The following is a 72,089-nucleotide window of genomic DNA, read 5'->3' on the forward strand; positions in this document are numbered from 1 at the left end:
CTAAGGCATGTGTGATGATGGTGTTGGATGATGGCTATGATAATGATAAGGGATGTAAATTCCAGCATATCATGCATTACATGCACATACATGTTGAAAATCATACAAACTTATGATGATATAATTAATGGTGATGAATTAGATAATACATTTTAATACTTGAAATTGTGAACCTATACCTTATGTTGGCTATTCATGAGTTGGGCCTAGTGCCTTGGGCTTGTGAAAGCCCAATTGCCCATGGAACTTGGGATGCAAGCTGGTTACAAATAACCATTAGATGATAGGCCAAGTGAGGTCACTTCTATGGTCAAGGGAAGGGTGTTAGATTATTATTAGTTTGCTGGTCTACTTGGTTAATTGACACTATTGTTAAGTAAAGTCCATGAGGATATGAGATGTATGACAGATGTGTGATGGCATGTAATGTGATGTATGGTGAAGGCATGGTGGCATATAATTCATGATAGAAGTATGATGACATATGATATGTGGTGAAGAATAATGGTGTATGATGTGTAGCTCACACACAATGATTATGACATCCAATACGTAATGGATATGGCATGAAATGTGTAGCTTAAACACAACGTGAGTCTTATAAGACCAGATTATAAAGTGATGATTAAATCTTAATTGGGCTCAAGTTAAGGCCCATTGCTTATGTGTATTAAGGCCATGATCCGGCACATATCAAGACAAGATTAAGGGTCTAGATGGACATTCCCATGGACAATGGGCTATGGTCTACTATTAAGTATCCATGTTCCATACCTTGGCAATTTGATCTATCCTGCTTTTGTTTATGTTAGCACCAGCTTGATAGTATGATATACATAATTTATTCATGAGCATTCATGATATGCACATATAAGCACATCATGAAATTAGGGCCCTCGAGTTGGTCCAAATACATGGACAAGATCCAAAGGAGTTAGAGGATAATGGACATTATTTTGATTTGGACCCTCGTGTTGGTCTATATGATTATAGATGATATCCAAAGATGTACTCTGTTTGGGCCCTCATGTTGGTCCGTATATTTATTTGGGGCCATAGTGTTAGTCCTTATACAGGATATGGTTATGACATTATCAATTTATGATGCATTATATGATTGGATGTTTGTATGGTAGTATTTGGGCAATTGTGTTGGTTCGTGTGCCTAGATAAAATCCAGAGGAGTAGGGGTCTGTGAATACGAATATATAGGCTTTCATGGTGATATACTTCATGGGTGGGTATTTTGTATGGTGGCCACACTAGGCCAAATAAAATTCAAATCCAGCAAACCATCTATCTGCTTCCTCAACTCCTCCATTTCACTCGAAGGTATACGATAGGTGGGTAATGAAATGGCACCGCACCAGGCATGAGATCAATAGCAAAATCAATCTCACGCTGAGGAGGTAATTCAGGAATCGACTCAAACACATCTTCAAACTCCCGAACTACCGGCGTACCAACTAACGCCGATTCAGCCATACTCTCTAACAGAGAAGAATAATAATTAATACGAAGAGGGTAACTGACCTGAACTGGGAAAGTAACAGTTTCGCCCTCAGGTCCATGGATGGTCACCGACCTTACTTCACAATCAATCTCAGCTGGCATCCTCGTGAGCCAATCCATACCCATAATAACATCGTAATGATAAAGCGGTGCGACATAAAAGGTCAACATGCATTCCATTAACCAAAATCGTCGCAATACAAGTAGTGCAGCATTACATGAATCACGACTAGGAAAGCACGTGAACCACAACATCTAACACTTCAAGCAACAACAAACAACTACGAACAACTCCAACTACAAAGCCAACAACGGCTACACACAGAAAGAAAACAACAAACAAAGCAAAGGACGACTACAACGATACTACTCGTCGAAATCAGGAGATGGAGGCGGGGCACCCTTATCCTGCAAGCAACATAGGATAGACTTCAGAGTTCAAGTCACCTTCTTAAATTTATGCTTAACAAGGCCTCGAAGATCAACAATATCCTGGCGTAAAACAGCCTGCCCTTCTTCAAGCCATGCGAGACGGGCATCTCTGGCAGTCTGCTCTGCGTTCTGCTCTGGCGCCACAGGAGGAGAGCTATCACTCGTATCCTGTGCCTCAACCTCTTCCTCGTCCTACTCTGTTTCTTCCTCAATCTTAGCACCACCTTCAGCATAACTCTCCTCATCATCGCTCTCTGACTCATCCTCGCTCTCTGAGGCATGTCGACCAGAACCAATCTCCATCTGCTTAAGAGTCCTCAGATTAATATGACGAACAGGAACCGGCTTCTCTGCCCCAAGCCTATAGCCAAACTCATGCGCAAGCTTGCAAATGAGGTGGCCAAATGGAAGCGACTCGGTCCTCCTAGTCGAACGAGCGATGAGAATAATCTGGTGCAGGATGTACATCGACACACACAACTTCGCTTCTTGCCCCACCTGATACAGGAAATCTACCATCATGCGCGTACACTCGCTGCGGTTGCTCCACCTTGGGTATACATTGAACGTACATATGTGGTGAAGCAAACGGAAGTCGTCCGTCATGTAGGTAGCCAGAAGACTCCTATTCGGCTGCCATTCGACCTGACGACCACACAAGGATCGGATGCGACAATCCCTCTGGCGCATACTGTTCACATTCTTCTCGCTGGCATGCACTTCACCAAGTGGCACATTCAAGAGTCGGGATATCAAAGCGACATTGACTATAGCCTCTCGACCACTACCACAAGGAATCTTGAACTGCAGAGGCTCCAGTGAAAGATCACGAATATTGGCATAAAAGGCTCGAACAGTACTTGCATTCGCGCGATACTCGCCCTCAAACAAGGGACACCAACCAGCCCCTCGAGGCGCTCCAACAACAGAAACTCACCATACAGCCGCGGATCAACACGAGCCTCAAAAAGGACTCTACGGCCTTCATAGACTCCATGCGATAGCTCCGCCAACAAAGTTCTACCAATGGGAGCTCGATGATTGAGGTCCCGCTTGGTCTGAAATTCACGAGTGGCGGATGTGCTAGCGGCGGCACCTCTCGGCCTCCGTGCACGGGTTGGGCGGCTAAGCCCGGCTTCATCCACGGGCGCTCTCTTCTTCCCCATCAAAGAAAGAAGGGAGGAAATGGAAAAGATGGCCGTGATAAACTCAAAGAGGGCCATGAGAAATGAGAGAAAGAGAGAAATAGGAAGATGGTGAAGCTTCCACACACTTGAGAGCCCAAAAAGGAATGTGAGAGCTCAAATGAGAAGGAAAGAAAGGGTAAAAACAATGGGGGTGAGGGTTTTGAGATGGGGTGATGGGGTTTGCACGAAAATAGAAGAAGAAGAAAATTTAGAAGGGATTTGCAGAAGTTTGGAGAGAAACTTAAAAGAAAAGAGAGCTTGGGAGGGAGGTTTATGAAGGAAGTAGGGTATAGAAGGAGTTTAAATCAACGAACCGTGGAGGGGTGGGCCACATTAGGCCAAAAATGCGTTGGCCCGCCCGGCCAGGCCCGTTAATCGGCGAGCCCTCGCCGAACCGGCGATGGCATCACCGGTCTCTGGACTGGCCGGCGATGCCTCGCCATTTGGGCGAGGTCCTCCTGGTCCCCCATGCTCAAAATGATGTGGTTCCCCCCTGGGCCACACTGGAAATGCCCCGATCGGCCCCTTGTATGATTTGATGCCTATCGGGCCATTCGGGCAGAAATCTGATTCAAATAAAGATTTCTTGAAAATTTAAGGGTTAAGATGGGATGATAGACCATCTAGACTCATTAATAGATGGTGTAGGAAAGGTTTCGGGTCGCTATGTGTGATCAGGAGAGAGCACAGACTCGATCTCGGTGAACGTTTCCAGGAAACTTTCGTCGATAGAAGCTACGGAGCACAAACACAAAATCTATGATAGACTCGCACCCAAATACACTAAAGTGGCGACAGCGTGCGGTGTGTGACCATAACCTAGGTTCGGTTTAATCCAGATCATGCTCTGATACCAACTTGTAACGCCCTGAAATTCGGGGGTCGAAAATAACTCAGCTCCCGAGTTCCAAAACATCACTTATACAACATATTTAATGATGGATGTATGTTGTCTGTATTAGTGCATAAAACATGGAATAGATTAAGCCAAGTAGCAAATATAATTCAGGGATAAGTGAAGAAAGCAAGCGAAAGACTTATAGAAATATATGTGTACAAGTGCAAATCCCTGAAGTACATATACATACCAGGTCGTAATGAAAGTATTATTATCAAAATTATAAGTATCAAGTTACATAATTTAATTCCCAAAAATAATCCCAGAATCCCATGCATCAGAACAAGGCTCGCTAGAACCCGTCTGAAAACTGCATATAAGAGAAAGCAGCCTCATCATCATCCATCTCCCGCTCTGCCTTAGAAGTCGCATCCACATCTGCAACATCAGAACCTAAGACAGAGTCTGGTGGGTGTTTAACACCGCCCCAGAACGTGGGAGTGAGTGATCAACTCAGTGGAACAATAAAGCACAGGTTAACATGTTATCAGTTCAATTAAGCAGTAATGATAAAGCAGAACAATTAAACATGTCCTAAGTACTCTTGTTAATGCAAGGATGCATGCAGAATGATGCGTGCCCTCACGCGTACACCCTCAGCGTCTTCATCTTACGTTACGCATGACACCATCTCAAAGTGCGCCACATCTATAAAGCACTTGCAAATGCGGTGCATGAACATGATTACCAAGTTGTTATTAGTCCTTTTCATACAGCAGGATTGGGAAGCTAAGATACCTTCCTCATATCACCATCCAAACAGTGATCCATTCTAGGGTCGTCAATCCTAGACATCTCATACGATCATATGGTTGTAGGTCGTTGCAAAGGGCTCGTCACCAATCAATGCACGCCTATCACACCTTCGTTACTACACTAAGGCTCGTCACCTCAACGTAGGCCTAGTTTATACTCGAGGTTATTATAGAAAGGCTCGTCACCTCAGCATAGGCCGACAACTCGAATACAGTGTCTCATACCACCGTATTCAGCTCACGAGTTTAGGTTTCTCACTGGTCACTACGCGGAGGCTCGTCACCCTAACGTAGGCCGACAACTCGACCACGGTGTCCCATACCACCATGTCCGGCTCATGAGTCTTAACGGATCAAGGTACCATGGTTAATAGGATTTCATTGGTAAGTTTGGTACCCTAGATTCAAACAGTAGCGTCCATACATGGTGAACATACATTGGACAATCGGGTTACTTGACGAACTCGACTAGCACGAGTGCACGTTGGGTTGAACTATATAGAGTGCGCAAACACTCAGCGTGGCCAAACCACTGCCGACAATTCTAATACGACTCGGGTTCGTCTAATCACGTCCTACGTGGCGAAAGCAATCTCAACCACGAACTTAAAGCCGATTACCGATTTTCCTGGACTAATGCATAGTCCCACACACATTCCACTACAAAAGGTCTTCACATCTACAATTTAGAATAGTAATGAAACAACAACTCAAATCATATGGTATGTAAGCATCTGAAGAATATCAACTTAACATGGATTTAAGCATAAGTAATACTTGAATTTAAACAACAAGGAATGTAAGTTGCATGAAGGAAATCATACACACTAGTGGGAGAGTTGAGAATCGCTTCTCAACGCCCACAAATAGTATAATATAGTACACTTTAGATCATTCAGACATTTCTACAAACACTTAGAATATGTAGTTCAACATACATGACATATGTTGAAATACACACATTTGGACAATTCCTTTTACCAAGGAGTTGTCGCACATACATCTAGTATAAGTACACGACAAATAATCATGGCAATCACATGTTCATATTTTATACGCATACGGTACTTTATACATACACATAGAATACACAAATCTCAATATAACACATGCATATCAGGAACGCAAAGTAAACATAACATTTGGCATGTGAAATCTCATCCATAACAAGAATAAACCATTTACTGGCATTGAAAGCCTTGAAAACCATAACCTATACACTTAAAGTCCGCATCTTAAGCCAGAAAGAACACCGAACTGATTTCAGACGATGTGTCTTCGTCAACGGCGACAGAACAACCTAAGGCAAGAAAAGAAATGAGATACAACATCACAAAGACTATTCTAAGCTCCAACACAGATTAGGGTTAGGTTAACTTACCCAAAGATGAACTCAGAATCGCCGGAGTAACGATTCAAAGTAAAGGTTTAAGGATGAAGAAGAACAGGAAAGAATCTAAGATGATTCACCAACTTCTCTCTCACTTTCTCTCTCTTTTCCTCTCTCTCACTTAGCTAGGGTTAGGAAATTCGTATGGAAAAGAGAGCTAGGATTTTAATGTCTATAAATAGGCCTAACATTGATGAAAATAACCCCAGGGCCAAGGTATACTTAGGGTATAACCAAAACCGGCCTCTCACGATCCAACGAAGCACTTCCGGTGGGCTTATTACCACGAAAGGTCGGACTTAAGCTCACTGACCATGGATCTTGGTCAGGCTGAGTTTTCGTACCGACCGGCTTTACAGATCAGCCGTGGCGGACCACACTCAACACAACGGTCACTGAATCTCGATCAGGTCCACAAGCACAAGGACATGCCTGGGCCACCTTCCCTGATCAGAGGGTGAAATTGGGTGAGAATCCAACGGTCAGATTGCTTAAAACATCGCGCAAGCGACACGACTCAGATTTCATAAAATCACATTTACTTTCCAACCGTTCTCACCCTCTTCACTCCGAACTCAATCAAATCGACCCAGAGCATCACCTGGACTTGATTTTTGAGGTGATGGTCAAGCCCAACATGGTGACCACAACAGCCTAATATCATCGCTATCGGACTTTCGACGCGCGGTCCAGGTCCGATCCAGAACTTTCAAAAATTCTCCAGAACAACTGGATTTAGCGATGGATCCCAGATTTCAGAGTAACATAGCGCTTACCAATCTACCAGTTTTGAGTCATGCAGATATAATTTAAAGTGATTAATGCAGATTTCACAAGCAATCGAGTATAGCGCTAATTACCCCAAAAACAACTACTAAGGAAAGATTAGCACAAAATTTTTTAGGTCATTACAGACAGCTACTGTTACGAATTCCACGTCTGCATGTATGTGGCATGCGAGCGGGGCATGAAGGTACTTTCTTATCGATGTTTGATTCCAACTTTTAAGAATTCTGATTTAGATATATGCGAGCATTGTATATATGGTAAACAATCTAGATTATCTTTTAAATATAGAAAACACGTATGTAAGGGAGTGCTTGATTATGTGCACTCTAACATATGGGGGCCATCGTCAGAGGTTTCTGTTGGAGGGTCGTCATGGTTTGTCTCAATCATTGACTACTCCCAGAAAGTTTGGGTTTACTTCATGAAATGTAAATCCAAAGCTTTCACCACATTCGAACAATGGAAGAAAATGATGGAAAAACAGTCAGGAAAAAAAATAAAATTTTTAAGTACTGACAATGGTGGAGAATTTACTTCCACAGAGTTTAATGAATATTGCGATGATAAAGGGATCATCAGGCACAACACAGTGCGCCACACGCTCGAACAAAACGGTTTGGCTGAGCGGATGAATCAGATTCTCTTGGAGAGGGCCAGATGCATGTTAAGTAATGCTGCATTGGGCAAGAACCTATGTACAGAGACCGTTAACACGGCTTGCTATTTGGTGAACCGGTCTCCTTCTACTGCAATTAAATGTAAAATCTCGGAGGAAGGATGGAGTGGTCATAAGATCGACTACTCAGATTTGCATATATTTGGTTGTGAGGTTTACTCTCATGTACCGTTAGTTGAGAGAGATAAGCTAGACCATAGGGCCAAAAAAGTACATCTTTGTTGGATATGGTATTGGTGTGAAAGGTTACAAGTTATTCGACAAGGTCACACGCAAGGTCATCACTAGCCGTGACATCAGATTTGATGAAAGCTCCCTATTCCGCAAGAATGATCAAGAGGAGCAAGATGAACTAGAAAAGTTGATCATAGACGTCCAGATTGACACAGATGATACTCAGGCAGAGACAGATGTACAGATAGAGGTATAAGAGCAGGTGGAGCAGCCACTTGTGAGAAGAAACCTACCGCGAGATCGCAGGTTACTAGCAAGATACATGGATGACTCTAATATCGCATATGCCCTCATTACAGATGAGGGGGACCCGTCTACTATTCAGGAGGCTCTTGGTGAGCCTGATGGAGAAAAGTGGAAGGCGGCTATGGATGATGAGATTGACTCTTTGTACAAGAACCACACATGGGAGATGGTGGAGCTTCTAGTGGGCCGAAAGGCGATCGAATGTAAGTGGTTATTGAAAAAGAAACTGGATAGATATAAAGCGAGGCTGGTTGTGAAGCGGTATGTTCAGAGAGAAGGAATTGGCTTCACAGAGATATTCATAACGGTGGTTAAGCAAGCATTTATCAGATTCGTGTTGGTGTTGGTTGCCCAATATGATCTCGATCTGGAACAGATGCATGTCAAGACTGCATTCCTGCATGGGGAGTTGGAAGAGCAGATTTATATGAAGCAACTAGAGGGCTACGAAGTTGAAGGGGCAGAAAATAAAGTTTGTAGGTTAATGAGGTCATTGTACGATCTGAAACAATCGCCTGGACAGTGATATAAACAAATTTGATTTTTTTATGTTGAGTCAGAAATTTACTCGAAGTAAATACGATCACTGTGTCTATTACAAGACATTAAGTGATGGCAAATTCATCATCCTAGTATTGTATGTTGATCGCCAGTCATGATATATCTGAAATCAATGTACTGAAGACTTAGTTATTAGGGACATTCGAGATGAAAGATCTGGGGGCTACAAAGAGGGTTCTCGGTATAGATATTCATAGAGATAGGAAGATGAGCAGACTTTGGTTATCATAGGCAGAATACCTTGAAAATATGTTGATCAAGTATGGGATGGACCAGGCAAAGCCTGTAAGCATTCCTCACGTGGCTCACTTCAAGCTTTCCTTAGATTGATGTCCCAAAACAGATGAGGAAAAGCAGGATATGTTTCGTGTTCCTTATTCGAATGTGGTTGATAGTTTAATGTATGCTATGGTCTGTACGAGACCGGATATTTTACAGGCAGTCGGTGTTGTGAGCAGATACATATCAAACCCCGGCAAACAACATTGGGAAGCGATGAAATGGCTACTTCGATACATTCGAGGTACAAAAGACCATGTCTTAACTTTTAAGAATGCAGGGGCAAAGTTGGTAGGGTATATGGATTTAGACTATGCAGGCAGTGTGGATTCCAAAAAGTCAACTTCAGGTTACTTATTTGTACTAGCGGGTGAAGCAATTAGTTGGATGCTGAAGCTTAAGTTCGTGGTGGTTCTTTCCACGATTGAAGCAGAGTATATGACAGTGATGAAAGCGTTTAAGGAAGGTGTTTGGTTAAGAAACATGATAAATCAGTTGGGGCTTCGACAAGAGGTCGTGCCGATTAACTGTGATAGTGAGAGCGCTATCAATTTGGCTAAAAATACTATTTATCACTCACGTACTAAACACATTGATGTTCGTCACCACTTTATCCGACAAGTGCTTGAAGGAGTGACTTTGGAGAAGATTCACACGAGCGCGAATCCGACAGACATGCTCACCAAAGTGGTTCCTGCAGAGAAGTTTAAGTTTTGTGCGACTTTTCTGGGTTTGACGATGACGTAATAGGAAGACGGAGTGTGCACGAGAAGAGTTGATGGAGTTGTGATACGAGGTAGAGATAAAAGAAGAGGACAAGAAGCTACATAATTGAAAATTAAAGACATGGTGGAGATTGTTGTTGATAGATGTCTTAAATATGTAAATATCAATAGTTTGTTAATGACAGGTTTGATGTCATCAAGTATTTTTTGAATCTCCTCTGTTGATTGCTAGACATATTGGTGTCATTTTTCGATGACATCGAAAGGCTTTCAATGACATCAAAGATGTGTTCGATGCCATCGAAGCTGGGTCGAGCAATCGTAGATTTTCGAAAGATCCATGTTTTATTGCTGGACGATTTTGGCAGTTTTTCGATGTCATCGAAGGGCGTTCGATGACATCGAACGGTTTCGCGCAGAATTTTGCGGATCCGCTGGATTTACGAAATTTGCTTCCTATTTCGTTTATGATTCTTTCTAAAGCTATATATATGGGTGTAAACGGGATTGGGAGGTATTTTAAGGGTTTCTAAAGGGGTGTAGCAAGGATGAGATTCAAGGTTGTTCGAATCGGGTAAGCTCTTTTCTGTTTGTAATTTCTGCTTTCATAGTGATCATCCGTCGCTTTGTGTCGTGGTTTTTTCCCGCAAGGGCTTTTCCACGTTAAAATCCATGTGTTCTCTTTGTGTTTGCTTGGTGTTATTGGATTGCTATCCTAGATTCATCTCATGTGCTTCCGCAGTTCCCCCAACAGGATTGGAGTGTATTTATGAATGGGAGCTCATGAAATGTGTTTTAGATTTAATGGACAGTTCAGATCAATCAATTGGACTGTGCAAGTGACCTGCCACAACTAGGAGCACAGGAGCATTTCTCATAGCCGACCCGACCTAACAAGCCTGAGCGTGAGCCAATTTTGGGCTAGTCTTGGACGTACTAGCTGGGCATGTGAGCTGAGCTTGCACCTCACATGCATGGCCGGATGAATTTTTGGGTTAAGCTTGGGCTCAAGTCATTTTAGCTACGTGACTAACCTTCAAATGGTATGGATACAAAACATAAGGGAAAGTCTGTGTTTACCTAGATGAACAAAAAAATGTCCTGGATCCAAACCCATCCAATGGGACCCTACAGGATGGCCCTGTGGTAGAGGAGACATGATGATACAAAATCTTCCAAAAGGTCTAGGCACTAGATGGACCACATAATGGTGACGAATTTTACTTAAAATGCAAGCCCATGCGTTTCATCAAAGATAAATTTCCCATACATAGAATTTGCCACTGGAATTGTAGCTACATGCTTATTCAGTAGAGCTGCAAGGAGAGATTGAAATGGCAGCTCTTGTTGGGACTCGCAGAAGCACACATAGCATAATCAAACAAAGTAATTACAATCGCCGAGCAAATCTAATAGAGCACACTTTGAATTTATGTGGAAAAACCTTTGTGGAAAAAAACCTTGACACAAAGTGATAGTACACTATCAATAACAAAATTACAAGAGACGAAACCTTATCGATTCAAAGCCCTAAGAGAAAAACCCTAGCCTTTTCTCTCTAAAACCCTTTCAGACCCTCAAGCATGTATAGCATTAACCATAATCTCGATTATACCCATATATTTAAGGTAAAATGGAAAAAGAAACAAATTGCACAAAATTGCGCAATTCGTCGACTTGTCGAGTTAACCGGTCGAGACACTTCGATCAGTCGGTCGACCTGTTGACCAAAATTTTCAACATGTTGAAAACTTCAAAAAATGTCGAAAGAGTTTTGCAAAAAAAAAAAACCAAATATTTTCGATATCCTTGGACCTGTCAACCAAACTGTCGATTAGTCGATGACCCCTATTTCAGCATATAGATTTAAGGCATCTGATTTTCAACAATCTCCACTATAACTCTAATTTTCATGCTGTAATACGCCATGTTCGATCCTTCATCACTACTTTGTCTCTATCATAACTCCACAATCATTGTTTCTCGTGCACACTCCGTCTTCACTCAATCTTTGCCAGACCTAGAGAAGTTGCATATAACTTGAACTTATCTGTAAGAACCACATTAGTAAGTATATCCACCGGATTCATGCTTGTATGCATCTTCTCGAGAGTCACACCACATTCATCCAACACCTGTCAGATAAAATGATGACGCACATCAATATGTTTATTTCTACATGGTAAAATGAGTTCTTTACCAAATTGATCATGCTTTCATTGTCACAATTAACCGGCACAGTCTCCTGCTGAAGTCCCAACTGATCTGTCATTCCCCTCAACCAAACTGCTTCCTTAAATGCTTCCGTAACTGCCATGTACTCAGCTTTGTTTGTAGAAAATGTCACCACAAACTAAACCTTCAATATCCAATTGATCGTTCCAGCCGCTAACACAACGAGTAACCGGAAGTCGACCTTCTATTATCCACACCGCCTGCGTAATCTGAATCCACATAGCCTACTAACTTGTCTCCTGATTTTTCGAATGTCAAGAAGTAGTCATGCGTACCTCAAATATATCAAAGTAACCATTTCACTGCCTTCCAGTGTGCTTGCCAGGGTTAGACGTGTATCTTCTAACGACACCCACTACATGTGAAATATCCGGTCTCGTATAGACCATGACACACATCAAGCTACCAACTACACTTGAATTAGGCACATGAGACATAACCTACTTTTCTTCATCCGTTTCAGAACACCGCTTAGAAGAAAGCCGAAAATGAGCTGCGTAGAGAACGCTGACTAACTTTGCCTTTTCCATCTCATACTTCACTATTACTTTCTCAATGTATTCAGCCTAAGATAACCATAATATGCTCCTCTTCCTATATCTGTGTATGTCAATGCTGAGAACCCTCTTTACAGCCCCTAGATCTTTCATCTCAAATGTCTTTAATAGCTAAGCCTTCAGTATGTCGATCTTAGACATGTTATGACTAACGATAAGCATGCCATCAACATACAATACTAAGATAATGAACTTATTACTTAATGTCTTGTAATAGACAATGATAATACTCACTCTTGGTAAACCTCTGACTCATCATGAAAGAATCAAATTTCTTATACCATTGCCTAGGCGTCTGTTTCAGGCCATACAACCTCTTCAAGCTGCAAACCTTGTTATCTGCCCATTGTATTTCGAATCCCTTTGGTTTCTTTATGTAAATTTGCTCTTCTAATTTCCCATGCAGGAAAGTAGTCTTCACAACCATCTATTCTAGCTCGAGATTGTATTGAGCAACCAATGCCAATATGGATCCGATAGATACTTGTTTTACAACATGCACGAAGATCTCAGTAAAGTTGACACATTCTCTCTGAGCGTATCCCTTCGCTACCAATCTTGTCTTGTACCTTTATGTTCTTCCTAAAGATCCACTAGCATCCGAATGCTTTACGGTCGATGGAAAGCTCCACCAGCTCCCACGTCTCATTCTTGTACAAGGAGTCTATTTCGTTATGCAATACCGTTTTTTACTTTTCGGCATCTACGTCATTTAGAGCTTCCTGAAAAGTAAATGAATCTCCCTCATCCATAATGAAGGCAAACGCAACATTCGAGTTATCCCCGTATCTCGCTGGTAACCTATGGTCCCTTGATGAATTCATTTTCACAGGTGGCTGCTCCGCTTGCTCTTGTACCTCTGTTTATCTAAACGTCCACAACCGACTTTTCCACTTCCTTGTGCTCATCCTTATGAAATAAGGATCCCTTGTCGAATTTGACATCACAACTAAGGATGATTTTCTATGTGACCTAGTCATATATAATGTATCCCTCCACAATATCATCATAACAGATACATATGTACTTTTTAGCCATTTGGTCCAGCTTATCTCTCTCAACTGACGGTACATGAGAGTAAGTATCGCAACCAAATACTCGTAGCCCCGAGTAGTCTACCTACTGACCACTCCACACTTTCTCTGAAAGTTTACAATCAATAACCATAGAAAGGGACCGATTCACCAAGTAACAAGCCGTGTTAATGACCTCAGTCCACATTTCCTTAGCCAACCCAGCATTACTCATTATGCATCGGGCCCTCTCCAAGAGAGTTTGATTCATCCATTTAGGCACACTATTCTCTCGTGGTGTGTAGCACACTATGTTGTGCCTCACGATCCTTTTAACTTTACAAAAGTAATTGAATTCCCCAGAAGTGAATTTCCCATAGTTATCTATCTACAATAGTTTCACCTTTCGCCTTGACTCTTTTTGCACCATCGCTTTCCATTATTTGAAGTTGGTGAAAACATCGGATTTATTTTTAAGAAAATAAACCCACATCTTTCTTGAATAGTCGTCAATGAATGTAATAAACCATAACAACCCTCCACCAGAAACTACAGACAATGACCTCCATATATCAGATTCACATAATCCAAAACTCTCATACAAGCATGTTTCGCATACTTGAAAGATAATATTGATTGTTTACCATATATACAATGCTCGCATATACTAAAATCAATGCTTTTAAAAACTGGGATCAAACAACGATCATGAAGTACCTTCATGCCCCGTTCGCTCATGTGGCCTAGGCGCGTATGCCACATACGTGAAGACGTAGAATCTTCTACAGACGCTGCAACTCCACCTGATGAAGTGCTTCCGATCAACCTGTAAAGGTTACAATTCCTCTGTACTTTCATGACTACGAGTGCTTCCTTTAAAACCTTAAGGACACGATCGAGCCCAGTGAATTTACACCCAAGTGCTTCGAGTGCATCCGGAGATATTAGACACTTCCTCAACTCAAGAACGTGTCTCACATCGGCCAAGATGCGCTCCATGTCATTAAACATCATGATGTGCAGCAATCCAACAGTAACCACGTTATAGACATTGTCATTGTCCATAAACACATGGCCACCATTGCACTCACTATAATTTAATTGGTGAACCAATTCCTATAAGGGGTCATGTAATATAAATCCCTCATATCCAAAATCCATTCATCATCGAAATACCCGAATTTTGATATGGTCAGCACACTACTACCACTCGCCTTGTCACTAGATTCCGCAGTGTTGGCCTATCTTGAGGAGCCCTATGATTTCTCAATCCTAGACTTAGGATTTTGATAATCATTCTTCATATTCCCTATCATGCCACAATTCTGGCAGTTCAACTTGCGTTTGCCCTTGCCTTTCGATTTGGATCTCGATCGCGAAGATTCTCTATCATGCTCAGAATTTTCCCATTGTAACCAGTGCATTTGTAAAAGCACCCATGTTACCGCTTTTCTTTCACATCGCCTTCGACTGAAAAGCTAAGATGACGATCTCAATGCTAATGGTCGTCTTACTAGGGCACAAAGAGTCTTTAAACGACTCATATGATTTTGGAAGAGAATACAACAGAATACATGTTTCATCTTCATCCTTCATTGCCTCATCCATATCTAACAATTTGCAAACAAGCCTATTAAAAATGTGAGTCTCAACGTCAGCTCCCTCAACCATCTTCAGATTGAACAACTGTAGCTTCAGATACAAACGATTTTCAAGAGGCTTCTTCACATATATGTTTTCTAATTTCACCCATGTATTAACCGCAGTCTTCTCTCTCTTAAGATTGTAGAGGACCTCTTCGTTAGACACAACTGGATTGAGATATTGGCATTTTGATCTAACTTGTTCCACTCTTATTCTTTTATAGTTTTCGATCGCTTTTCAAGGAGTGCATCTTTCAATCCCTTAATTAAAACACCATTCATCTTCATCTTCCATAGTTTAAAGTTGTTTTTCCTAGAATACTTACTTTACAACGAACTTCATGCTAAATGCCATTAATACATTGTCTTCATATTTGATCTGCTTCCCAACGTCAGCTTTGATACCACTTGTTGGGACTTGTGGAAGCACAGAGCGGAATCAAACAAAGTAATCATAATCACACAAGTAAATCAAACAGAGAACACTCTAAATTTATGTAGAAAAACCTTTGCGTGAAAAACCATGGCACAAAGCAATAATGCACTATGAATAACAAAACTATAAGAGATGGAACCTTACCGATTCAAAGCCCTAAGAGAAAAACTGTGGCCTTTTCTCTCTCCAAAGCTCTCTTATACCCTTAAGTACGTCTAGCATAAACCCTAATCATGATTACACGCATATATTTAAGGTAAAACAGAAATAGAAACAAATCGAGCAAAAGCGAGCAATCCATCAACCTGTTGAGTCGACCGGTCGAGATGCTTTAATCGGTCTGGTCAACCTGTCAAAAACTCCAGAAATTGTCCAAAAAGGTTTGGCAAAAAACAGAATATTTTCAATATCCTACAGCCTGTAGACCGGTCAATGGCCCCCGTTTCAGCATAAATTTGAGGCATCTGATTTTTAACAACTCCAGAACATGTGCCAATGCCAATGTGGTATGTGTGCGACATAAAAGAGTCATTTATCAAGTGTGGGCCACCATAAAGACGCTATAACACATGCCCCATGGATCCCAGTGGTATCATACATGGACTTACATGCCAACGTGGCAATCACACGCAACATCCGAACAGTGCATCAGGCGGGCCCTTTTATGTATGTGCCCAAGCGCAAGAATTAGGCAGGTCAACTTTCAGTTGGGCCAAATGTGTATGTTGAACGTGGCTACTTGGCCGACTTTCCTCTAACTTTCTTGGACTCTGACCCACCTGATAAATGGACAGGCCAGATTCTGGGACCTATTCACAGATGATGGACCCACCGATGGTTTGGATGGATCGTGATGTAGAGTGACTGGGATCTTCACCGAGTTAGCAAGCATCATCACCATCAACTAAGCACTATCCCAACTAATTGGAGTCCGCTACGTGACTCCTGTTCTACCATTCCACGCTATTAAGGACATAACTTCAGTTAAACCATAGGTCAGCAAGTCTTTTCTTACTACCTCCTGCATTTGGGTTCTTTTGAGCCTTCCCTTAGAGCCTTCAATTTATACTCACACCTAAACAGCAAAGTTCTTTGTCTCTGTTGCATGTGACTAAACCATTTAAGTCTACTTTCCCTCCTCTTATTAGCTCTTGGTGCTACTCTTAAATTCTCTCCAATGCATTCATTTCTAATTCTATCCTTATTCATCTTGCCACCCATCTATGACAACATTTCCACTTCTGCTACACTCATCTTATGAAGATCTTGTTCCTTAATTGACCCAACATTCTGTCCCATGAAACATGGTTCTTATAGCTTTCCTAGAAAATTTACATTTCAGTTTATGAGTGGTACACAACAATCACATAAAACTTCCAAGGCATATCTCCATTTCCTCCCACCAAGTTTAAAAGCATCAGGGTTTCACAAGAATCTATCTTGCTATTCAGATGCTTACATTACAAATCTATTTCTTGTCATTGTATTATACACTACAATTACAAATTCAGAAAAAGATGGTGAAAAAGGAAAAAAAAAAAAACACATAAACAGTATGATTATCACACCTTTAGAACAGATGTAGAAGGCCTCTGATCAGAATCTGGATCAGGCACGAACCCAACCTCTCCATAGATCTATTACCATCTTGATGATGATAAAGCGGAACCAGAGAGCCAAGTGGTGCTTATTCCAGACTGGGTGCCTCCTCAGTTGGATTTCCCTCAAAAACATCTGAACTGGATGCCTCTGGTTCATCGAACAATTCCCCAGATTGGATTGACTCCTTGTACGTAGGAGTCTGCTTAAAATCAGTTGCCCCTTCATTGTATGTGGCAACCGCAATCCCGCATGCAATTAGCTGTCATCAAACAGAATGCATCAGTATTGGATCCCCTGTGTGAGTTTCCCCTAGAAGAAACCCAGATAAGATGTAATTCTTTTTTGTTTCATTAATCATGCGAGTAGGATGCTGCCTGCAAACGAGATGTCTTTCCTTTTTGCGCCCAGATGACACAAATATATCGTGTTTGCAGGAACTTCTTCCCACAAAAGGGAAAAAGAAAGTGTGGAGCCTTACGCCCATGTAGTCAATGACGGTCAGCCACCAAAATCAATTACAACTTGACTGTGTTTTCTCATGCCAAGAGGCCCTTATGTAGCAATCTTAATTACAATCCAGATTTACCTGGAAGATTTTTAATCATTTTAAGATTATTAACAAATGGAGGTTCACTCGCCTCACCCACACCTTTACTGGTGGCATGTGGAATATAAGCCAAAACCTGACATCTGAACCGTGCATGAGATGGAACCAACCATGCAGGGTATCTGAAGCCAGGCCACCAGTACATACATAATGCAGGCCCTGTGTAGCTTGAATGCGGGCGCCATTTTAAATGCATGTTGTTTTCATAAATCTATGTTACGCCTAGTGTTCAAATTGTCAGCGAAAAATCAATAATATTGCCGATATTATTAGTGTCGCCAAGCCGGCGACACCGAAACCCCCTAGTTTCGTATCTCTTCCAATTGTCGGTGATTTTTCAGCGATAGATAAAGTTATCAACGATCAATAAAGTTATCGACGATAAATTCACTGTAGCTAACCCACCGAAAATTTCGAGTGCGTAAATATTAAAAAATTTGAAAAATAAAATAAAATGAAGAAAATGAAAAATCATTCCGATCCATGTAGGAGGATATTTTCGATACCTTTAAAGAGGATTCGGAATTTGGAGGTAGCACACCAGTCGATCGATCGTCGAAATCTGTGTTGTTCTTCCGTATGTAAAAAAACCTCGATTTTTCCTTTCTTTTTTTTTTTCTTCGAATAAATGAAATATTTCAAAGGAGCGGCAATTTCGGTAAAGAATCTTACATAGATTGGTAGATATTTCCTAAATTTTGGAGAGAATTTGAGAAATTTCAGGGATTTGAGGGCTTCGGAAGATAGTTTTTCCCCAAAATGGCTTCCTGCATCCGAAGCTCCCTTTCACGGGATGACCACTCGTGAGACGTGAAGACCTGATTAATATTTCGCTGCTTTGTGGGCCCACCATGATGTAATGTGTTTCATCTACGCCGTCCATCTATTTTGAAAGATCATTTTAGGTCATGAGCCATTAAATGAGTCAGATCCACATTTCAAGTGGACCACATCAAAGGAAACAGTGGTGATTGAACGCTTACCATTAAAAACTTTTTAGGGCCCACTGTAATGGTTATTTGCCATCCAAATAATTGATTAAGTCACACAAATATGGATGAAGGGAAAACACAAATATCAGCTTGATCGAAACTTTTGTGGCTCCCGATAAGTTTTTAATGGTGGCCATTCAATGCCCACTATTTCTGCCATGTGGTCCACCTCAAATTTGGATCTGTCTCATTTTTGTCCGATGCCTTAAAATGATCTGCCAAAATGAATGGACGGTATAGATATACAACTTCTTTTATCTAGATGAGCCCTATGGTCAAGGTCCACCCAACTCACTAAATGTGATCTCACTTCAATTGTGTGCAGAACCCTTTGGAGTAACTTCCGGCCGTGAGAGCTAGGTGGGGCCTACCATGATGTTTTTAATAAATCCACCCCGTTCATCCATTTTTTCAAATCATGTTAGTACATGGTCCAAAAATTGAGGAAACTACGATACTCCAAGTGGGCCACACGATAGGAAACAGTAGGTAGGGAAATGCTTACCGTTGAAACCTCCCTAAGGTCCACTGTGATGTTTATATGCCATCTGTACCATTCATAAGGTCATTCCTAATGGGATAAATTGAAAGCACAAAATTATGAACCTAATCCAAAACTTCTATGGCCTACAAATGTTTCAATGGTGAAAGTTTAATTCTAGTTGTTTCCTATTATTCGGCCCACTTGAGTTTTGGAATTGCTTTTGGCCCATTTCCTAACATAATCTGACAAAACGGATAAATATAGTAAATTTCTCACGAACTTCACCATGACCCCACCTAGCTTTCAGTCGCGGAAAGTTCTTGCTTCCATCCCGTGGATCGTGGAGCCCCAATTTTGGGGGAGTGGATTAGGTGCAGCCCAGCTTCACCCAAGAAGGTGCGGCCCTTGCTGTGGGGGCATACCTTAATGTATTTATTCTAATTCCACACTATCCATCCGTTTTGTCATATCTTTTTAAGGTGTGAGCCTAAAAATGAAGCAAATCCAAAACTCAGATGGACCATACTTAGGAAATAGCGGTGATTGAACGCACTACCATTAAAAGCTTCCTTGGGCCCACCATGATGTTTTTGTGATGTTTATTTGACATCCAACATGTTGATAAGGTCACATGACCGTGGATGAAGGAAAAAAAACAAATATCAGCTTGATTCAAAACTTTTGTGGCCCATTATTGGACAATCGCCACTTTTTCCCAAGGTAGGGTCCACGAGAATTGGATCTACTTCATTTTTTAGGGTCATGCCCTAAAATAATCTTAAAAAGTGGATGGACAACATGGATATAGAAGACATACATCAAGGTAGTCCCCACACTAAGTGTTGCACCGTCTTGTGTTGCACCTAATCCTCGTTGGAGTGTGACGTGGGTGCCTGTAGGGCCCACTTGTTAGGGCGTGGTCAAAAAAATTTAAGAAGATATAAATTACTGGTCTTCCACACTACAGGAAACAGTGGTTGTTGAATGCCCACCATTAAAATTTTCCTAGGGTCCACGGTAATATTTTTTGACCATCTAACATGTTAATAAGGTCAAACAAACCTAAATGAAAGGGAAAAAAAAAAAAACACAAATATCAGCTTGATCCAAAACTTATGTGGCCCACAAAAGGTTTTTAATAGTCATTAACCATTGTTTCCTATGGCGTGGTCCACACAAAATTTGTATCTACTTCATTTTTGAGTCCACACCCTAAAATAAGCCAGCAAAATAGATGGACGGCGTGGATATACAATGCATACATCGAGGTGGGCCCTAGGATCAAGATTCAGATGATGACTGAGTGATGAGGGATGGCCAAAAAGGTGTGCTTTGTGAGTTCATTTAATTTTACATATCTTAATTATTGTATGATAGTTGCATTTGTATCATATAAACTCATTTTGGTTATTGTTGAAGTAATTTCTTACGGCAATACATGCTTTTTGGGTCCTATTAAATGAAAACTTATCATGTAATACATTCTTTTGTAATTTTTTTTATTCTTAAATATCCAAATATGTGTATTTAGGCATGTCCTAAAGTTTTACTGAAAAATTCTACCGTTTCCCCCATGCTTCCCTATTTTTCCTCACATTTCCAGTTATTAGCAATATTATCAGCGATAACGATATAATATCTTTATCCCCGGCCAGCGAAATTTGTAGCGATACCGACAACTGGAACACTGGTTACGCCTGTTAGTGGACCAATTTGATTGTGTCGGGTCATCTTCACAGCAGGCCCCACATCATGCTGGCGCAGACTGACAATGAATTGCTCAGCTCTTTAGCAGACTGACGAAGTGGAGATCGTCTAAATGTGGGACTCCCCAGTCTCCAGAACTCTTCGCTACTCCACAATGTTCTCCTTAGAGTCCCATTGTCTGTTCTCCTTTCTACTCTTCCTCCGCTCCTCATGTGATAGGCCCCTTGGCTATTTGTTCAGCCCCTCAGGTATGCTCTTTTCTCAATAGGGATATCTCTGTTCTGAATAGGTAGGTGCTAGAAGAAGCCTTTGACATTCCCCCGCTCAGATCGACCCTTGCTGGGAATTCTCCATTTTTCTTTCAGAGGGTGCCCTCCCCTACTGTCCTCTCGGGGGAAGTATTGGGGAGTTTTGTGGAGGTGCTAAAAAAGAAAAGATGGGTCAGGAAGGCTGTTGGACACGTTCGAAGGCTTATGGGAGTAGTTTTTGGTGACTCCGACGAAGATTACATAGCACACTTTAAGCTGGTGGCTGAAGGGGGACTTCAGGCCACTGGAAGGGTTCCCTGGTGCTGGACCAATGGCACCTGTCAGTCCCAACAGGGAATTACTGAATCCAGGGGTGGCCCCAGAAGGTGTGAGAGATGCCATTCCCAGAAAGGCGAGAAAGGGGAGAAGGGTTGTCAAGGTTAACCAATGAAGGTCCTCTCCTTAAAGGGTTGGGTTGTCCCCACAAACGAACCCTGGTTAGAGAGATGTGTGTGCGTTCTAAAGCTAACGTCATCGTTTTGCAGGAAACTAAATTAGAGATGATCAGTAGAGGTATTGTCAATTCGTTGTGGAGCAGCAAAGGTAAGGACTGGCTTGCTCTTGACTCGGTGGGGTCGTCTGGAGGTATCCTTCTTTTGTGGGATACCTCTAAGCGTGTTGTTGAAGATAGCTGGTTGGGCCTGTACTCCATTCATGTTGTGTTCAGATAAATTCCTTCGGGGTTCCGCTAGATTTTTTCAGGAGTTTATGGTCCAACCAGATCTCGATATCACCCCACCTTGTGCCTTGAATTGTCTGCTGCTTTTCATAGATGGAATCTTCCCTGGATTGTTGCTGGAGATTTTAATATTGTTCGGTTCTCCTTTGAGCGATCTTGCGGTGCAAGAGTTAATTCTGCGATGAGAAACTTCTCGGAGTGGATATCCAATCATAGGGTGATTGATATACCTTTGGGGGAAGTCAAATATACTTGGTCTAATTCTAGAAATCCTCCATCTATGTCACTGCTTGATAGATTCCTTCTATCTCATGATTGGATTTCCCAATTCTCTTTTGCTCATCACAGAGGTCTGCCTAAACCTATTTCTGATCGTTGCCCTATCCTGTTGGAAACTGAAGAGTTGAATTGGGGGCCAAAACCCTTCAGATTTGAACTGGCCTTGCTTCAATTTGAAGGGTTCACTGACCTAGTTGCTGATTGGTGGAAAGCTTGTGTGATTGAGGGTCGCCCTGGGTTCATTCTTTTTTTAAAAAAAAAAACTCCAAATGCTCAAGTCCAATCTTAAATCTTGGCACAAAGATATTTTTGGGTTGAAAGAATCTGAAATGTCCTCCATTCTTGTAGCCAACGAAGAGCTAGATGTTAAAGAAGAGGCTTCTTTCTGATGAAGAAAGATCCATAAGGTTCCAGTTGTCCGCTGACTATTGTGCCAGGTTGAAAGAGGAAGAGATTAAATAGAAACATCAGTCTGGGGCATTGTGGCTTAAAGAGGTAGATCACAACTCTAAAATTTTCCATAACTTTGCTTCTGCCTGATCTCGTGTTAATTCTATATCCTCTCTTGAAATCAATAACGCTATTACTACTAACAAATATGTCATCTGCAATTCTATTCTCCAGTTCTTCTCCCAGCTGTTAACTGCCGAAGATGTGCATCGTCCAAGAATCGACAACCTCGCTATTCATTTGATTTCGGAAGAAGAAGCTCTGCTGCTGGAGAGACCTGTTGATCTAGAAGAGATTAAAGCTGCAGTATGGGATTTAGGTTCTGACAAAGTCCCTGGGCACGATGGATCCCCCATTGCAGTTTTTTGGGATTTGGTTTAGTTGCACCAGTTTGTGCTGTAACTTTTCAAGCAAAAGCGTTTGTCATCTGAATTGGGAAGTACCTTCCTGACCCTGATTCCCAAGCTCGAAGGGGCACAGAACATTAAAGATTTCCGCCCCGTTAGCTTGCTAGGTAGCCCGTACAAAATTCTCTCCAAAGTTCTGGCCCAGAGAATTCGGCAGGTAATTCCAAAGTTAGTATCCTCTTTTCAATTTGCTTTTGTAAAGGGTAGACAGATTCTTGATTCTATTCTCAGTGGTAATGAGTGTATGGAGTCCTGAGCTAGGGAGAAAAGGTCGGGTATTCTATGCAAACTCGACCTCCAAAAAGCTTATGATCACGCTGATTGGTCTTTTTTGGACTATATGCTTCAGAGAATGGGGTATGGCTTTTCTTGGAGAGCTTGGATTAGGATCGCTGTTTCCTCTCCCAAGTTCTCCATCCTTATCAATGGAGCCCCTTTTGGCTATTTCAGAGCCACAAGATGGCCTCATCAGGGGGATCCACTATCTCTGTTTCTTTTTTATCTAGTTACTAAAGCACTCAGTGCCATGCTTTCTAGGGGTCAGGAGATGGGGCTGTATAGAGGTTTGTCTATCCCTAATCTCCTGTTTCACATTAATCATCTGCAATTTGCTGACGATACTTTATTCTTTTGTGAAACAGATGAGAGTATGACCAACTATCTTAGAATGATTATATATTGGTTCCAAGTAGTATCCGGGCTTAAGGTAAATTTGTCCAAATCTGAACTTTTTGGCATAAATCTTGATCCTCAGGCTTGTAGTTCCTTCGGTGATGATTTTGGGTGTAAGGTCGGCTCTCTTCCTTTTCTCTATCCGAGTCTTCCTGTCTGCATTGGTAAGCCTCTCCAATTTTTGTGGGATTGCATCCTTGAGAGAATGGAGAGGAAAATGTAATCCCGGAAGTGCAATGTCCTCTCGTTTGGAGGCAGAATTAATTTGATAAAGGCCTCACTTTCCAGCATGCCAATTTATTTCCTCTCCTTATTCCCTTGATCTAAATTTGTTCTAGCAAAAGTCGATAAATTCAGAAGGAATTTTTTGTGGAAAGGGAATGATGATTCTTTTAAGTTCCCATTGCTCCAATGAAAGGAGGTGTGCACTCCTTATAATGAAGGAGGTGTGGGTATTAAGAATCTGGGGTTAATGAATAAAGCCCTCTTAGCTAAGTCGATTTGGAGGTTTGGGATTGAAAATAACAGTCTCTGGAGACAGGTGATCGCTGCTAAATATAGTACCTCTAATTCTGATTGGGGGACGAAGGACTCCTCCATGTACAAATCCTCTTTCCTTTGGAGAAACATTGCTAAGTTGTCTTCCTGCATTCAAGAGAATGTGTCTCTCTCTTGGTGATGGGAATAGAATTAGATTTTTGCTTGATCAATGGTGTGGCTCTTCCACGCTGGCTAAGGCCTTTCCCTCTCCATTCTTTTTCTCCAATCCTTTCATTCCTGTTAAAGACTACTTCCATCATAATGGGCAGGGAAGAATTTGGATCCCTCCCTTCAGAAGAAACTTCTCCGATGAAGAATTTCAGGAGTTCACTTCGCTGCTTTCTCTTTTGCAGGAGATCCATCCTAGTCCAAGCTCCGATGATGCCATGGTCTGGAAGCTGTCTAACTCGGGGAAGTTCTCAGTCAGATCTCTCTATAACTCTCTTTCTTCTAAAAGGCCTTCCTCCTGCTGTCATAATGGTGCAGTCTGTGCCTATTCTATTCCACGCCAAGATGGCGGCTTTCGGCTGGCTTGCAAGCAGAAATGGAATTCTTATTATCAATTATCTTCGTAAGCGTGGGATAGTCCTTCCCAGTGTATGTCCCTTGTATCTCAAAGACAAAAATTTGTGGACCACTTGTTTATCCACTGTCTGTTCTCCTCCAATATCTGGTGGAGTGTTTTTTGCCTGGCAGATATTTCTTGGGTGATGCCCTCATCCCTTGACAATATGCCGTGTGTGTGGCATTCGGATCAGGGTGGTAGGCTTGGCAAAAGGAAGTGGCGCTTCATTCTGATGGCTGTCCTTTGGGTGGAGTGGGCCAAGAGGAATAATCGTGTGTTCAGAAATCTGAGTATTTCGTCGGCGTTCGTGTTCTCTAAGATTCTGATCCTTTTTCGTGATTGGGCTCCGTAATGTGGTGGGAGGGTTTCGTGTGGAGTGGGGTGGGCTTTTTTTTTTTTTTCCATCAGTCTATATAGTTGGTCTGGTGGCTCTTGCTGCCTTCTTCAATAAATTCTTACCTTTCAAAACAAAAAAAATCATCCTAGTGCAGATGTCTCATGCAAGTAATAGGTTGGCACATGTAATGTAACACATCCAAAGGTGTGTGCGTGAAATTCATAAGGTAAAGCAAACCTCATATAATCTAGAGGAATTATGGAGCTGTATATGGTTTTTAACATGAAATCATTAAACAAAAGGACAGCTAGAACAGTCAAGAGGAAAAAGATAAAAAAGAGTTCAAAGTCGGTTCTCTGATTTATAGAAGTGCAGCCTGATTAACAGAATGGTTCCACCAGAGGGGTACCTCATATAAGACATCATAACAATGCCATAGATTGTACACCAACCTCACTATCCAACTGACGGTGAGTACACTCTTGTGGAACCATATCCATCTAAAAGTTGATTAACAAACAATAAGCCCAAATGGAAAGAAAATCATCATGTTTTACAGTTTACTATGACTAGTTGCATAAAAAGATACTTGTCATGGCTACAAAAAGTCGGAACGATCGATTGGAATATGGTGCACTAACAAATTTGCATACACTTTTATGCCCATCAAGCTCTTACCATATAAACATGAAATTCTCAGCCCAAAAAACGGACGTTTGTTTCATAAAATATATTTAACTAAAAAAAAAAGCAACATATCAACTGAAAGGTGGAGGTGGCATGCTAGAAAGAAATGTATTACATAGAACAAAAGATCATATTCTCATCATGTGTTTTGGAGGCACGAATCACATAATGGTGGGCTCATACTCATCTCATCCCAATGTCATTTGGCCCTGAAACCATAGTCTCTAATCTTGGGGATGGAAGAAATCGTGCAATGTGTGAAAACCTTTCAAGCCACGCATCAATGAGACCATACAACCACAGTGCCTCCCTGTCTCAAGTTAAGCCCAAAACCCAAAGCAAATTAATGCAGGGGCGTTTTCACACCAGGCTCAAGTGAGGTTTCCTGTGGGATGCAAGGACACACTCAGGGTGGGTGGCCCGTGTAAGGCGGGTGGCTCGTATGAGGCGGGCCCCATCCGTGTGAAGCGGATGGCTCGTGTGAAGCGGAACCCATGTGAAGTAAAGCCCACAAGAGGGTTTTGTCCAAGGCCCTAACCCATGTGATGTAGGGCCTGGGCTATTATGAGATAAAGGGATTAATTCGCCATGCTCTATCAATTCGAGCTTTTAGAGTAAGTAGTTAATTGTCTTATATCAAAGTGGTATCAAAGCGGGAGGTCTCATGTTTAAGACTCCTCATTGGGGGGTGATTAATGCAGGAGCATTTTCACACCGGGCTCGAGTGGAGTTGCATGTGGGATGTAGGGGCACACTCGGGGTGGGCGGCTCGTGTGAGGCGGGCCCCATCCGTGTGAAGCGGAACGAACCCATGTGAAGTCGGGCTCACGAGGGGGGTTCGGCCGAGGTCCTAACCCATGCAATGTGGGGTTTGAGCTATGAGATAAAGGGATTAATAGAGGCAGAGATGCATGAGGTTGTATTTAACTCAATTCTCCAATTTTTCTTTTACTAAATGGTTCCTCAGGATATTCATAACAGAGGATCTTGATCAAAGATCTGAATCCTTGAATATTAAATCTTCCTCTTTGACCTGTAAGCACTCCTGAGGCGTTTTCTTATTATTACTCCGCAGCATTCTCTTTTGCATTCATGTTCTGTTGAAGATGATTCTACAAGGGAGAATATGCTGCACCATTCCTTATCTCCATCACAAGAAACATATATTAGTTTGTCTCACATGGTCCATCACTTCATGGGAGCACATACACAAATTGTTTTGGAAGTTTACAGATTTCCCAAAGATCAGCCCCAACAAGGAGTTCAAATCTCAGCTTACTCGGTGCATAATATTTATGCAACTATGCATTAGTTTATTTCCTTTTTGCTTTTATAGGAAAGAAAGAGAATAAAAAAGAAACACAAACTATTTTAGTAGACTGATCGTGCCCCCTCTAACGAACCTACCAAATTTGGTCCCCTCTCACCCACCTACCAAATTTGGAAGAATGTTGATAAAATGCAGAAAATTTTGAATAAAAGAATCCAAACTTCTCTTGCCACTTGTGACGAAGGGACAAATGATCAGCTGAGTCCTGATCTTCTCAATATATGAATTAGATGTTGATCCAAAGTTTTCTATGACAGTCCATTGCAAGAATCTTGATGTGAAAAGCAATCCAAGAAGGACCTCAGCACTCGGGTGTAACAAGACTACAAGAGTTTCCCTAAGCTTGGCACATGGGGCAACGCCAACTTCATCCAATACTAGAACTTTGAAGAAAACTCTCCACACACGGAAAGGACGCAAATTATGTCATCCATCACCTTGGTGGAGACACATAACTCATCCGAGACCTTAAGAAGCTCTCCAAACACCATCTTATAATGCCACAGATTTCTACCAAAAATAATGTTCCATGGTACTAATATCTTGTGACCCTGACAACTTTACAACATGCTTTAACAAGAATTTCTGTCCTCCAGATTAGGCCAAACAACCATGGCAATCTTTGGGCCAGTTGGCTCCACCAGCCACAACTCAAATGATATTGGAATTGAAAATTCTTGGGCTTGTTTGAAAACTCAGGCACCTTTCAAACAGGACCGATGTCATTTCAATCAGACATCATTTGGTTCCCAAAATATGGCATACAAATAAGGCCAAAGATTCTAACGGAAACTCGTTCAACTCCAACACCAAAGTAAATGACTACTAGCATCGTCCTAATGCACATTTGGTCAGTTGATCTTCAATCAGATCAATCAATCCAGAACCCAAAAATGGTTCAAATCTTCAATCTAGACGGTTGGATGGTCAGATCCCTGATCATGAGCCTTGGATAGGCCTGATCTTTGAATGGCCAGCTTGTGTGGCCCAGATGCATCAATCTTCCTCCTATTTGTCATACAAATATTCTTAGAGACGCTGTTTTCAAATCATACTCATTTTTATTGCCAATGGTTCAAAAAGAGAGAAAGACTGCACATTCATTATCATTTCCATCATAAATGCTGCATATTGGTTTTTTCACATACTTCACACCCACTCACAATCGCCTGGTCCATTGGTTGTTCTCATCCTAAACATTAGCCAGTAAACGCCTTCTTGGCGGGTAAGTTCAAGATACTCTAGAAATCAGAAAATTCAACAAACAACTGTCCAAGACACTGTTTCTAACTTCTTCTCCTAAAACATCAAGATATGTACTAGTTAATGTAAATGTTAAAGATTTTCCACTGCTGCTCAGTTGGCTTCATTGGCACTACCTCCTCAAGAAGCCCATAGAGTCACTCACAATTCATGGAACTCAACAATAGGAACAAACTTGTTGTGATAGAAAACAAATGTAATGGTCAATCCTAATCGTCAGACCAAAGATGCAAAAGAGATGCAAAGAGAGCCTATCAAAGAAATCATGCAAAAGGAAGAGAAGAAATGAACAAAAAGTTCTCTCCAACTAAGAACAAAACCAAGCTGCAAATTGATTTTTTATTTTTATTTTTTGAGAGGTAACAGCAAATTTATTAAGAAACTCGCAATAAAGCAAGAAAAGAATACAACCCAAAACTCAACACTCAAGAAGAGGCAAAAGTATTTGCAGCCATGCCGACATTTACATAGACAATCCAACCCAAATCAAGACCTTTGCTATTCCTAATAACCTCATCCACTCCCTCGCTTTCATTTCAAAAGCAATGCCCATTCCTAACTCCCCAAATAACCCAAAACACAGCCATAATGATCAATCTCCACTTAGCTTTTTTCTAGCTCTCCCAACTCCTCCCCCATGCCAAGCCCACAAAAAGTCTTCCAATCTTCAGCATCACCCAATCTTTGTGAAGAAAACATAAGAAAGGGTCCTAAAGTTTACAAACAAAAGGGCAATGCATAAAATTGTAATCAATCAACTCTGCATTCTCCATACACATTCTCCAAGTGACGAAATTAATATTACCCAAGTCAACCATTACTTCTCAAAACAAGTATCTAAAGGCAATTAAGCAATGTCTAGAACCCCACACAATCTTGACCATCCATCCAATCAAATCTTAGTCCCCTATTTAGAAACTCACTAAAGAAATTGTAAATCCCAAAAATAAATATAATTTCTCTACACAGATAAAAGTTACTAAAACTACTTTACCCTTGCACTCTATGTAATCCATTTTAATATTTTAAAGCATATTTGACAATAATATCTAAGCCACTTCACCCATCAAAAGAAAACCTAGTGACCACACTCAAGTATCCATCACTGCCTACACGTCAATCATATTGAACTCAATTGATAGTAAAACCATATCATCTTAGGTTCACTGGAACTATAACATGATAACCTTTCAAATTAATGCAATTTCTTCTCATTCTTGCATCATTTGTCCTGAAACAGAGGTTATAATATCTTCATAATCATGTGTGGCATGACTGTACAACTGTACAGATATGCCATCTCCTTACTTTCCTTGAACCTTGTGTGCACCGACAAGTAACTCAAAGCATGAATCAGACACGAGTCTTGAATCAGTAACACCACCATGGAAAGAGTTGCTTTGCATGGTTGACTCTAGACTATATCAGCAGACAATAAAGATAATTACTGTAGCCCCAGTACTTCAGTCAATTAATGATGATGACTACTGTAGCACCAGTACTTAAGTCAATTGAGCTGATTGCAGTGGAAGTGAGACAGTGCCTGTTGGTGACTATGATATTCAACAGGTAATTAGTTTTGCCAACTTTGAATTTTGTTTTGATCCTTTTACTGCAATGAGATATGACCATTTAGGGGCTTGTCAGGTAGGTAATAAAGAAATATAGCTTCATCTCAGCAGCTTGCTCTTTTAGTACACTTTAAGAGCACCTATTCAATATCCTGTGGTCAGTGAAGACTTTCTGAACCACGCTTGGGACAGATTTCAACTTCTCCAAGTGAGCCCAATCGTCCCAATGCCGACAAAGATCGGTCCCTTTTTTTTTTATTATTTTATTTTTTTTAGGAATCTCCATGACGTGTCATCCTCTGATACTTTAGTTCCATCTCCATCGACCATTTCCAGAGGTTGCATCTTCAGAGGTACAAACAAATGATAGAACTCCATTTATCATAATTCATTGTTGTCAACTTTTCTGCTTAACAACAACCATCTCTAGTATCCTTCATTCATACTCCTCTCCCTCCCCTCACTCCCTTGACAGTGGATCTTCCTCTCTCCATAGTCGCCTCTTCTTGCCAGCCTACTCTCAATCTTCCTCTCAACCCTCCTCATCCACCATCCCACCAGCAGTCTTCTCGTGCCGCCAACCTTCTCTCAAATTGCCTCTCAAATTGCCTCATAGTAATCTCTCAAGATCAAAGAAAATTCCAGACGAATGAAGCTACTCTAAAACATCAGGAATCAAGGGAATCAGGGTTGAGCCTATAATCCCAATGTCCACTTCCTTTCAAATGATGATGTTTGTTAACCCCACAAACTTTTATAGCCGACCCCTATACATGCCAGCAAACATTCCAACTTAGTACACGTGTGTGTGATCCAAGCAACCCATCGGGTGGGGGCCACCATGTTGGTGCTGCTCTAGCCTGAACACTAGGCCACTCCATTGTTACATCCGCCAATGTAAGACACAAATGGTAACCATCTTGATCTCTGGACCATCACATCAACATGGTAGGTATTGCCTGACTAATGGTATGGGTCATGCCGTGCATGGATGTTGAAATTTTGAGCCCTCAACAAACCCATATCAACCCTAGGTATTAGAAATTCAGATCTAATACCACCGTTAATTTGTGCACTTTGCGGAGGCACATTCAACAAAGATAGAACAATCTAATAAAGCATAATAACCAAACAATAAAGCAAGCAACCGCAAAACACAAGATATTTAACGTGAAAAATCCTTGCAGGAAAAAACCATGGCACAAAGCGACAGAAATCCACTATAATCAAAGCCTTGGAGATTACATCACTCACCTTCTTCGATTATAGACAAAACCCAGATTTGTCCTTGCGATGCACACCTAGGAAAACCCTAGTCCCTTGAGAAAATCCATTCTCAAACCCTTACAAGCGTTTAGAAACCCTCTCACCTATGCAAAACGCTTGCCCTTAGAGAGAAAACACTCATATTAACAAACCTGAATCGCGATCGAACTTAAATACCCCGATTTGCACTAATCTCCGCAATATAGTCGGTCGAACCGGATATAAACTTCGGTCGGACCAAACCAACCCAACTATACTTTTCAATAGAACCAAAAATGTGCAAATCTTCAAAGCGTGCAACCTGAGAAACCACCCAGTTTCCGGTGGAACTAAAAATGAATCCGGTCGAACCAAGACAAGATATCTCTGCACAACAGATTGGCAGAATCCAAGGCATCCTGCACAACAATCTCCACCTGACTTACATTCTGCCAAGTCACCCTGAAGACTGCTTATGCAACCTCCACCTTAACGTAGACCGCTCCCTCATTCTCCACCTGGAACGCAACTCCATCCGCACCCTTGTGCCAAGGTGCACAATCTCATCAATGGCTAGTGAGATTGATCAAGTCCAAGCAATGCTTGAACTTCTCTATGGTCACCCGCTTTGTCAACATGTACGCGGCATTCTCGTCCATATGAATCTTCTGAAACAGAATCTCCTGAAGAAATGAGTTCATGTATCTTCTGGAACCTCACGTCGATGTGCTTGGTTCCCACATGATACACCTGATTCATCGTTCGATGGATAACACTCTATCGCAATGCGACTGAATCGCCTCTTGCTTCAACCCGAGTTATCCTATCAGACATTTCAACCACAATGCCTCCTTTGACGCCTTCGTCGTAGCCATATATTCCACCTTAATTGTAGACAACGCTACCGTAGATTGTAGCGTAAATCTCCAACATACCAGTCCGCCTGCTAATGTGAAAACATATCCCGTAGTGGACCTCCTGTTGTCGAGATCACCTACATAATCTGAATCCACGTAGCCTACAACTCCACCTGAAGCTCCATGTCTTCCGAACATGATCCAAGTGTCAACAATGCCCCTTAGATACATGAGAATCCACTTAACAACATTCCAATACTCTTTTCATGGATTCGTCATATATCTACTGACCACACTGACTACTGCCTGTGAAATATCCAGGCTCGTGCAAATCATTGCATACATGACTCCCCACTGCACTCACGTACGACACCCGTGATATATCTAAAATATCATCTTATGTGCTTGGACATGACCTGCCTGACAACTTAGAGTGACCTGCTAGAGGCATGCTAACTGGCTTAACACCTTTCATGTGGAACCTCTCTAACACATTTTGCACATAACCATTCTAAGAAAGCCACAACTTCCCAAACTCTTTATCTCTGTGTATGTCCACGCCTAGAATCTTCTTAGCCTTGCCCAGATCCTTCATGTCAAACTCTTTGCATAACAGAGACTTAAGCAATAGTATCTCCTTCTTGTCATTTGCAGTAATTAGCATATCATCAACGTAAAAATTCAGATGAATGTAGGACCTGTCCTCAAGCACCCTGTAATATACGTAGCAATCATGCTCACACCTGATATACCCAATCTCCACCATGTAAGAATCTAACTGCTTGTACTACTGCCTCAGAGACTGCTTCAGCCCAGACAGTGACTTCTTCAGCCTACACACATAGCCTTCCTTACCAAGCTCTTCAAATCCTTTAGGCTGCCTCATGAAAATGACTTCCTCCAGGTTCTCATGAAGGAATGTCGTCTTCACATCGAACTACTCCAATACCAAATTGGATTCTGCTACCATAGCCAGTAGCACCCTAATTAATGTATGTTTCACAATCAGAGAGAAAACTTCATTGTAATCTATTCATTCCCTTTGCAGGTACTCGTTTGCTACGAGGTGTGCCTTGTATTTTTTGCCCTCTTTTTTCTATTACTGCTTCCTTTTTCCTGAACACTAGCCTGCACCCTATAGCCTCTGACCTTTTGGAAGTTCCACCAACTCCAATGTTTGATTCTTGTGTAAAGATTCCATTTCCTCTGTCATGGTTGACATCCACTTGTCGCCATCCTTTCCAAATTTTGCCTCTTGAAAGATGGATGGATATGTGAACAATGCAAAAGAGACCATGTCCTCAAACCCATACCGAACCGGGGCTTTAATGGTTCTTCTCCCTATTCCTGGCTATACTTTCCTAGGTATCCTGTTGATTGCTTTACTCAGTTTCTTGCTCCTGCCAAATTTCATCTTCAGTAACTTGCTCAACTGGCTCCACCTGCACCGACAATTTCTCGGTCTCACCATGTTTTCCTGACTTCTCTGCAGCGTCCTTGTTGGCCTTCAACATTAATGCCTCATCAAATATGGCATCTCTGCTAATGGCCACCTTCTGAGAATATCCATCCCAAAGCTTGTACCCCTTAACACCTTTCTCATATCTGATAAAGATGCACTTCCTAGATTTGAATCCAACTTCATCCTCTGTCCACTCTGCATGTGGACGGTATGCTGGACACCCAACGATCCTCATCCCTAAGTAATCGGTGTCCTTGCCCGTCCAGATTTCCTCTACAACCTTGGAGCCTAGCGTTGTAGATGGTAACCAATTCACAATATAGCATGCCATGTTAACCGCAAAAGCTTTTAGACAGCCCCGCATGCAACCGCATACTTCTCACCCTCTCCAACAAAGTTCTATTCATTCTCTCTACCACCTTGTTCTACTGTAGGATCCCTAGAGTTGAGAAGTGCCTTGTGATGCCTTGTTCCTTGCAGAATTCCATGAATCTCGCCTCTCTATACTCTATACATTTATCTAAACTCAGACACTTAACTTGTCTCCCAGTTTGCTTCCATACTTCCGCCTTCCATTACTTGAACTTGGCAAACACCTCAAACTTGTGCTTTAAGAAGTAGACCCAAAACTTTCTCGAGTAATCGTCTATGAAGCTCACAAAATATCATGCCCATGCTCCTCCCTTAAACGGTACGGTCACTAGCCCTCAGACATAGGAATGAATATAGTCGAGTACCCCGTTGTTAGTATGTGTAGCAGTCTTGAACCTTACCCCGTATTGCTTCTCATAGATGCAATGCTGATAAAAATCCACCTTGCACGCCTTGACTCCATTCAACAATTTCCGTTTATGGGGTTCCATCATGCCTCTCACTCATATGCCCTAGCCGCACATGCCACAAATTAGTGTCATCTGTGTCGGATTCTGCATGTGAGGTGGTAGCGCCCTCACCCTATAACCGTGCTCCCAACCAACTTGTACAAATTTCCTTTCTTATGTCCTTTCATTAACATCATTGCACCTATGATGACCTTGATTACATCGCTAGATGCAGTGAACGTGCACACGTTCGTATCTAAAACCCACAGGATATTAAATTTTTCTTCAGATCCGGGACATGCATGACATCACCTAGAGTTCATATGACTCCATCAAACAACCTTACCTTGATGGTCCCTATTCTAATGGCCTTGCATACTGCGTCATCCCCCATCAGAACACTCCCACCATTATAAGACTTGTGGGAATCGAACCAGGTCCTATTCAGGCACATGTGATACGAACATCATGAATCGAGTATCCATGTATCTGAGAGATGACTTGTACCTGAAAAGACTGATGAGAGGTCTCATTCTAAGCTCTCTTTTGCTACACTAACCGATTCACCCATGTTATTTTTACCCTTGCTTTCCAAGTCATCCTTCCGTTTCCGACAATCTCTTGAAATGCCCATTTATGCCACAATAGAAGCATCTATCCTTTGCTTTCGATTTCGATATAGACTTTTTCTCCCTGTCGGACTAAGATCGCTCTATGGATCTCCCATGTCTTTGACCCCCTTTCGTGACTAACCATTCCACCTGAGAGTCCCCATCACTCGATTTCTACCTCACCTCGTTGGAAACGAAAGCCGTGGTGATCTCTTCTAGCTTTCATTGTATTCTTCTCATACAGTAAAATAGTGATGAGATGGTCATATGATGTGAGAAGCGATGCTAGAAGTATCATCGCTTTGTCTTCTCCCTCGATCGTCACTCTAAGCCTTAACAACCTGCTACATACCTTCGTAAACGAGTTCATGTGCTCCACAAGATCGGATCATTCCTTCATCCGCAACCCTAAAAGTTGTTTATTCACGAACAACTTATTTGTGAGGGACTTAGCCATGTATAGGTCTTCTAATTTCCTCCACATCTTCATGAGAGATTCCTCATCTAGAACGTTGTAGATGACTTAGACAAATGGTGCTCATAGCCTTCTCCTCGAGTTCGCTCCAGTCATCATCCAACATCTTCTCCGATTTGGTCTCCAACAACGCCTTGCTCAACCTTTGTGATACTAGAATATCCTTATAACCATCCGCTGCCACAAACTGAAATTGTTATTTCCATTAAATTTTTGTATATCGAATTTCAACCCTGACATCTTCGTTGAATTCTCGAACATCCTTAGAGTTGACTCTCTAATACCACTTTGTTGAAATTTTGGGCCTATAATCTCAATGTCCACTTTCTTTCAAATGATGATGTTTGTTAACCCCACAAACTTTTATAGCCCAGCCCCTATACATGCCAACAAACATTCCAACTTAGCACACACGTGTATGATCGAAGCAACCCATTAGGTGGGGGTCACCATGTTGGTGCTCCAGCCTGAACTTTAGGCAGGCCACTTCATTGCTACATCCACCAGTGCAAGACACAAATGGTGACCATCCTAATCTCTGGACCATCACATTAACATGGTAGGTCTTGCCTGACTTATGGTATGGGTCATGCCATGCACGGATGTTGAAATTTTAAGCCCTCAACAAACCCAAATCAACCTTAGGTAATAGAAATTCGGATATCGTACTGCCATTAATCTGTGCGCTTTACGAAAGCACGCTCAACGAAGATAGAACAATCAAATAAAGCAAAATAACCAAACAATAAAGCAAGCAACCACAGAACACAAGATATTTAACGTAAAAAACCCTTGCAAGAAAAAACCACGGCACAAAGCGATAGAAATCCACTATAATTAAAGCCTTAGAGATTTCACTGCTCACCTTCTTCAATTACAGACGAAACTCGAATCTCTCCTTACAATGCGCACCTAGGAAAACCCTAGTATAACACCCCATACTTTTCCAGTACCAGGGTGTTACCATGAAGGCCCAACTTAGTGTAAACATAAATCTAGCCGGTTTAAATGTTCAACTTCCTGCTAGCCTAAATCCAATCGTTGAGTATAATCGCCATTCATAGATCGAACCATCCACCCGTTGAATTTCAAGTTAGACCATCACATCATCTGAAAAACCCACTTTTAGGATCTCGATCTCCTTAATAGGTAGATGGAACCGTCCACCTTATACTTAGAAGCTTAGATCGTGAAATCCACCATTCATTCGACCGACAACCTCCTCTAAGATGACTTGGGTACTTAATTAAACAAAATAGTCATCAAACTTTGAAAGCAACAGTGTAAGTATATCCACACTAGCCCAAGAACGTTTAAGATCATTGATGATCAAATATGAACATAATCAGATCGTTGAATCATCAGATATCATTAGATATAACAAAAAATCACCTGACGCGATCCACTTGAGCTCTTGCCAGGGGTCCTAATTGGACCTATAGAACTTGGTGGATGGAGCGGATTGGTCGAATACATCTCTGTGGGCCCCACACTTAGGGTGCGTGTGCACAGCCACAGTGCACCGAACCCACCTGCTTAGTCAACTGGGTTTGACCCGAAGACCACCCAAAAAAGAGAGGATTCCTTTCTCTCTCCCACTTTTCCCGCCCGATCGGGATTCGAACGGACGTCGTTCGCGAGCATGATCTGTGGCCCACCATGATGGCCTGCTCAACTAATCCAAACTGTCCATCATGATTAGAGCATGAATCTAACCAAACTTAGGTAGTTCCACACGTAGCTGCATGTGTACGAGCGCACAATGCAAGCATATAGCACGTGAGCAGAATCGAACGGACAACGTTCATTGCCGATCAGCTGTGACCATCATCTTCTTGTTTGGAAGATTTGAATCACCCATCGTGTTTGGGCGTCGATTTCGACCAAACCCTGGCTAGTTCTACACATTGAAACATACGTGTGTCCACGATTTTCAGCACAAGCAGGGAGTGTGATCGGCATCTTCTGAAAACAAAAACCGAACTTGGTTACCACGCTGGCGATCCTCGTGTAGTAGGAATCCCCTTCGATCCTAGCCTTTCGTTTTGGAGTTATCTTGACCGTAGAGGTACCTAGTTGTTAGGGTTTTGTAGCAAGCACAAAAGGCAGAAAGAATCTTTCCACTTCTGGCAATATATCGCCCTAAGCATGATCCGAGCTGTAGGATAGCCTTTCAAACCATCTTGGATGTTCATTTTGAACTAAACAACGAGTCTAGAAGCCCCTTCTTAACGATTAGGGTTCCCAGCTATTACTTGCATCTCCCTTGTCGCCGCTCGATGAAATCCTAACCTATCAAGATATCCTTTAGGTTCGTCCAAAAGGTGGGCCCCACAGTGACCAGTGGACTAATCCAATCCATCCACAATGCATGGATCGAAAGATAAACCTTTGGATCATATTCTGCCATGGACACTCGAGTCATCTTCTCCGTTCATGCGGAAAACCCACCCGCTTGTGATGGGACCCACTTGCTGATCTAAAACGTCCATGAGGTGGGTTCCTTAGCTAGAGGTTCATTCCAATAAGTAGATGAGTATCATGCATTCAATTTGTGCAGAAACAACTTGTACGAGTTGTGCTTATATTACGGCATAACTAATCCCTTGATTAGTTGGGATAGTAGCCTTTAGAAATGAATCATGAGAGGCTATAAAGGGTCCCTTTCGCTAGGGCAAGATGTCTCAAAACCCTAGAAAATCGGAGGAAAACGAAAGTTAGAAAGAAAGAATGAGTGCGTGAGTCGGGTCGTGCCACACCAAGTCTGCTTCAACCGAACAAGTTGCACTTTGGCCGTCGAGTCTGGGGCTTGACTCACCGTGCTGGGTGAGTTCAATCACGTCCAAGGTGTTGGACGCTCCTACATAGAGAGAGAGGGAAGGAAGATGAGAAGAGAAGAGTGATAAAGGGAGAGAGAATGGCAGAGTAGCGGTTCAACTGGGTCTTGACTCGTGACTCGATTCAACAAAGTTAAATCTAGCCCCTAGTTGGCCAAGTAATAAGAGGGAGAGCGAGAAAGAAGGAGAGGAAAGAAAGGAGGAAGAAGAGAAGAAGGATTTAGAGAAAAGGAAGGAAAGAAGAAGAAAGGAGGAGTTGGATCACTACTGAGTTGAGTCAACTCGTTGGGTTTACTCAGTCGAATTTTTAGTTAGAGAGGAGACTCTAGTGTGACCCGAGTTGTTACTGGATGTTCCAGCAGCCATCGAGATGAAACAGGAAGGAGTTAAAGAAGAAGGAGAAGGGGAATGACGGGTTGCTGCTAAGTCAAGTTCAACTTAGCCGAGTCACTCGATTATTTGTCGGATTCCTGTAGCAATGAGTACTTCTCTAAGTTCGTTTTTGCATCAGTTGCAACTACTCCCTATGAGAGTTCGTGTCAAGTCGCCTAGTTGAGTTACCAAGTTGAGGTAAATTGAAACCCATTTCATTTGTTTGCTACTAAGTTGACTCAACGAGTTTTCACTGAGTCTATTGTCCATAATAAGATGATTATTAGCAATTTTCCTTAATGTTTTGATTGGGTCATGGCCGCATGTGTATCGATCAGATTTGACTCTATCGGGTTGCAGTCACGTGTCATCTAACAGGCCACACATCTAAGTTATTCAATCGAAGTGAGGATTCCCCCTTTAAGCTTTCGACTTAAATTCGTTAATCTTGATATAGATGATGTTTTAATCTCTTACATTTAATATCTCCTGAATTACTTGATTAATCTACTTGTCTCACTATGCGAAGATGCTAATCTATTGCGGAATTGACTCTTGAATTAGATAATTGACATGTCTCTTTAATTTTAGTAAGCATGAATGATTTGATTGGCACATGTTATCTCACGTTACAAAATTTGTTAATCAATTAGATGCTTGCCACTTGTGATTACTTTATGATAATTTTGGAGGTCCTCGAACTAATATGCATTTTTAATAGATTGAATGGAATTTGTTGTGGATTTAACATCTCGCGGATCATTTGCATCTATGCGGCTTTTGGGGATAACACATGTGGCTTTGATAGAATATTTGCACTTTTGAGACTTGATGGTTCAATTTGTATAAACTTGTTGATTTTCAGATCATTTTGTGGAGTTTTATATGATTTTCAGGTGAAGTTGAAGTTGGGGAGGCCCTTTCCAAGATGCTGATCAATGGGCAAGATCGGGGCACTTTGCGCGGGATAGCGATGCCTGGGATAATGCATCCTATTACGCATATTCAGTTCGCTAATGACACGTTAATTTTCTCTGAGGCTTCAAATCCTTTTATCGAAAATCTCCACACAGCGCTGCGATGTTTTGAAGCCGTATCTGGCCTCCGGATCAATATGAGGAAATCCAAGTTGCTTGGGATCAATGTCCCTCCTGTAACGCTGCAATCTTTTGCAAACGTTCTTGGTTGCCACGTCCAATCCTTTCCTACGATGTTTGTCAGCCTTCCCCTTTCAGTGGGCGCCCCTCCGAAACTTATGTGGGACAGGGTTATCAGTAAGTTCCATAGATCTCTGGCCATTTGGAAATGCCGTTATCTGTCTTTGGGAGGTCAATTAACACTTACCAAAGCAGCTCTCACTAACCTGCCGATATATTTCATGTCTCTATTTGCTTGTCCGACTGAGGTTTTCAAGGCCATTGATAAGATCAGAAGAGATTTCTTATGGTACGGAAAGGAGAATTAGAAGAAATTCCATCTGCTGGATTGGCAGGAAGTTTGCAAAGGATTCCAAGAAGGGGGTGCCAATGTCAAAAATCTCAAATTTATGAACAAGGCCCTTTTAGGAAATGGTCTTGGAGGTTAGGTGTGGAAAAAAATTGCCCTGTGGTTGTTAATTATCAAAGGGAAATATGGCACTTCTCCAGGGGACTGGTGGTCTAAGGAGTCTTCGTTTTATAAGGCGTCTCATATTTGGAAAGAGATCTTGCGGGCTAAATCTGTTGTTTGTCAGAATTGCTGTTTTGAATTGGGAAACGGAGAATCTATTCGCTTTTGGGAAGATTTATGGGTGGGAGAAGAGGCCCTCAAAACCCGATTCCCCTCTATTTACTGGCTGGCCCCCGCTAAGAACGTCTTTATCAGTAGATGCTTCCCTCTTTCGTTTGCTCACGTGATCTGGGACATCAGATGCAATAGGAATCTAAATGATAACGAGGCTTCGGAGTATCTGGCTCTTCATGATTGCCTATCCAAATGCATGCCTATCCTCAACCAACCCGACAGTCTTGTTTGGAGGCTCGAAAAATTTGGAACCTTTTCGGTCAAGTCCATCTACTCATTCATATGTGCTACGTCCATTCCAACTCACGACGCCTCCCCTTTTATTTGGAAATATCAAGCGCCCCCAAAATTCATCTGCTTCACCTGGCTGGCGGGTCGCAATAGAATCTTAACCGTTAATAACCTTTCCAGGAGAGGTATGTAGATAGCTAATGCGTGCCTTTGCTGCATGCGGGAGGCTGAATCTGTGAACCATTTGTTGGTTCACTGCTCCTTCATAGCCCAAATTTGGGCAGATTTCTGTCAGGCTTTCTCCATCAGTTGGTGCGTCCCGCATTCAGCTTCCAGCCTGTTATCATCTTGGCATGGTCTCTGATGCAGGACATGAAAATTAAATATGATATGCGAGATTTCAGGCTTAAGATCACGTTAGTTCAGAAACAATTACACAAATTCCATATCCCATATGAAAGTCCAAACATTCAATTAAGGGGAATCTATGCGGGTCCAGGCCTACATATGATAGGGGCTGGATCAATAAAAATTATGAACCAAACGATACTCAAAGATAAGAAATAATCATCCACACATGCATAGTAATCAGGCCCTAATCCAAGGGATTCACCAATTTCAAATCAAGGAACCCTAGGGTAAGAAAATGGGCATAAAATTAGAGATTTGAGTAATTTAGAGTTAGGTTTAGGGATTTTGGGTGAAAGCGGAGTGAAAGAGAGGAGAGAGACGAACCAGAGAAGTACCGCACGCGTGAACAACAACAATGGTCCAGACATACATGCGTGTGATATTGGCCGCACGTGTGAGGCCCACTATTCAGAAAAAGGTCACCTTGGCCCCGATTGGTCAAGGATGGACTCCAAAACCCCCAAATCTCAGCTCGATCCGATGTACGGTTTGTGCGTGGTGTTCCGCCGAAGTTTCAGCCCTCCTGTAGGGCCAGATTCTGAAATTCTGTTGTGGGGAGGAGAATTGCTGCAATAGATGATTGATTCGAAGTGTAGATGATGGGGTGAGATGAGAAATGGATGGTAGAAGATGGATAGTAGAGATGACAATGGATGAGGGTGAATCAGGATAGATGTGGCTTCGCACTATGGTAGTTAATCCTTCGATGAAGGAAGGGCTTTGCACCCAATTACGCTTCACAACTCAAAGAGTAGGAAAACGCAGAATTTTTATTAATCTTCAATCCTCTAAAAAAAAAGCTACAAGGGGTGCCTATTTATAAGAAAACCCTATACCCCAAAACTCGCGCCATGTGCGTAACCTATTACTTGGCAATGGAGTAAACCAAAATAAAAACTAATCAAAAAAATCTAAAGCACCCATGATGTTCTAAATAACATTAATAAGCAAAACCTAAAATATGAAATCAATCTGACTAGTGGGCCACGATCATGAGATCCCATGATAGGCTTTTCTTGACTAACGGACCCACTCTTTTGAATCAAAACTTCGTCTTCTAAGTAGGAGGCCCTCCCTGGACGTCGTCATCGATCCAGATCGACGGTGGGACCCTCCTTCTGGCGTACGTGCGTAGGGGGGGCGGCGTGAGTGCGCGTGTGCGCGTGATGTCCCCATCAGTCTCAAACTAGATAAGAAGAGATCTATCACTTGGCACATGGCCATCTTGGCTATCTGGTGGTCTGTGTGGGAAGAGAAAAATGACAGATGCTTTAATGATACCTCTTCAGGTACTATGATTGTGGGTTCCAGGGCTAAGAAAATGTTGATCGAATGGGCCAGTAATGTTATAGAGTTACACTCTAATGATTTTTCATTTCTAGGTTTTTAGTGGCCTTTTCTGCTACCTCAGCAGATTGGGTTCAACTTTTGTTGTTTCCTTGCTTTGTTTCTCTTGTTTTTAATGAAATCGTTGCTTTAAAAAAAAAAAAAGAAGTTGAAGTTCATATATGGATTTTCTAGTCACCTCTAGGAGTTCATATGATTTCCGAGTGATGCCAGATTTCACGTGTTGATTCTCTCTTCATCTTGCAGAGTTCACTTGTATTGTGATTTCCGGGTGAAGCTAAAATTCATTTACTGATTTTCTAGTCAACTTACGGAGTTCACGTACAATGTGATTTCTTAGTGAAGCAACTATTTGAATGTTGATTTTCTATTCATCTTGCGGAGTTCACTTGTATTGTGATTTTCGAGTGAAGTTGAAGTCCACGTGTTGATTTTCTAGTCACCTTGCAAAGTTCATATGGTTTTTAGGTGAAGCTAAAGTTCATTTATTGATTTTCTAGTCACCTTGTGGAGTTCTATATGATTTTCGGGTGAAACGGAAGTTTACTTGTTGATTTTCTAGTCAACTTACAGAGCCCGCGTATAATGTGATTTTCGGGTGCAATAAGAGGTCGTATGTTGGTTATCTTACTATCTGGATATATTCACTCGTGTTGCGATTGCTACTACATTCTCCTAAAGGTAAAATTATATTGGTTGGCTATATTTTTTAGTATATGATCATAATTTCAAATTTCATTGTTTAATATATCTTTTTATATGTCTTGTGAACTATACTGGATTATGAATAATGAATGTGTAATCTTAGAAGGTATTCCTCACTGCCATGGCCATTGATGCTATCAAAACGTATCAGTTGATGCAGGTGTAGAGCAAGCCGATGCGGTTCACTTGGTTGCTAGAACAGATCAGGCAGTTGAAGAGCTAGACAAGGTCCCAATGGGACATTGAGCTTCATTATTAGTTGATAAATTTCTATTTTTTAGTAGTGTACTTTCGGTATTTGGGTTGTATAAGTCTTGTATGGGCACTCAATTTGGATTTCTTATTATGAATGAAAATTTTTTACTCAATGCACAGTTTACTCCGCTAATAATTGTTGCTAACTCTGATTGATGATAAGATTGTTTAGATTTAGACTTTAAATTCCAGGTTAACGCTCGATTTTTCGAAAAACGAGCACTATACTCGGGTTTCAAGAACCAGGGTGCTACACCTAGCCCCTTGAGAAAATCCCTTCCCAAGCCCTTACAAGCGTTTAGAACCCTCTCACCTACGCAAAACCCTTGCCCTTAGAGAGAACACTTGTATTAATCAGCCCTAATCGCGATCGGACTTAAATACCCCAATTTGCACTAATCTGTGTAACATGACAGAACCAACCCGACTGCACTTTTTGGTCAAACCGAAAATGTGCAAATCTTCATAGAGTGCAACCTAAGAAACCACGTAGTTTTTTATGGAACCGAAAATGAATCCGGTCGAACAGAGACAGGACATCTCTGCTCAGCAAATTGGCAGAATCCAAGGCATCCTGCACAACAACGGAGATTATACATGCCAAAAGAACTAGAATATGGTAGAGACATCACTCCATAGTAGAGAGCGGCAGGGTGATGTATCAATCGGATCCATCAATCTACAAAGTTCTTGTTTCACAAAAATCCTACGTATCAGACAATCTTATGCATCAATTTTTTTCAACAAATCCCACTGAATATGCTAATTATTTTCATTTTATATGGTCTCTTACTGGGCCACCAATTAGATGGATAAGATTTACTAACACATGTAAATTTTGAAACAATAACCATGCTAGGGTCCAGTAGATGGATGGATCCAATAAATGTTTTGCCCTGCCAAGTTCACCGTGGAGAGATGGTGCTACCGGTAGGGGTACAAAAAGGGTTGAGGGTCGACCTGAGCCCAACCCGACCTCAAGAGACCAGAAGTCTAACTTGATGCGCCCAACCCAACCCGAAGTCCTCTATACCCGACCCAAATATGATTATTCCCAACCCGACCTGAATTTGCTTGACAAGAACCCAACCCAAATTCAAATCCGGTTGGCTTTTTTTAATCCGAACCCAACCCTACCCAACCCGAGAACCGTGACAACCCAACCCATCCCGAACTCGGGTTGGACAACCCAAGTTGCAGCCCTAGATACCATATCATCTCTCGTACATGAATTTGAGATTATAAAAGTAGTAACAGAACACACCTGGTAACAGTAACAATAAATCTAGAAAAACAAGAAAGAGAGGAATTGGTGGAGAGAGAGAGAGAGGACCGCAAATCCGATGCCGAAGGCCCACTGGTACTGAACAAAGAAACCAAAGGCATTCCACTGAGGACCCTCCCAGAAGTCAGGCTTATCACCTGGAAGCTCCGGCATGACAAACCCGTCATCAATATTGACGGCAGAGGCGTCTCCTCCTCTGTCTTCAGGAAAAGGAGCTGGCGTCGTCTTGAGCTGCTCTTCTTCTCGGGGGGATGTGGTGAGGCCGCTCTTCTTAGTGCGAGACGAAACCCTTCTAGCCCTAGCTATGTGCGTTTCAGAAGTTCTCCCAACAGAGATAGGAGAGAGAATGGTAGGATTTCGGGGGCGGAAAGAGCAGATTGTGAGGAGGTGGGTTGGGTGGCTGCTGCTACTGCTGCCGATGTGTAGAGCCATCTTCTATTCAGAGAGACAGAGGGGGGAAGTGGGAGGTGGCCGTTTTGAATTTAGTATTGTTTGGAAGGGGTTTGAACCTGATTGGACTCTGGATAGGGGAGTCATTCGGTACTCCGGCTGGGTATGATCCTTGATACGCAGGCACTAAGAAAGGGTAGTACGGCTGGTTACGATGCTTGACACGCAGGCTACTAAGAAAGGGGTGTCCGGCTGGTTACGATGCTTGACACGCAGGCACTAAGAAATGGTACCCGTGACATAAATTAACCCAGATTAAACTGACTAAATTGGGTAATTCAGTGTCATTAAGCTACAATAAGGCGACTTTAATAATGCAAACATCTGGTGCGTGTATACCACGTGAAGAATCTACCACAGCATTTTTCTGAGGACAGACTTTACATTTTTTTCTTTTTTCTTTTTTCTTTTTTATGAAGGTAAGCATGTGGTCTTAGCGTCCTATAATGATTTATCTGAAAATCAATTTATTTGTTTGAAATCAGTTCCTGAAAGTTGTTAAAGACAGTTCGTTGTTATATTTTGTTTAGATGTTTTTTGGATGTCAGAATTTGAACAAAAACATTTTATTAAAGGACTGTAATATGATGTAGTTACTAACTCAATTTCACATATACAATTTTGTAAGTAACCAGTACTTCATGGTCCACCTTCAATTATAAACTTGTCCTACTTAGCGCTACCATAAGACCAGCTATGAGACGAGAGTAGCAGGTTGGGTCTATTCGAAAAAAAAACTTACATGCCCCGAGCAGGCATATTGACAACCTTAGTCCCATTCTTTTGTTGTTGCTGTTTTTGTTTTTTTTTTTTCTTTGGAAAAGGTAAATTGATGCTGCTCAAATATTATTATGAAGAAACTATTTAGAAGATGGCCCATCAATTTTTTAACATTGAACTTACACATTTGACAATGTGCATCGCACATCCACGTCTACTTAAATATTTATCAGCTTTTGAAACTACAATCCTTTATTCTGAAATAAACTTTAGACGTATCCCGTTCGGATTGTTTTCTGTCATATGTGGTGTGTGCGAGCGTGCCAGAATCACCATAGGCTAGATTCAAACCGATCAACTGTAACCTCGAGTGTTGAAATAAGTAGATATGTCCAATATGAACTTATATGACTAAAATCTGAAAAGATCAGTTACCTACTCAACCACTTGCAAAATTTTGAAATGATCAGGCGATAACCGAAGGGTGGGATTCTTCCTCCGAAAGTGAGTAGTGCTTTACCTTTCACAAGAAATGACTTTTTAGTATACTAGTGCAATCAGACAAAGGTAAAAACTCACAATCGGTCACTAAGAGCGACTGCGAGAATATGTCTCTTGAAAGAAATGATTGATATTGGATAGGGATCAAGTCCAACGTATGAGCGTAGACTTATATTACAACTAAGAACTATCACTAAGAATAACCACTATTGGATTATCGCTACTATTAAGATAAACTAAGATTAAAAGATAGAATTGTTTTGATTTGAGTGTGTGTTGTTGATTACGATGATTTGATTTCTGTTGCTATCTTTATATTTTCCCTGCAACTTCCCTTAAGGAGTTTTTCCTCTTCAATTTAATGGTTATGGCAGCTGAGGAGTCGCTATGTCACCTTCCAAATCCTTACTTCGTCGGTTATGACAACTAAATTGTTGCTACACTGGTCTTCTAGATTCTTATTTCTCTTCAGATTCTTCTAACCGTTCGTTTCCTGCTCAATTGTTATCCGCTTCTTAGCCACATCTTGCCTTTCGTCCACATTCCACTTTTGGATGTCTCCATCGTAATTGGTTACATTCCGCTTTAATCGCATTCCACGTTTGGTGAATCTCTTGGTAGCAATCTTCTTCCACATCATTAATTCCCTTTGCATCTTTCTGTTTGACTGCGTTTCTCTCAGTTGTGTCGACTGTAAGTCCATGAAAAGTGGTCTAATTTCTCCATAAATCTTTTTGTAAGTTATATATTTCTCTTGAAATGACGCTTGTCCTTTTCTAATTAGCTCGACAAAATTAAGCTACAACATTTCCCCCCACGTCGCCTCTCCTTTAGTTGAAAAGGTGTGAGCAAAGTTAGTCCGTCATTCAACGGAATTATTATGACTACTCGACCGGGCAAAAACATCAAATTCAGCCATCTTGGTTGAACTTGGCCATCTCGGTTGAAAAAATATCAAATTTGGTTGTCTTGGTCAAAAAACATCAAATTCAGTTGTCTTAGTTGAACTCAGCCATCTTAATTGAAAAACGTCAAATTCAGTCGTCTTAGTCGAACTCGGCCATCTTAATTGAAAAACGTCAAATTCTGTCGTCTTGGTTGCACTCAGCCGTCTTGGTCAAAAAGCATCAAATTCAAGCATCTTGGTTGAAAAACAACAAATTCAGTCGCGACAATGAAAACTGTCGATCAATCCATTTCGGATACGACTTATGGTAAACCGGAGTGGTAGTTCAGCCGAGAACTTAGCCTGCTGCTTCTTGGACCAATTGAATTATTCAATCACAATCCAGATGGTGTGGTTCGACCACTAGTGGCGGCTCCCAGGCCCATCTGGTTTTCTCTTCCATGATATGGTAGATTCCCAAGGAAAGGCTACTCTTAAGTATACCCCAGTTTCCTTCTGCAGGACTGACATTTCTGACCTCCCATTCTAGTCGCCTAAATTCAGCAGGTGGCAGAAGATTCTACACTTACTATACTAGAGTAGGAGGTGTGTTTCGTTGTAGAGGAGGTTCTTATGGTATTGGCTGTATCAGGAGTATCAGCGACAAATTTCCAACAGAACTAGTATCAACGTGTTGTGAAGGCGCCACAAGCATTCTTTCGGCAAAGAGATCCATCATTCGATTTATGTTTTCGGCATGACTAGCCATCCATATACCTAAAGTTTCAGCCTAAACTTGTGACTATTCAGCGATATAATGAATTCCTCATTGCATATCAACCATTTCGACCGACAAAATTTCAAGAGGATCAACTTGAGATGAGGATGCCATCTCCAGGTTTAATGGAAAGGGCACCAGATTGGGTGGTAAATTTAACTACTCGGGTGCTTGATGAACTTGCAACTCTTCCTGTTAAGGAACTGGAGGACATTAATTAGTATAAATGCATTGTGGCCACCTCTTTGATTCATGATTCCACAAGATTAATGCACCGGTAAGTATATCTATAATCAAAGCCCTATTAGGCATGCAAAAAAATGTTAGCAGTTGGTTTGTTTTCTATCACATGTGATGTATGCAGGCGTGTCAGAATCGATATAGCGGCTTGATTCAAATTGATCAACTTTGACCCCAAGCACCGAAATAAGCAAATACGTCCAATATGAACGTATATGACCAGAATCTGAGAAGATCGGTCACCCACTCAGCCATTGTAGAATTTTGTAATGATCAGGTGATAATCGAAGGGTGGGGTTCTTCCTCCGAAAGTGGGTTGCGCTTCGCCTTTCATAAGAAAGGAATTTTTACGTATACCAGTGCAATCAGACAAAATGAAAAACTAACAATTAATCACTAGGAGAGACTGCAAGAATGCGTCTCTTGAAAGAACTTCTTGATATTGGATAAAAATCAAGTCCAATGTATGAGCGTAGACCTAGATTACAACTAAGAACTAACACTAAGAATTACCATTATTAGATTATTGCTACTTCTAGGATAAACTGAGATAAAAGATATATTTGTTTTGATTTAATTGTGTTGTTGATTATGATGATCTGGTTTCTGCTTCTATTTATAGATTTCTTCGACAACTTCCCTTCAGGCATTTCTCCTCTTTAATTCAACGGTTATGGCAGCCTAGGAGTCGTGTAACAACCCTAGTTTTAATGGTAGTTACATCTACTGAATGTGACTCATAAGGAAATTGGTGAATGATTAGAAACACTGTAAAAGAGATATTCTCATTCACAGTATAGGTAGGACTGTTAAATTTCGAGGATAAAATTCTCTTTGAGGAGGGTAGATTGTAACAACCCGTACTTTCAATACTCGGGTACTACTAAGAAGACTTGGATTAGTATAAACGCAAATCTAACTAAATAGAACATTCACCTTTGTCCTAGCATTTAGTTGATCATTTGAAGTAATTTTCATCCTTAGACCAGGCTATTTGGCCATTGCTTACTAGAGCAAATCTTATAGTTGAGCATACAATTACAAGGGTACACGTGCTCAAAATAACTTGATCAAATGGTTATATGGAGAGATGCACCATGGTTTGTGAATTAAATGACTAAAGAATCATGCGAAACTGACTATTTAAATGCACCTAAACCAGTTCATGACTATGGAACCATTCTAGATCGAATTAGGATCGATCCGACCACCAGATCATCATAAATCCATAAATAGGACTCGAAAGTTAAAAGTATGGCCCACCTAAGCACACGAATTCCCTAATAAATGAACAGATGTCCTAATAGGACAAGTATAATAAAATGGACAATACAGATTGTACCATACATCTTTGTGGACCCCACTCTAAGATTGCACGCATGCCTGTCAGTGGTGCACTCGATGTGCACCGAATTATAACTCAGGTCGACAAGCAGTTGACGCGACAAATTCCTTAAAAAGAGGATTTTCCTCTCCATTTTCTTAAAATTTCCCCACTAGCAATGGTGTTTGAAAAACACTGTTCCATTTTTCGAAAGTGGTCCACTATGATCAATCGAGTTGACGATTTGAACCATATTCGGATGATGATTTTAACCACTACTAGGATCGTTGCACACGTGGATACTCAACCACGAGAGCACAATTCTCCGCGCAAGAGCTGATGGCAGTGAGAGTTTTCAAATACGGGAACTGTTGCCTCGCTGGAGATGATCATGGCCCACCTTCAACAACAGAATGAAAATCTGAGCCGTCCATTTGATTTAGGTAGAGGGTTCGACCAAACCCCTAGTCTTTTCCACTATTTTTACGCACGTGTACATGCACGAACATGGGAGAAACCATGTGTGCGTGCGGTACATTCCGAAAACAAAAACTTTCTGTAGAGCTGCCAACCTGGCAATCTGAGACAGCCTGGCTCCACTCATCTCAACCTTCTATTCCAAATCATCTCAGCCCTCTGCTTCAACCTTGTTTTAGGGTTTCCGACTAAGAGAGAGTGACTGTAATGCCCCGAATTTCGAGGGTCGAGCAAAGCTCCACTCCCGAGATCCAATGCATCACTTATGCAACATGGATAATGATATTTAGATATTGTCCATATCAATACATTAAACATGAATGGGATTATACTAAACAGCATGTCATACTCCAAATATAATTTACTCAAGCAAGTGGAAGACTGAAATATATATATATATGTGTGTGTGTGTGTGTGTGTGTGTGTGTGTGTGTGTGTGTGTGAACATGTAAGTATTTTACAACCTCTGGAGTATGATCATATAATCGGGCTGAAATTTATACATGTATTGGTTCAAACTAAATAAAATATCAACATGTAGAGTATCCAGCTAATCCATGTATCCCTGTAATCCCATCGAAGCAACACGAGGTCTACATAGACCTACCAGAGAGCTGAACATAGGAGAACTCTTCCTCATCTACGAAGTCCAACTCCGCTGCATATACATCCTCATCACCTGCATCTATAATGGAGTCTGGTTGGTGTTTTAAAACACTGTCCCAGAGTGGGAGTGAGTGATAAACTTAGTGGTACTATAAGGTAAAGGTTAATATGTTATCAATTTAATCAAGCAGTAATGATAAAGCAATACAACAAGCATTTCCTAACTACTCTTATTAATACAGGGGTGATATGCAGTAATGATGGATGCCCTCGCACGAAGCTCCCTCAAAAGCGACTCTATCAACCATTCATGCATGGCAAACTCCCTAAACATGTAACTTCCTCGCCAAAGCACATGCAATGCGGTGCATGGTCGTGTTAGCTAAGTACTTAATTAGACTTATTCATACAGCAGATTTGGGAACCTAAGGTACCTCCCTTTATATCATTTACCCAAACCGAAAGATCCATCTAGGGTTGTCAATCCTAGTTAACACATACGATAGGTAAGTTGTAGGGCATCACCCCTAATGAAAAGCAGTAGGTAGGCAAATTCAAGAGTTTATAATCGCGGTCACTACGGGGATGCTCGTCACCTTAGCGTAGGCCGACAGCTCGAATACAATGTCCCATACCACCATATTCAGCTCACGAGTTTGGGTTGCTCATTGGTCACTACGGAGAGGCTCGTCACCCCAGTGTAGGCCAACAGCTCGACCACAGTGTCCCATACCACCATGCCCGGCTCTCATGAGTCTTAGCGGATCGTGGTAACATGGTTGAAGCGGGTCTGTACATTGGTAAGTGGTACCTTAAATTCAAGTAGTGATGTCCATATATGGTAAATACATAATAGGCCCATCGGTTTATTAGACAAGTTCGATTGGTATGGGCGCACGCCGAATTAATCAACATAGAGCGCGTAAGCACTCCCCGTGGCCTAACCACTGTCGACAATCGTCGTACAATCCGGATTCACTGAACGTATCAAATGTGGCGAGACGAATTCGGTCACTCAACGGAAATCATTACCGATTGCCTGGACTATGTTGCAGTCCCAATCTTACTCATATGTAGCATGTAAATACATGTGAAAGTCATATCAGCATTTGACAAATAATTTAAATCAATATCTCATTTGAGCATTTCATCAAGCATATTGAACATGTTACCAACTATTGCATTTCATTCATAAATTGCATAGTCAAAATTTAGATTTCGTGAAGGAACTATACATATGGGTAAGGTAATTAAGAATTCCATCTCAATACCCTTATTTAATATATTACATCAATAGTTTCTCACTCAGACATTTTATGAAACACTTAGACTGCACATAACTAATTACATAGACTAGATTAGTTACGACATGAACCATAACAATTCATTACACAAAGAGATCGTGATACACATGACAAACATGAATCCTAGATCTATAGTCATGACAAGCACAAATCACAATTTCATATTAAATCAAACATTTCAACAAACACATGGAATGCATCATATATTCAACATAGTTCACACACATATAATTTGTCGAAAATGTCGTAACTAAGATCATATGGCAGCAATGAAGTCAGACATAAATCATTAGCTGACATTAAAAGCCTTAAAAACTATAACCTAAATATTTATAGTCCGTACCTTTCGTCGGAATACTCGATTCGGACGCGATTCGAATCCTACGTTCCCGAAAATGGAATAACCGGTACCTAAATCATGAAATAGGTTAGTTATTTCATTAATTACTCTATTTGGATCTCTAAATCAAGATTAGGGTTAGGATTTCTTACCCAAATCGTAGTTAGAATGGTTCATGTAGCGATGTTGGGGAGGTGAAACAACACATGGAGTCGTGGGAAAGAATCCCAGCAATGATCTCCCTATTTCTCCCTTCTCTCCTCACTCTTTTCTCTTCTTTTCTCTCTTCTCTCTCCTAGGGTTAGAGAATTTCGTATGAAATAGAAATGGGGTGGTCTAAGGGCTTTATATAGGCCCAGAATTGGTGTAAATGGCCCCAGGGCCATGCAATACTTAAATTATAACCAAATGGTGCTTGTTTCAAGCAAACGGGGTTCATCTGGAGGTCTGTTACTCACTTGCGGTGTAGGGTAAGTTCTTCGACAGTGGATCTATGCCAGGATGTGATTTCGGCATGATTAAATATGTCGATCAGCTATGGGGGACCTGTATCAGATCAACGGTCATTGTCACTCGATCAGGGCCACAAGTATACAGATGTGTGCAGGAAAATTTCCCTGATCCATGAGTGAAGTTCGGTAAAAAACCGACGGTCTGAAATCTTCAATTTTGCTCGCAAGAGAACGACTTAATTTACTTAAGTTTCATTACGTTTTCTAAAAATATTCGCGTTTCTCATACACTTCGCTCAGGGCTCAAGTTATGCGTTTTTGGATACTATCTGGGCTCGATTCCTGCAATGGTTGTCAAGCCCAATAAGACGGTCATAACTCTATAGTTTCGCGGTCATCAGACTTTCGACGTGCGGTCTAGGCTCGATACGGAGTTTTAATCTACTTCCAGAGCAACAGGCTTTTGGGATTTCTCCTAGGTTCTCAAGCAGTGTTGAGTTAGCTATTTTGATGGTTTTGGGTCTTGCCGTTTGTAGAAATAGTGGTTCAAGCTAAATCCACCGATTAATATAGTTCAACACTTAATTAATTTTCACCTAAAATTCTAAAGGATACGATCCTTAGGGATTTCTGCCTGAGGTGGTACTCAGGTCTTCTTACAGATTTTTTCGAGACGTTACAATCTACCTCCCTTAAAGAAAAATTTCCTCCCCGAAATTAGTTCCTTTTCATACTCCTCAAGGATCTGCGGGTAGTTCTTACGGACCTCGGCTTCTGTTTCCCAAGTAGCCTCTTCCTCAGTGTGGTGAGTCCACAATACCTTCACGAGCAGGATAACTTTGCTGCATAACATCTGTTCCTTCCTATCTAGAATACGTATTGGTCACAGTACATAGGTAGCATCTTCACTTAACTGTACTTGCTCCTATTTGATAATATGGGAAGGGTCGGGAACATATTTCTTTAACATTGATACGTGGAACTCGTTGTACATGCCTGTAAGTAGTGTGGGCAAAGTGAGGCGGTATGCCACAACACCCACTCGATCTAGAATTTGGAATGGGCTAATGAATCTCGGCGTGAGTTTCCCTTTCTTGCCAAATCGAAGGACTCCCTTTATCGGGAAAACTTTCAGGAATACGTGGTCTCCTCAACTTCAAATTCTAACTGTCTCTGTCTTATATCGGCGTTACTCTTCTGTCTACTTTGAGCTGCAAGGAGTCGACGCCTGAAAATATAGATCTTTTTTGAGGTTGCTTGAACCAAGTCTGGGCTAACCAAGCTCTTCTCGCCAACTTCTGCCCAACAATATGGTGCTCGACATGGGCGTCCATACAAGGCTTCGTAAGGAGCCATATCGATGCTTGCTTAGAAGCTGTTGTTATAAGCGAATTCGGCATAAGGGAGACAGTCATCCCAATTGTCCTTGATATCAAGCACACACGTTCGCAACATGTCTTCAAGTATCTGATTTACCCGTTCCGTCTGCCAATCGGTCTGTGGGTGGAATGCGGTACTAAATTTCAGTTTCACTCCCATTGCTTCTTGAATTCGAGTCTAGAAAATAGACGTGAATTGCGTGTCCCAATCAGACAAAATCTCCATAGGAACTCCGTGAAGCCGTACGATCTCTTTGATGTACAGCTTGGCTAAATCATCTGCTGAGTTTGAAACTCTAATCGGGAGGAAATGAGCTGATTTCGTCAATCGATCCACAATCACCCAAATGTAATCATGCCCCTTTCTCGTCTTCAGTAACCCGAAAATGAAATTCATAGATATGAAATTCCATTTCCATTCAGCTATGGGCATGGGCTGAAGTAAACCAAGAGGTCGGTGATGTTCGACCTTGACTTGCTGGCACATAAAACAATGGGACACGAAGTCTGCTATCTAGGCCTTCATATTGTCCCACCAGTATGAACGCTTCATGTCTTGATACATCTTCATACTGCTCGAATGTATCGCCATCTTTGAATCGTGAGCAGCTTCTAGAACTTCCCTTCACAAATCATGGAGATTCGGGACACATAGGCGGCCACGATATCGTAAACCTCCGTTCGAGCCGACTCTCCATTCGGATTCTTCATTGTCACTTGTCCATTCTCTCATCTTCACCAACAATTCATCTTCTTTCTGAGCCACAATGATTCGGTCATCAGTAAGTAACTGCAGGTGGATGTGTTCGACGCTTTCGAAAGGCTCCTCAACTAGAAGCTTCTGTTCGAAGTCTCGCACAGACTCTACCATCTTTCACTCTTCTATCATCAGTGGAGCTGCAAATTCTATTGTCTTCTTTCGACTTAAGGCGTCGGCCACAAGGTTGGCCTTGCTAAGATGGTAGGAGACCTCAAACTTGAAGTCTTTCAAGGTTTTTATGTTCAGGTCCCTCTGCGTAAAAATGTACTTAAGGCTCTTGTGGTCGTAAAAGAGCTCGAACTCCTCTCCGTAGAGGTAATGTCTCTAGAGCTTTAATGTGAAAATGACTGCCACTAATTCCAGGTCATGTGTAAGGTAGTTTTCCTCATGTTTCTAAAATTATGGTAATGATTGCTTTAGTTGAAGTGGAAATATGCCAATATGTCCTAGAGGGGGTGAATAAGACTTTTTAATATTTTATGGTTATTCAAAATCCTATCAATCTAATCCTGAGTAAATATGCATGCATCAAGATTTCTTCAGAGTAACTCTAATGGCTTACAAACTAAATAAAGGATCCAATCATAAAACTAATTGCACGATAAACAAGATGCAAACATAGTTCATGATGGATGTGACTGTGTGAGATGTGATCTCAGATAATTAAATATGAGAGCATTTAAGGAGATCACATAAGCAATGAAAGACAATAACAATCTCAAACCCAGTCATTTTTATAGTGGTTCGACTACTTGTCTACTCCACTTCCGGCGGACGCACTCAACCCTAGAGTGTACCGAATCTTACTAAAGGAGGTTTCACAACAGGTTCACCTCAAACCGGAGGTTTTAAATTAGGTTCACCTCTAACCAGTACAACCTACACTTAGACTAACACAAGGTGTCTACACGACACTGTTTATGCTCCCATGAGCAAGGGTCAACACACAACACCCGACTTTTAGGCCCCACTGGCTAAGGATTCACACAAGGAACCTAATGGAGGTTTCACAGCAGGTTCACCTCTAACCAGAGGTTTTAAACAAGTTCACCTCTAACCAGTTTATGCTCTCCATAGAGCAAGGGTCAACACAAAGCACCCCTACGTACACTCCAGCTAAAGGCCTCTTATGAGGACTTTCAAGGGGTGAGAAACACCTTAGACCCAATCCTACATAAGGAATGATCACAACGGTCCTATAGACTTTAATGACTTACATATAAGTAGATGAGCCTCGTTTAGTGTGTTGATGAAGATCTCCTCCTTTATTGACGAAGAATCTTCTGCTTGCTTGAACCGCAACTCAGAAGATGTACTGATACATGGTAATGGGTTGGGTCAAGGTTATGATGGAATCCTACTTTATTACAAGTTTTCCTATAAGGGAGATAGAGCGATTCCAATCATCTATGCATTCAAGGAATCCCAGCTTAATGATTTACCATTAAGGTGGTAGTTGCAGGATCCTTGAATGCAGAAGTTCATTCCCCAATCCACTTTATTGAATGTCAATGATGAGGGTGGATTGAATGATAAACTTCCATGAGAGAAAAGGCTTAGGGTATATGATGTAGGGTTTAAACACTCAAAAGCACTCTCTATTTTCTTTATCCAACAATCAAGGGCAAGCTCTCATTAAATGGGTAAAAGATTCCAATGGATATAAAACAGTCACATTTTTAACAGAGTTCGATATTATTGAGCGTATACTCTCGATAGCATCGACTGGCCGCTTGATGACATGAACTCAAATGTCAAACGCTTTTGAAACATTTTGCCAGCTGGTCGAGGAAATTAAACATGAGTCAATGTCATTGGATTTCGAACTCCGATTTCATCGACACGAGGTTTGATTCCTCGACATTTGAAAATGTGAGGGACTTGCCTTTGAAGATTTTCAGGAAAAAGATATGATCGAGCATCACTCGATATCATCAGAATTTGAATATCAATGATATCGAGGGCAGTGTCGATTCATCGATAATTTTAAGAAATTTTCCTATAAGCTTGCTAGATAGTTTATGTCCATATTCGATGACATCGACCATGCCTCGATATGATCGATATTTGAATATCGATTTTATCGAGTGACCCTCGATCCAAAAAAAACAACCTGAAAACTTGCTGGATAGAAATGTGTCTCAATTCGATATCATTGAAGGGCTTCTGATATCATCGAAATTTGAATTTCGAGGATATCGAGGAGCTCTTCGATATATCGAGGCGTACATGATTTGCCTTAGCAGAACTCTAGACACAATAGACTAAGTGTCGATTTTCTCGAGTGGGCTCGATGGACTTGAGATTCAAACATCGATGATATCAAGGAGTCCATGATCCATCGATAATTCAGTTTAGGTATCTTTGTGGTTGCTAGACATCTTTGGTTCTCTTTTCGATAAGATCGAGTGAGCTTCGAGGACATCAACAACAGTGTTCGATTTTATCGAACCACTTGTCGATAAATTGACACAGGCAGAAAACTCAGAGATTTTTTTGAGTTAAAAAAAAATTTCTAACCATAATCCCTTTGGGTGTTCTATTCAATTTTAAGGGTTTTAATTACCTGGTGTTTTGAGACATGGGATGTGAGGCTAAGATTTACCTGTGACGAGTTCGGGCACACATCCAGTTGAGGCAGATGCTTGATCAATCTTCCTATGGGGCTCCTCTGTCTAGTTGACTCAATGCTCACGCTAATTGACAAATCAGGGCACTTTTAATCTCCCCCTTTGTCAATTACATGACAAAACACCAAAACACTCTAGAACAACTTCTAGACAAATACTCTAAATTGTGTGTACATGAACTTTACACAATTTTACAAAGTTATCTAGTTTGCACATACACAAATTCAGTAGTTGCTCCCCCTAACAGCAATCTCCCCCTGTCTCCTTGCAGCTGCTCTCCCTAACACCTGCACCACCATCCATAAATAGATACACACAATTTTTGTCTAGGGGTGTGGATTTGTTCTCCCCCTTTTTGTTAGTTATTGGCAAAGGATAACATAATAAAGGATTATTAACTGAAGTTGAAGCATATGGGAGAACCAAAGGGCAGAGAGTAAAATCAAAAGAACATTCCTTGGAAGCATAGGCGTAAACACAAGTTGCTAGGAAATATAACCATTCAAAGCAGGAGAAAAGAGTCACAGTGAATATCATCAGTTAAAGCAGTAAGCACACCAAATAATTAGGGCAATAAAGAGATATGAATTATAAACAGCCATAATCAAAATAAATATCCAAAATGAGTACTGCTCAAGGTTGGCAGGTGAGTAATATTCAGTTCAAAACAACACAACCATCCAATCTGTCCCAAGTATGAGAATAGCAAAAAGAAGAGCTTGATGTAGAACCAAAATCCAATGGGATGAATTGTCTAAATACGACCGCAGCTGGTACTTAACGTCCACGAGGATCGCCATTTGTGAGCAGGTCCACTACTTGCTGATTGGTATGCAGGAGGGCGTCAACTTTATCTTCAATCACAGTGAGGCACCTTTCATAGTTGTAAAGATGTTCCTCCATACCAGTCATCCCATTAAGCAGGTGGTGTTCTAGGTGATGATCTCGGCGAGTGGTGATGGACTCTAGACTGATCAGCGGCATAGGATTGGATCCCCATGGTGTAGGGGGATATGAAGTTTGATCATTGTGATCAGCCGGCGGTACGGGAGGACTATTCGCTGGAAGAGAGGAAGTGAAGCATAACTGTTGTGCCTCCTAGACAGCGTCTGCATCAAACCATGCTTCTGGATAAATGGCGTCGAATGTGGCTGGCAGACCCATGTAATGAGCAAGTTTGCATATGAGTGCAGGAAATGGCAGCATATCCCAATGATCGCCTCGGATGATACGAATAAGCTGCCTCAGAAGAAGAGTTGGAAGGCACACTTAGATCTCTTGATGCACATCATAAAGGACATTGAGGATGAAGGGAGTAAGGTGACTACCCCTGATATCACATGGATATACATTAGATCCCAGAATGTTATGGAGAACCTTGAAAGAAGGACCAAGGTGATTAATGTGTAGAGAATTTTCATCATTCCAGGGAATAGTGGTGCCATGGCATAATCCACATGTTATCTCTCCCCAAACACCTAACCCATTCAGATTTCGATTTGTCATGGGGATACGAGTGACTTCAAGATGTAGAAGACGAGCAAGAGTGATGGGAGTGATAAGTTTCGAGTGATGCATAAGTTCGATTCGAATACAAGGAAGATTGTCACGAATGATATGACAGCTATGAAAAAATTCATGAATCAAACTAGTTGATAAGGACCACCAAGATTTAGGATATTCTGCCATCCAGTTACCTCCAAGAGAAGATCCACGCCAAATGGTTTAATGGCACTGTGGAGTACCAGGCGTTCAACTACAGTAGCTGGACCTCCTTTCACCAGATTTAGATGAGACTGATTGGATTCAGGTTACTTAGATTTTGATCTTGAGGATTGAGGCAGATTCTTACCTTTATTTTTTTACCATGGTTTGTCTGTGAGAAGAGCTTAAAAAAACAGGTAAAGGTAAGAAGAAACAACCAAAGAAGAGAATGAATGGCTTGATTTAAATTCAATGCACGCTTCTGTTTTATAGCAGAGTCGTCGATGATATCGATCCCTCGTCGATGACATCAGGCTCATAATGATGTCAAGGACTGTGCCGATGACTGTTGGGAAGACACAGAAATCCAGTGGAAATTTAGGCAGTCCAGCCGTTGGGAAGGATTGGTGGTTATAACATTGTATTCCTGAGAATCTTCGATTTCATTGATGGAGAACCTCAATATTATCGATATTTAAATATCGATGATATCGACACAGTCTAGATATCATCGAGAATGTGACAATCTGGCATTTTTAACATGGTTAATTCATGAGGTTTAGATTTGTGGCTGATACACTTAACCATGAATATGTCAGTTTGAAGATTTACCTATGTGGATCATGGTTACTGAGATATCATCAATAAGTGCAAACTCCAATTGATTTTTAGAGATCACTAAACCTATTTGTATCAAGAGGTTTAGTTAGAATATCTGCGAGTTGCTTTTCTGCAGATACATAATCCAACACAGTAATCTTGTCTTCAACAAGTTCTTGGATAAAATGATGACGAATGTCAATATGCTTGGTCCGAGAATGTTGAACAGGACCTTTTGAAATGTTGATAGCACTTGTGTTATCACAGAAAAGACTCATTGTAGGTTGCTCAATCTCATAATCTAACAACATCTGTTTCATCCAAAGGAGTTGTGCACAACAACTACCTGTGGCAATATATTCAGCCTCGGCAGTGGATAATGATATTGAGTTTTTCTTCTTACTCTGCCAGGAGACCAGATAATTTTCAACATAAAAATATCCTCCACTAGTCGATTTTCGATCATCCAGATTGCTAGCCCAATCGGCGTCATAGTATCTAGCAATGGTGGTAGATGTTTTAAATGGATACCACAGCCCGAAGGTGGTAGTTCCTGCTATGTATTTAATGATTCTTTTTTACATCTGTTAGGTGGGATTCCTTAGGATCTGCCTGATACTGAGCACGCAACCCTACACTAAAAGATATATCAGGACGACTGACTGTGAGATATAGTAGGCTTCCTATCATACTCCGATAGAGATGTTGATCCACACTCTTACCATTAACATATTTGGAGAGTTTGAGTGTGGTGCTCATGGGAGTATGATAGGTACAACCAGATTTGAGCATAAATCTTTTCACCTGGTCATTTGCGTTTGACATATGAAGATTCCATCATTTAACTGTTTCACTTGTAACCCTAGGAAGAAGTTTAATTCACCAACCATACTCATTTCAAATTCTGATTTCATGAGATTGCCAAATTTGTATGCAGTATCTTTACATGTAGAACAAAAGACTATATCATCCACATAGATCTATGTAATAAGCAATGACTCCTTTGTCGTTTTAGTAAATAGTGTTTTATCTACACTACCTTTGTAAAACTTATGGTCCAAAAGAAATTTTGTCAATCGTTCATACCAAGCACGTGGTGCTTGTTTGAGACCATAGAGAGCTTTGTTCAGACGATAAACATGATGGGGATATTTAGGATTTGAAAATCCCTTAGGTTGTTCTACATAAACTTCTTCAACCAGATCCCTATTAAGGAATGCACTTTTTATGTCCATTTGAAATAGTTTTAATTTTAACGCACATGCAACAGACATAAGTATTCTAATAGACTCAAGATGAGCTATAGGAGCAAATGTTTGATCAAAATCAATGCCTTCTATCTGTGAATACCCTTGAGCTACTAGCCTTGCTTTGTTCCTGATCACATTTCCAGATTCATCAGATTTATTCTTGAAGACCCATTTGGTTCCAATGACATTTGTAATGAGTGGTCTGGAAACCAATTGCCATACCTCATTTCTCTGGAATTGTTGAAGTTCTTCTTGTATAGCATTTATCCAGTGTTTATCCTGAAGAGCTTCCACAATATTTTTGGGTTCAATCTTTGAGGTAAAGCAAAAATAACTATAGATATTTTCTATTTGCCGTCGAGTTCTCACACCATCATTAGGATCTCCAATAATTTGCTCTCGAGGGTGATCCTTAATGATGGGTATGTTAGATGATGGTTGTGGTTCATTAGATGATGGAGATTTGTTATCTGATTTATCTAGAATGCATGAATCTACATCATCTTCTAATTCATTTAAAGGGCTATCTTCTTCATGAGGATGATCATCGATCACCACATTGACTGATTCTTTAATAGTGAGGGTCCTTATATTATATACTCTATAAGCACGACTATTCAAGGCATACCCCAGAAAGACACCTTCATCACTTTTAGACTCAAATTTCCCTAGGTGATCTCTGTCTCTCAAGATATAACATTTACTTTCAAAGACACGAAAGTATTTCACACTAGGTTGTTTTTCATACCATAATTCGTATGGAGTTTTGTTCAGACCTACTCTAAGATACACTCTATTTATGATGTAGCAGGCAGTATTGACAGGTTCAGCCCAGAAACTCTTTGCCATATCCTTTCCATTTAGCATAACTGACCCCATTTCCTGCAATACTCAATTTTTCCTTTCAACGACTCCATTTTGCTGTGGGGTTTTTGGGGCTAAGAATTCATGGCGGATTCCTCTCTCATCACAATATTTTTCAAATCGCTCATTTTCAAATTCCCCGCCATGATCACTTCTGATGCGATTTATGCAATATCCTTTTTCATTTTGAAGTCGCTTTGCCAAAATTATAAATTCATCAAAGGCATCTGATTTCTCCGAAAGAAATGCGACCCAAGTAAACCTGGTATAATCATCTACTACCACTAGGAAGTATCTTTTCTTGCCATGGCTTTCCACTTAGGTTGGACCAACTAGGTCCATATGTAACAGATCCAAAGGTTTTGTTGTTGCTATGGTGGTTATCTTTTTGTGACCGACTTTTATCTGTTTTCCCTTTAGACACTCCGTAAATAACTTTTTCTATTTTTCTAATCTTGGGAAGTCCTCTAACCAAATTTTTTGAACTTAGCTTAGCTAAATTTCGGTAGTGAACATGTCCCAACCTTTGGTGCCATAATTTGGATTCACTCTTTATAGCCATATTACACTTTGTGGATAACACACTTTCATTTGTACTTTCAATAACGTACCAGTTATCACTAGTGCATAACCCTTTTATGATAGATTTTCCTGTATGGTCTAAGATCCTATACACATCCTTTGAGAAGGTGACCAAATATTCTTTATCACAGATTTGGGAGATACTAAGGAGATTATGTTTCAGGCCTTCTACACAGAGAGAACATGTTTGATTTTTGGAAGGCCTAGTACAACTATCGTTCCTTGTCCAATAATTCTAGCGGACCTACCATCTCCAAATGTGACTGAATCTCCATTAAAGTCTGAATACTCACAAAAATGAGTTTGATCACCAGTCATGTGTCTGGTGCATCCACTATCAAGGTACCATTTTGAATAATTGCCAACTTTCAGAGCAGTATGGATTACTAGGCAATTGTTCCGATCGTTCACACCTTCTAATACACTTTTGGTCATGATTCTAACTTCAGTCAAGATCACTCTCTAGGCAGTGAGGCTCTTAAGAGAGACTTGCTTTGATACCAATTGAAATTGCGGTAATTACCACATTAGTTGAAGTGGAAATTCCCAATATGTCCTAGAGGGGGTGAATAGGACTTTTTAATATTTTATGGTTATTCAAAATCCTATCAATCTAATCCTGAGTAAATATGCATGCATCAGGATTTCTTCAGAGTAACTCTAATGTCTTACAAGCTAAATAGAGGATCCAATAATAAAACTAATTGAATAATAAACAAGATACAAACATAGTTTATGATGGATGTGACTGTGTGTGAGATGTGATCTCAGATAATCAAATATGAAAGCATTTAAGGAAATCACATAAGCAATGAAAGACAATAGCAATCTCAAACCCAGTCATTTTTGTAGTGGTTCGACTACTTGTCTACTCCACTTCCGGCAGACACACTCAACCCTTGAGTGTACCGGATCTCACTAAAGGAGGTTTCACAACAGGTTCACCTCAAACTAGAGGTTTTAAATCAAGTTCACCTCTAACCAGTACAACCTACACTTAGGCTGACACAAGGTGTCTACACAACACAGTTTATCTTCCCATGAGCAAGGGTCAACACACAACACTCCACTTTTAGGCCCTACTGGCCAAGGATCCACATAAGGAACCTAACGGAGGTTTCACAACAGGTTCACCTTTAACCGGAGGTTTTAAACAGGTTCACCTCTAACCAGTTTATGCTCTCCACAGAGTAAGGGTCAACACAAAGCACCCCCACATACACTCCCGCCAGAGGCCTCCTATGAGGACTTGCAAGGGGTGAGAAACACCTTAGACCCAATCCTACAGAAGGAATGATCACAAGGGTTCTCTGGACTCTAATGACTTACAGATAAGTAGATTAACCCTGTTTAGTACATTGATGAAGATCTCCTCCTTTGTTGACGAAGAATCTTCTGCTTCCTTACACCATAACTCAGAAGATGTACCAATACATGGTGACAGGTTGGGTCAAGGTTATGATGGAATCCTACTCTATTAAAAGTTTTCCTATAAGGGAGATAGAGTGATTCCAATCATCTATGCATTCAAGGAATCCTAGCTTAATGATTTGCCATTAAGGTGGTAGCTGTAGGATCCTTGAATGTGGAAGTTCATTCCCCAATCCACTCTATTGAATGTCAATGATGAGGGTGGATTGGAGGATGAACTTCCATGAGAGAAAAGGCTTAGGGTATATGGGGTAGGGTTTAAACACTCAAAAGAACTCTCTATTTTCTTTATCCAACAACCAAGGGCAAGCTCTCATTAAATGGGCAAAAGGTTCAAACGGATATAAAATGGTCACATTTTTAACAGAGTTCGAATCATCGAGCAGGGTCGATATCATCGAGTGTATACTCTCGATAGCATCGACTGGCCGTTTGATGACACGAGTTCAAATGTCAAACAGTTTTGAAACCTTTTGCTAGTTGGTCGAGAAAATCGAACATGCGTCGATGCCATCTGATTTCGAACTCCAATTTCATCGACATGAGGTTCGATTCCTCGACATTTGAAAATGTGAGGGACTTGCCTTTAAAGATTTTTAGGAAAAAGATATGATCAAGCATCACTCGATATCATCGGAATATGAATATCGATGATATCGAGGGCAGTGTCGATTCGTCGATAATTCTAACAAAATTTCCTATAAGCTTATTGGACAGTTTGTGTCCATATTCGATGACATTGACCATGCCTTGATATGATCAATATTTGAATATCGATTATATCGAGTGACCCTCGATCCAAGAAAAACAACCTGAAAACTTACTGGATAGAATTATGTCTCAATCCGATATCATTGAAGGGCTTTCGATATCATCGAAATTTGAATTCCGAGGATATCGAAAGCCCTTTAATGATATCGGATTGAGACATATTTCTATCCAGCAAGTTTGTGTTCATATTCGATGACATTGAATATGCCTTGATATGATCAATATTTGAATATCGATTTTATCGAGTGACCCTCGATCCAAGAAAAACAACCTGAAAACTTGCTGGATAGAAATATGTCTCAATCCAATATCATTGAAGGGCTTTCGATATCATCGAAATTTGAATTCCGGGGATATCCAGGAGCTCTTCGATTCGAGGCTTACATGATTTGCCTTACCAGAACTTTGGACACAACAGACTAAGTGTCGATTTTCTCGAGTGGGCTCGATGGACTCGAGATTCAAACATTGAAAATATCAAGGAGTCCATCGATCCATCGATAATTCAGTCCAGGTATCTATGGTTGCTGGACATCTTTGGTCCTCTTTTTGATAAGATTGAGTGAGCTTCGAGGACATCGACAACAGTGTTCAATTTTATCGAACCACTTGTCGATAAATCGACATAGCCAGAAAACTTAGAGATTTTTTTGAGTTTGAAAAAAGTTTTCTAACCATAATCCCTTACGGTGTTCTATCCAATTTCAAAGGTTTTAATTACCTAGTATTTTGGGACACGGGATGTGAGGCTAAGATTTACCTGTGACGAGTTCGGGCACACATCCAGTTGAAGCAGACGCTTGATCAATCTTCCTATGGGGCTCCTCTGTTTAGCTGACTCAACGCTCACGCTAATTGACAAACCAGGGCACTTTCAGTTTCCTCAACTGTCGCGAGGTATAGGCGATCACCCTATCCTTCTGCATAGGTACACATCCCAAACTGACTCAGATGCGTTGGTATATATAGTATAGATTAACCCCTTGCTCTGGCAATACTAGCACGGGTGCAAATGTCAGCTTGTCCTTTACTTTCTGAAAGTTTGCTTCTGCTTTCTCATTCCAGGAAAACTTAAGATCCTTCCGAGTGAGTTGAGACAATGGTCTGGCTATCTTGGAAAAGTCTTTAATGAATCGGCGATAGTAGCCGGCAAGTCCGAGGAAACTCCTCACTTTTGTTACTGAACCAGGCTGTTCCCAGTCCTGTACCATGGCTACCTTTGCAAGGTCCACAACAATTCCTTCCTTGGACACCATGTGTCTTAGAAACTTGACTTCCTCTTTCCAAAAGTCGCATTTTCAGTATTGTGCCAACAACTGATTCTTCCTGAGAGTATTGAAGATTGCTTGCAGGTGTTCTTCATGATCTTTCCGACTCTTGGAGTATATCAAAATATCATCTATAAATACGATGATGAATCGGTACAGATATGGCTGAAACACCTGGTTCATGAGATTTATGAACACGGCCGGTGCATTCGTAAGTCCAAACGACATCATGAGGAATTCATAGTGCCCAAAACTGGTTCTGAATGCTGTTTTCTCCACGTCTTCATCCTTGACGTGCAACTGATGATACTCAGACTACAGGTTGATCTTAGAGAAATATTGTGCCCCTTTCAACTGGTCAAACAGGTCATCTATCCTGGGCAGAGGATACTTGATCTTGACCGTGACGTGATTCAGCCTGCGATAATCAATACACAACCACAGCAATTCGTCTTTCTTCTTTACAAATAATACATGTGTTCCCCAAGGAGATACACTAGGTCGTATAAAACCTGATTCCAGTAGATCATCTATTTGTCTCCTTAATTCCTCCATTTCACATGGAGGCATGTGGTATGTTGGTAAGGAAATGGGCATCGCACCAGGCACATGATCAATAGTAAAGTCGATCTCGTGACGAGGAGGTAGTGCAGGTATCGTTTTGAACACATCCATGAAATCTTGGACTACAGGCGTGTCCCCAAGTGTCAGACCATCAACATTTTCCAATAAGGAAGCATAACAACTTATACGATAGGGCCAATTGACCTGAACTGGGAAAGTAAAGGTCATGCCCTCAGGTCCATGGGCTGTCACCAATCTAGTATCGCAGTCGATCTCTGCCTTCATTTTGGTGAGCCAATCCATGCCGAGGATGACGTCATAATGATACAGCGGGGTGACGATTAGGTCAATACACACCGTTCTGCTTCCTAAGTCTATCAGACAATCTTTGCAAAGCTTAGTAGCGTCGGAGAAGGTCCTTATTGTGGTAAGGACTCTCACCCCAACCATAGGGATGGTGTTCAGCCCTAAGCGCTTGACTGTAGAGTGCGATATTATCGAAATAGTGGACCCGGTGTCCACCAATAGAAATACAGGTATACCTTGAATGTGGGCAGTGACTTCAAAGGCTAAAGGCACTGCAGTTGCTAACTCAGATGCTTCAGCTGCAAGTGCATGTACATGCGCTTATTGAGAACGATTGGGTTGCGCTGCCATAGGTCATTGAGGCGGCCTATATCGAGACACGGGAGGTCGGTTGGATGGGTGTGCTGGTAGTGCGGATCATAAAGGTGGAGCTGAAATAGCCTGTGGCAGCTGGCGGTTGATCTTCTAAGGTGGTATAAAACCATTGTCCCTCGTCTTGGTACAACAATAGGTGTTTGTATGGCTCATCTTTTTACAGTAGACACACCAAAGATCTGATTGCCTCAGTTGGGTCGTTGGAGCCATTAGGCTGGGAGGCGAATCTGCACGCAACCTCTTACCGAGGAATGGTCGATTCAGCAGTTCGGGTTGAGGCCTTGGGCGCGGGTATACGTGTCCGGGACAATCTATCTCCATCCTGCTCAGCTCGCAGGGACATGTTTACTAGCTCAACATAGTTGGGAATGCTAGCGCAACACATCTTAGCGCGAATATCAGGCCGTAGACCCTCTGAAAATCGCCACATCCTCATCGGCTCGTCTATCAGGATCAATGGAGCATATCTGGCTAGCTCCGTGAAGTGGTTCTCGTACTCGGCTACTATCATCCCTCCTTGTCGGAGGCGAAGGAATTCACCCTCCTTTTCATTATGGTAAGTGAGGGGGAAGTACTTTCCGTGGAAACGGGTTTCAAATGCGTCCCACGTCCACACGTATCCTACGGGGACGGTTCGTAGGATGCTGTCCCACCAGAGACTAGCCTCCTTCTTAAACATATACGTAACTAGCTCCACCTGCTCTGCCTCAGTACAGTGCAACGGCTTCAGCATCTTGGATATCTGGTCTAACCAATACTCTGCCTCCTCAGGTCGGTGAATACCCACAAAAGTAGGAGTATGGAAGTGCTGAAAGCGCTCAAATAGGCCACTGACAGTCATAGTCCCAGTGGGCTGTACTGGTGGCATCGGCGGGGCCATATTCATGTTCTGGGCAATGGCCCTCGCGATAGTGGTCAAAAACTGTTGTTGTTGCTGCATTAGGAGCATCATCTACTCCAACCTATCAGGGAGAGGAGCCGCTTGAGGCATGAGTGGCGTCGACGTAGACGCACGGTTCTGTTTCGGAACTGGTGGTGTACAAGGTGTTGGCCCATTAGTGGGGCCAGTGGCTGGCTATGAATCTGGCATTGTCTCAAAATTCGGGCCCAAGCTAGGGTCTTTCTGGCTATCGTTCAGGGGAGGTGCCCCGTCAATCGATCCGCCAAGTGCGAGACGTGCTATATTCTGAGTGTTTTTAGGAGGCATTCCCTATATACAACATAGGGTGCAACATGAGTTAGATTAGGATAATATTACCCACTTTTCCAATCATTCTACACATTCCAAATCAAAAGAAGCTTCATGCATTTCATTTAGTCAAAATTTGTCACAATACATGAGTGTAGTATTACATGAATTATGATAGAAGATGCATGTTAGCTAAACTTAAACAAGGTTTTCACACTGACTATCCTAACATCGAACTAAGCTAATCAAGGCTATTACATAGAAAAGCAAGAAACAGAGAAAACTAGAAGACAACTGCAGCACATATCTAGTCCTCTGACTTTGGCAAAGGTGGAGGAGCACCCTTATCCTGCTTACAACACAGGAGGGTCTTCAAGGTGCGAGACATTTTCTTGAATTTCTATTTCAAGTAAGCCTGATTCTTCTTGAATTCCTGTCTCAGGGTGGCTTGGTTCTCTTCAATCCTGGCCATGCAGGCTTCCAAGGTGGCCTGATCATGGCGATCTCCATGTGTAGCAGGAGGGTCCTCATCTGTGTCGTGGGCCTCCTCTACCTCTTCTTGCTCTTCCTCCTCACTTCTTCATCCCCACTGCTTCCTTCCTCACTGTCTTCTTCCTCACTGCGTTCTTCTATTTCATTTCCTTCTTCATCTTCACTTCCTTCATCCTCTTCACTTTCTTCTTCTATTTCATCCACATACTCATCGAGACGGGCTTGGCGTTGTCTAGGGCCGATCCCCATATTGTTAAGTGTGGTCTCACTGATGAAGTGGATGGGTGTAAGATTATCCATATTTGAAAAGGCCTAGCTATATGTCCTAGAGGGGGGTGGGGGGTGAATAGGACTATGCCAAATTAAAAATTTAATAGCGGAATTTAAATGAATAAAGGAAATATAGTACTTTAAACAAATCACAATATGGAAATGTAAAGTAACCTCAAATACTAGAATAGAAAAGATGATACCAATGTTGTTCTAAGGACAACCTTACACCATAAAAACCAAGGGTTTATGGCAGGACAACCTTACTAGAACAATTTGAATATCAAAAACTCAAACTGAAAGGAAATAAAGGAAATAGTAAGAAATAAATTCTAAACTATTACAACATTCCCCACAATGCTTGAAATATAAATATTATAACATTCACATCCACATATACATCCCACAAACTTGAATGACAAAAGATAGAAATTAAACAAACATTCAAACCACAAGACACAAAGAATTATAGTGGTTCGCTTGTGTATACACAACTATTAAACAATGGCCACACAGCTTGCTACTCCACTCCTAATATCCTCACACAGGGGATATTAGCATTCACTATGAAAATAGGTTTTTCCAGGTTCACCCAAAACCTTCACAATTGTGTCTTTTAAATGGGCTTACACAATTCAAAAACCCCACACTCTGAGTTTTTTGGCTTTCCTCAGATAACCAACACAATGAGATTTTTCTGGCTCAATCTCAAAAGAAACCAAAATCAAGGAAATTTACACAAATGTAAAATACTTGGATTTCTCCTTTTGTAGCAGCCCGGAAGAATCAAATTGGAGTGTAAGTTCGAATATAGAAGTTTAATGTCCAATACTCACTGAAGAAATGGTTCTAAGTTCTAATTGATTTTAAATTAAATCAAGTCAGGGCTAACTCTATTTGATTTTGATTTTAAGAAGTGGAATATCCCTATTCCTCTTTCAAATTAGATTGGAATGCAGAAACAAAATCAAATAAGAAAAGCTAGCAAAAGAGAATATTAAATATGCACAATGTAGCTTAAAAAGAACACAAACTTATCTCTCAGAGTGATGCCTTGATTTTACTTAAATTAAATTATCTAACTCTAAAAAATGTGTTCTATTTATAATTGCAGAAATTGCATCTTCGACTGGTCCTGTGGACACTACGACTGTTCGTAGGACCAACAACATTTTAAAATTTTGAGCGTGATCAGATAAAACCATTCCACGACTGGTTGAAGGCTATCCACCACCGGTCGTGGGTCCTCCACGACTGGTCATGCACTGCCCACGACTGGTCGTGCGGAGCCTAATTTAGTCACTGGAGTTTGAGTCGTAGTTGCAGGACTGGTCGTGAATGAGTCGAGCACTGTTCACACAACCGGTCGAGCAGACTCCAAGACTGGTCGTAGCTCAACCAAAAAATTCTAAAAATTTACAACAACTTAGGACTAGTCTTAGAATATCTTAGACTGGTTGAGCCAGTTCTAAGACTAGTCGAACAAGGTCCAGGAGTAGTCTTAGAACAGACCAAACATCTATAAAATGATTCAATTTGAATTATATATATAAAATGACCTCCCCTAAGGTCAATCTAAAGTCATTCATACCTTAAATGTGAAGTATGGACATTGAGTCTTCATTTCTTCAGATAATGGTTGACCTTTGAAGATTATGAAGCTTGAGATCTCTACAAGATGTAGCTTGAACTTGAGATCTTCTAAAGCTTGGATTTGTCGTTCTTGAGTTGTACTTCATCTTGAGTTAAACATTATCTTGAGTCTTGTACAAGCACTCATCTTTTTGATGTAGCTTTAAAAACTCTGAACATTGAAGCTAACAGAAGTGGACAAAGTACTTAACCTTGCATTTCTTGAAGTAGATCACTGTTCTTAACTTGAAGCATTTTAATGCAGTGTCTTGAACATATAAATCAACACGGTACACAAGACACAGATTGTGTTTTTGGCACTAAAAAATTTGACAACCAAAGGAGCAATCAACCATAGCACTTACAATATTTAGCCTGAAACCGAAGTTACGAGCAATCTTGCAGATAAGCCGGCCGAATGGGAGTGAGGCGTCTCCCCGAGTATAGCGTGCGGTTCTGATTATCTGTGATAAGGCGAAAGTAGGTAGGCACAGCTTGTCTCCCTGTCCAGCTCTGTACAGGAAGTCCACCATAAGGCGCGTGCATTCTGTACGGTTACTCCACCTAGGATACACGTCGTACGTGCATATGTGGTGGAGTAGACAGAAGTCTGCCATCATCTTAGTTGATGCGAGGCTATTGTCTCGCCTCCACTGAGCCACTCGACCACAAAGAAAACATGTGGTGATCTTTCTCTCATCTACTAGTGATATGAGTTGCACTGCATGTACCACACCATGCTCAATTCCTATAATATGGGCCATCACATCCACATTAACTATGGCTTCCTGCCTCCCCAAGGGGATAGTAAACTGAAGCGGCTCCAGTAGTGGGTTTCGTATGTGGGCATAGAAGGCTCGTACTGTGCCTTCACTTGCATGAGCCTTCCCTTCAAACATGGGACCCCACCCGTCTCCAACAGAAGGTTAATGACCGGATACAACCCAAATAGTTTCTCATCAACATGTGCTTCAAATATAACTTTGCGGTCATGGAACTTACTAAGTTCGGTGCCCGCCGGTAGCGATCTTTCCAACAGGATCTGAGGATCAAGGTCCCGTTTCGATCTTCGCTCTCGTTCAACACTTATACTAACCTTGGTGCTCGCCTTCTTTCTTGAGCAGCTTGGATGGCTCAGCCTGGCCTCATCTGGGGCTGCTCTTCTCTTTTCTATGAGGGAAATGAGCATTGAGATGGAGA

At 41.3% G+C, this 72,089-nt stretch overlaps 1 protein-coding gene across 1 annotated transcript; it reads right to left on the reverse strand.

Moving 5' to 3' along the window:
• Positions 1–16,931: 16,931 nt before the first annotated feature.
• LOC131251339 (uncharacterized) lies at positions 16,932–45,206 on the reverse strand. The gene is made up of 2 exons (XM_058252022.1): positions 44,793–45,206; positions 16,932–17,429 (listed from the first exon to the last, which is right to left on the reverse strand). Exons 1-2 carry the CDS (start codon positions 45,174–45,176, stop codon positions 17,256–17,258), a joined length of 558 nt encoding a protein of 185 aa, XP_058108005.1. The 5' UTR covers positions 45,177–45,206; the 3' UTR covers positions 16,932–17,255.
• Positions 45,207–72,089: the final 26,883 nt, after the last annotated feature.

Source organism: Magnolia sinica, chromosome 7, assembly GCF_029962835.1.
Source record: "Magnolia sinica isolate HGM2019 chromosome 7, MsV1, whole genome shotgun sequence".
NCBI classification, from domain to species: Eukaryota; Viridiplantae; Streptophyta; class Magnoliopsida; order Magnoliales; family Magnoliaceae; genus Magnolia; species Magnolia sinica.

Excerpts from the sequence above, each read along its gene's own strand:
- LOC131251339 (XM_058252022.1), bottom strand. The coding sequence starts at position 45,176 with ATGGCTCTACACATCGGCAGCAGTAGCAGCAGCCACCCAACCCACCTC. Across the intron at positions 17,430-44,792 it reads CCTTCGGCATCGGATTTGCG|CTAATTGCATGCGGGATTGC; the intron begins GTCCTCTCTCTC and ends GTTTGATGACAG.